The 72,089-nt window shown below is 36.8% G+C and overlaps 2 protein-coding genes across 5 annotated transcripts in view; one reads left to right on the top strand and one right to left on the bottom strand.

Annotated features, from left to right (window-relative positions):
- Positions 1–1,159, top strand: part of LOC115222606 (vesicle-associated membrane protein 7) — a 40,383-nt gene extending 39,224 nt beyond the window's left edge. For all 3 annotated transcript variants that reach the window (XM_029792907.2, XM_029792908.2, XM_029792909.2), the window contains exon 9: positions 866–1,159. In XM_029792907.2, coding sequence (XP_029648767.1) covers positions 866–931 — 66 coding nt within the window. In that variant the 3' untranslated portion in view covers positions 932–1,159. The remainder of the gene's footprint in view (positions 1–865) is intronic.
- Positions 1,160–33,020: 31,861 nt separating this feature from the next.
- On the bottom strand, positions 33,021–58,057 carry LOC115222638 (ragulator complex protein LAMTOR1). 2 transcript variants are annotated; one of them, XM_036511608.1, is made up of 6 exons: positions 57,675–58,057; positions 56,518–56,598; positions 39,748–39,828; positions 39,511–39,588; positions 34,587–34,716; positions 33,021–33,620 (listed from the first exon to the last, which is right to left on the bottom strand). In XM_036511608.1, the coding sequence occupies exons 2-6, from the start codon at positions 56,583–56,585 to the stop codon at positions 33,528–33,530; spliced, it is 450 nt and encodes a 149-aa protein (XP_036367501.1). In that variant the 5' UTR covers positions 56,586–56,598; positions 57,675–58,057; the 3' UTR covers positions 33,021–33,527. The 2 variants fall into 2 exon arrangements, with proteins under 2 accessions (XP_036367501.1, XP_029648812.1); XM_029792952.2 differs by having other exon boundaries at positions 56,522–56,598; positions 57,675–58,043.
- Positions 58,058–72,089: the final 14,032 nt, after the last annotated feature.

Raw genomic sequence — 72,089 nt, 5'->3', positions numbered from 1 at the left:
TAAAGTCTCCACTGTCTAGAAAATTCTAGAGCCTCACGTGTATGGGAAAACCTACTTTTTTCTGTTGAGGGCTTATATACCCCATTATTAGACTATTTTCTTTAGTCATTGTGCGGTAACTATAAGCTTCAAGCTTATAAAATACTATTATTATTATTTACAGAATTGTAAAACTCAACACTGCTTAACAAAACCATTTGTAGTAAAAGCACATGAAAGTTTGTTTACAAAAACAACTACAAACTAATATAGTTCTTAAATCTGACAGAAAAATTAAAATATTTTTTCCTTATTCTTTACTGCTCACAAGGGGCTAAACATAGAGGGGACAAACAAGGACAGACAAAGGGATTAAGTCGATTGGATCAACCCCAGTGCGTAACTGGTACTTAATTTATCGACCCCGAAAGGATGTAAGGCAAAGTTGACCTCGGCGGAATTTGAACTTAGAACGTAACGGCAGATGAAATACCGCTAAGCATTTCGCCCGGCGTACTAACGTTTCTGCCATCTTATTTCTATGCATGTATATACTGATCAAGAATTTAGTTTGAATGTTCACTGCTGTCTACTTACTGTCATATGCAGAGGATAGGAGGAGGGAAATTCAGCATAAGTAGGGTAGAATCATAGTGATATGTGTGTGTGTGTGTATGTATGTATGTATATTATTATATGATTGAATGCCATGCATCCATTTCCAACTGAGTTTTATCTTATCTATATATATATGTGTGTGTGTGTAGGTGGATATGTAGATAAAAACTGAAATGTATTTGTGACTGTTTTACGTTTCTTATCCTTATTGTAAAATATGAATGAGAAATGTCCTTCTTTTTACTGATTTATTTATTTGTATTTGCAGGTTGTTTTGTACCTGATAATATCGATTACATGTGGTGGACTTGATTGGCCATGCACCAGGAACTAATTATGGACATGAAAGTCCAAATGACCATTTACAGCCTGTTGTAGTTATTGTGAAACACAGACACAAATAGCCATATATTTACCCTATGGACGTTTTCAAATAAGAATACAAGTATTTCCTACTCTTTCTCTCTGTCTCTAATTTCATTTAATTTCTACTTGAGATAACATATATATATTTTTGAATCTTTTTCACTAAATTTACTGCAAAATAAAGAATAGAATTTTCTTTGACATGTACTTTTTCTATGTAATATGCATTTGTTTATAAAATGCATACAAACAAGCATGATTATGATAAAGAATCAGATATGGCTGTGTGGTTAAGAAGCTTACTTCTCAACCATGTGGTCTTGATTTCAGTTTCACTGTGTAGTACCTTTGGCATGTGTCTTCTACCGTGTCTGGTAAGTTCACTGTAGAGAAAGTTCACCATCTTTGATTCACTGCAGGGAAAGTTCACTGTCAGCAATTCACCACAGGGGAAGTCCACTGTCAGCAATTCACCACAGGGGAAGTCCACTGTCATCAATTCACTACAGGGGAAGTCCACCGTCATCAATTCACTACAGAGGAAGTCCACCGTCATCAGTTCACCACAAGGGAAATCCACCGTCATCAGTTCATCACAGATGAAGCCCACCATCATTAATTCACCATAGGGAAAGTTCACTGTCATTAGTTCATCACAGAGGAAGCCCACCATCATTAATTCACCATAGGGAAAGTTCACTGTCATTAGTTCATCACAGATGAAGCCCACCATCATTAATTCACCATAGGGAAAGTTCACTGTCATTAGTTCATCACAGAGGAAGCCCACCATCATTAATTCACCATAGGAAAGTTCACTGTCATTAGTTCATCACAGAGGAAGCCCACCATCATTAATTCACCATAGCGAAAGTTCACTGTCATTAGTTCATCACAGAGGAAGCCCACCATCATTAATTCACCATAGGGAAAGTTCACTGTCATTAGTTCAACACAGAGGAAGCCCACCGTCATTAATTCACCATAGGGAAAGTTCACTGTCATTAGTTCATCACAGATGAAGCCCACCATCATTAATTCACCATAGGGAAAGTTCACTGTCATTAGTTCATCACAGAGGAAGCCCACCATCATTAATTCACCATAGGGAAAGTTCACTGTCATTAGTTCATCACAGATGAAGCCCACCATCATTAATTCACCATAGGGAAAGTTCACTGTCATTAGTTCATCACAGATGAAGCCCACCATCATTAATTCACCATAGGGAAAGTTCACTGTCATTAGTTCATCACAGAGGAAGCCCACCATCATTAATTCACCATAGCGAAAGTTCACTGTCATTAGTTCATCACAGATGAAGCCCACCATCATTAATTCACCATAGGGAAAGTTCACTGTCATTAGTTCATCACAGATGAAGCCCACCATCATTAATTCACCATAGCGAAAGTTCACTGTCATTAGTTCATCACAGATGAAGCCCACCATCATTCATTCACCATAGGGAAAGTTCACTGTCATTAGTTCATCACAGATGAAGCCCACCATCATTAATTCACCATAGGGAAAGTTCACTGTCATTAGTTCATCACAGAGGAAGCCCACCATCATTAATTCACCATAGCGAAAGTTCACTGTCATTAGTTCATCACAGATGAAGCCCACCATCATTAATTCACCATAGGGAAAGTTCACTGTCATTAGTTCATCACAGAGGAAGCCCACCATCATTAATTCACCATAGCGAAAGTTCACTGTCATTAGTTCATCACAGATGAAGCCCACCATCATTAATTCACCATAGGGAAAGTTCACTGTCATTAGTTCATCACAGAGGAAGCCCACCATCATTAATTCACCATAGCGAAAGTTCACTGTCATTAGTTCATCACAGATGAAGCCCACCGTCATTAATTCACCATAGGGAAAGTTCACTGTCATTAGTTCATCACAGAGGAAGCCCACCATCATTAATTCACCATAGCGAAAGTTCACTGTCATTAGTTCATCACAGATGAAGCCCACCGTCATTAATTCACCATAGGGAAAGTTTACTGTCATTAGTTCATCACAGAGGAAGCCCACCATCATTAATTCACCATAGGGAAGTTCACTGTCATTAGTTCATCACAGAGGAAGCCCACCATCATTAATTCACCATAGGGAAAGTTCACTGTCATTAGTTCATCACAGATGAAGCCCACCATCATTAATTCACCATAGGGAAAGTTCACTGTCATTAGTTCATCACAGAGGAAGCCCACCATCATTAATTCACCATAGGGAAAGTTCACTGTCATTAGTTCATCACAGAGGAAGCCCACCATCATTAATTCACCATAGGGAAAGTTCACTGTCATTAGTTCATCACAGATGAAGCCCACCATCATTAATTCACCATAGGGAAAGTTCACTGTCATTAGTTCATCACAGAGGAAGCCCACCATCATTAATTCACCATAGGGAAAGTTCACTGTCATTAGTTCATCACAGATGAAGCCCACCATCATTAATTCACCATAGGGAAAGTTCACTGTCATTAGTTCATCACAGAGAAGCCCACCATCATTAATTCACCATAGGGAAAGTTCACTGTCATTAGTTCATCACAGATGAAGCCCACCATCATTAATTCACCATAGGGAAAGTTCACTGTCATTAGTTCATCACAGAGGAAGCCCACCATCATTAATTCACCATAGGGAAAGTTCACTGTCATTAGTTCATCACAGAGGAAGCCCACCATCATTAATTCACCATAGGGAAAGTTCACTGTCATTAGTTCATCACAGATGAAGCCCACCATCATTAATTCACCATAGGGAAAGTTCACTGTCATTAGTTCATCACAGATGAAGCCCACCATCATTAATTCACCATAGGGAAAGTTCACTGTCATTAGTTCATCACAGAGGAAGCCCACCGTCATTAATTCACCATAGGGAAAGTTCACTGTCATTAGTTCATCACAGATGAAGCCCACCGTCATTAATTCACCATAGGGAAAGTTCACTGTCATTAGTTCATCACAGAGGAAGCCCACCATCATTAATTCACCATAGGGAAAGTTCACTGTCATTAGTTCATCACAGAGGAAGCCCACCATCATTAATTCACCATAGGGAAAGTTCACTGTCATTAGTTCATCACAGATGAAGCCCACCATCATTAATTCACCATAGGGAAAGTTCACTGTCATTAGTTCATCACAGATGAAGCCCACCGTCATTAATTCACCATAGGGAAAGTTCACTGTCATTAGTTCATCACAGATGAAGCCCACCATCATTAATTCACCATAGGGAAAGTTCACTGTCATTAGTTCATCACAGAGGAAGCCCACCATCATTAATTCACCATAGCGAAAGTTCACTGTCATTAGTTCATCACAGATGAAGCCCACCATCATTAATTCACCATAGGGAAAGTTCACTGTCATTAGTTCATCACAGATGAAGCCCACCATCATTAATTCACCATAGGGAAAGTTCACTGTCATTAGTTCATCACAGAGGAAGCCCACCATCATTAATTCACCATAGCGAAAGTTCACTGTCATTAGTTCATCACAGATGAAGCCCACCATCATTAATTCACCATAGGGAAAGTTCACTGTCATTAGTTCATCACAGAGGAAGCCCACCATCATTAATTCACCATAGGGAAAGTTCACTGTCATTAGTTCATCACAGATGAAGCCCACCATCATTAATTCACCATAGCGAAAGTTCACTGTCATTAGTTCATCACAGATGAAGCCCACCATCATTAATTCACCATAGGGAAAGTTCACTGTCATTAGTTCATCACAGATGAAGCCCACCGTCATTAATTCACCATAGGGAAAGTTCACTGTCATTAGTTCATCACAGAGGAAGCCCACCATCATTAATTCACCATAGCGAAAGTTCACTGTCATTAGTTCATCACAGATGAAGCCCACCATCATTAATTCACCATAGGGAAAGTTCACTGTCATTAGTTCATCACAGAGGAAGCCCACCATCATTAATTCACCATAGCGAAAGTTCACTGTCATTAGTTCATCACAGATGAAGCCCACCATCATTAATTCACCATAGGGAAAGTTCACTGTCATTAGTTCATCACAGAGGAAGCCCACCATCATTAATTCACCATAGCGAAAGTTCACTGTCATTAGTTCATCACAGATGAAGCCCACCATCATTAATTCACCATAGGGAAAGTTCACTGTCATTAGTTCATCACAGAGGAAGCCCACCGTCATTAATTCACCATAGGGAAAGTTCACTGTCATTAGTTCATCACAGATGAAGCCCACCATCATTAATTCACCATAGCGAAAGTTCACTGTCATTAGTTCATCACAGATGAAGCCCACCATCATTAATTCACCATAGGGAAAGTTCACTGTCATTAGTTCATCACAGAGGAAGCCCACCATCATTAATTCACCATAGGGAAAGTTCACTGTCATTAGTTCATCACAGATGAAGCCCACCATCATTAATTCACCATAGGGAAAGTTCACTGTCATTAGTTCATCACAGAGGAAGCCCACCATCATTAATTCACCATAGGGAAAGTTCACTGTCATTAGTTCATCACAGATGAAGCCCACCATCATTAATTCACCATAGGAAAGTTCACTGTCATTAGTTCATCACAGAGGAAGCCCACCATCATTAATTCACCATAGCGAAAGTTCACTGTCATTAGTTCATCACAGAGGAAGCCCACCATCATTAATTCACCATAGGGAAAGTTCACTGTCATTAGTTCATCACAGATGAAGCCCACCATCATTAATTCACCATAGGAAAGTTCACTGTCATTAGTTCATCACAGATGAAGCCCACCATCATTAATTCACCATAGGGAAAGTTCACTGTCATTAGTTCATCACAGAGGAAGCCCACCATCATTAATTCACCATAGGGAAAGTTCACTGTCATTAGTTCATCACAGATGAAGCCCACCATCATTAATTCACCATAGGGAAAGTTCACTGTCATTAGTTCATCACAGATGAAGCCCACCATCATTAATTCACCATAGGGAAAGTTCACTGTCATTAGTTCATCACAGATGAAGCCCACCATCATTAATTCACCATAGGAAAGTTCACTGTCATTAGTTCATCACAGAGGAAGCCCACCATCATTAATTCACCATAGGGAAAGTTCACTGTCATTAGTTCATCACAGATGAAGCCCACCATCATTAATTCACCATAGGGAAAGTTCACTGTCATTAGTTCATCACAGATGAAGCCCACCATCATTAATTCACCATAGGGAAAGTTCACTGTCATTAGTTCATCACAGATGAAGCCCACCATCATTAATTCACCATAGGGAAAGTTCACTGTCATTAGTTCATCACAGATGAAGCCCACCATCATTAATTCACCATAGCGAAAGTTCACTGTCATTAGTTCATCACAGATGAAGCCCACCATCATTAATTCACCATAGCGAAAGTTCACTGTCATTAGTTCATCACAGATGAAGCCCACCATCATTAATTCACCATAAGGAAAGTTCACTGTCATTAGTTCATCACAGATGAAGCCCACCATCATTAATTCACCATAGGGAAAGTTCACTGTCATTAGTTCATCACAGATGAAGCCCACCATCATTAATTCACCATAGCGAAAGTTCACTGTCATTAGTTCATCACAGAGGAAGCCCACCGTCATTAATTCACCATAGGGAAAGTTCACTGTCATTAGTTCATCACAGATGAAGCCCACCATCATTAATTCACCATAGCGAAAGTTCACTGTCATTAGTTTATCACAGATGAAGCCCACCGTCATTAATTCACCATAGGGAAAGTTCACTGTCATTAGTTCATCACAGATGAAGCCCACCATCATTAATTCACCATAGGGAAAGTTCACTGTCATTAGTTCATCACAGATGAAGCCCACCATCATTAATTCACCATAGCGAAAGTTCACTGTCATTAGTTCATCACAGATGAAGCCCACCATCATTAATTCACCATAGGGAAAGTTCACTGTCATTAGTTCATCACAGATGAAGCCCACCATCATTAATTCACCATAGGGAAAGTTCACTGTCATTAGTTCATCACAGAGGAAGCCCACCATCATTAATTCACCATAGGGAAAGTTCACTGTCATTAGTTCATCACAGATGAAGCCCACCATCATTAATTCACCATAGGAAAGTTCACTGTCATTAGTTCATCACAGATGAAGCCCACCATCATTAATTCACCATAGGGAAAGTTCACTGTCATTAGTTCATCACAGATGAAGCCCACCATCATTAATTCACCATAGGGAAAGTTCACTGTCATTAGTTCATCACAGATGAAGCCCACCATCATTAATTCACCATAGCGAAAGTTCACTGTCATTAGTTCATCACAGATGAAGCCCACCATCATTAATTCACCATAGGGAAAGTTCACTGTCATTAGTTCATCACAGATGAAGCCCACCATCATTAATTCACCATAGGGAAAGTTCACTGTCATTAGTTCATCACAGATGAAGCCCACCATCATTAATTCACCATAGGGAAAGTTCACTGTCATTAGTTCATCACAGATGAAGCCCACCATCATTAATTCACCATAGGAAAGTTCACTGTCATTAGTTCATCACAGATGAAGCCCACCATCATTAATTCACCATAGGGAAAGTTCACTGTCATTAGTTCATCACAGAGGAAGCCCACCATCATTAATTCACCATAGGGAAAGTTCACTGTCATTAGTTCATCACAGATGAAGCCCACCATCATTAATTCACCATAGCGAAAGTTCACTGTCATTAGTTCATCACAGATGAAGCCCACCATCATTAATTCACCATAGGGAAAGTTCACTGTCATTAGTTCATCACAGATGAAGCCCACCATCATTAATTCACCATAGGGAAAGTTCACTGTCATTAGTTCATCACAGAGGAAGCCCACCATCATTAATTCACCATAGGGAAAGTTCACTGTCATTAGTTCATCACAGATGAAGCCCACCATCATTAATTCACCATAGGAAAGTTCACTGTCATTAGTTCATCACAGATGAAGCCCACCATCATTAATTCACCATAGGGAAAGTTCACTGTCATTAGTTCATCACAGATGAAGCCCACCATCATTAATTCACCATAGGGAAAGTTCACTGTCATTAGTTCATCACAGATGAAGCCCACCATCATTAATTCACCATAGGGAAAGTTCACTGTCATTAGTTCATCACAGATGAAGCCCACCATCATTAATTCACCATAGGGAAAGTTCACTGTCATTAGTTCATCACAGATGAAGCCCACCATCATTAATTCACCATAGCGAAAGTTCACTGTCATTAGTTCATCACAGATGAAGCCCACCATCATTAATTCACCATAGGGAAAGTTCACTGTCATTAGTTCATCACAGATGAAGCCCACCATCATTAATTCACCATAGGGAAAGTTCACTGTCATTAGTTCATCACAGATGAAGCCCACCATCATTAATTCACCATAGGGAAAGTTCACTGTCATTAGTTCATCACAGATGAAGCCCACCATCATTAATTCACCATAGGAAAGTTCACTGTCATTAGTTCATCACAGAGGAAGCCCACCATCATTAATTCACCATAGGGAAAGTTCACTGTCATTAGTTCATCACAGATGAAGCCCACCATCATTAATTCACCATAGGAAAGTTCACTGTCATTAGTTCATCACAGATGAAGCCCACCATCATTAATTCACCATAGGGAAAGTTCACTGTCATTAGTTCATCACAGATGAAGCCCACCATCATTAATTCACCATAGGGAAAGTTCACTGTCATTAGTTCATCACAGATGAAGCCCACCATCATTAATTCACCATAGGGAAAGTTCACTGTCATTAGTTCATCACAGATGAAGCCCACCATCATTAATTCACCATAGGGAAAGTTCACTGTCATTAGTTCATCACAGATGAAGCCCACCATCATTAATTCACCATAGGGAAAGTTCACTGTCATTAGTTCATCACAGAGGAAGCCCACCATCATTAATTCACCATAGGGAAAGTTCACTGTCATTAGTTCATCACAGATGAAGCCCACCATCATTAATTCACCATAGGGAAAGTTCACTGTCATTAGTTCATCACAGATGAAGCCCACCATCATTAATTCACCATAGGGAAAGTTCACTGTCATTAGTTCATCACAGATGAAGCCCACCATCATTAATTCACCATAGGGAAAGTTCACTGTCATTAGTTCATCACAGATGAAGCCCACCATCATTAATTCACCATAGGAAAGTTCACTGTCATTAGTTCATCACAGATGAAGCCCACCATCATTAATTCACCATAGGGAAAGTTCACTGTCATTAGTTCATCACAGATGAAGCCCACCATCATTAATTCACCATAGGGAAAGTTCACTGTCATTAGTTCATCACAGATGAAGCCCACCATCATTAATTCACCATAGGGAAAGTTCACTGTCATTAGTTCATCACAGATGAAGCCCACCATCATTAATTCACCATAGGGAAAGTTCACTGTCATTAGTTCATCACAGATGAAGCCCACCATCATTAATTCACCATAGGGAAAGTTCACTGTCATTAGTTCATCACAGAGGAAGCCCACCATCATTAATTCACCATAGGGAAAGTTCACTGTCATTAGTTCATCACAGATGAAGCCCACCATCATTAATTCACCATAGGGAAAGTTCACTGTCATTAGTTCATCACAGATGAAGCCCACCATCATTAATTCACCATAGGGAAAGTTCACTGTCATTAGTTCATCACAGATGAAGCCCACCATCATTAATTCACCATAGGGAAAGTTCACTGTCATTAGTTCATCACAGAGGAAGCCCACCATCATTAATTCACCATAGGGAAAGTTCACTGTCATTAGTTCATCACAGATGAAGCCCACCATCATTAATTCACCATAGGGAAAGTTCACTGTCATTAGTTCATCACAGATGAAGCCCACCATCATTAATTCACCATAGGGAAAGTTCACTGTCATTAGTTCATCACAGATGAAGCCCACCATCATTAATTCACCATAGGGAAAGTTCACTGTCATTAGTTCATCACAGATGAAGCCCACCATCATTAATTCACCATAGGGAAAGTTCACTGTCATTAGTTCATCACAGATGAAGCCCACCATCATTAATTCACCATAGGGAAAGTTCACTGTCATTAGTTCATCACAGATGAAGCCCACCATCATTAATTCACCATAGGGAAAGTTCACTGTCATTAGTTCATCACAGATGAAGCCCACCATCATTAATTCACCATAGGGAAAGTTCACTGTCATTAGTTCATCACAGATGAAGCCCACCATCATTAATTCACCATAGGGAAAGTTCACTGTCATTAGTTCATCACAGATGAAGCCCACCATCATTAATTCACCATAGGGAAAGTTCACTGTCATTAGTTCATCACAGATGAAGCCCACCATCATTAATTCACCATAGGGAAAGTTCACTGTCATTAGTTCATCACAGATGAAGCCCACCATCATTAATTCACCATAGGGAAAGTTCACTGTCATTAGTTCATCACAGATGAAGCCCACCATCATTAATTCACCATAGGGAAAGTTCACTGTCATTAGTTCATCACAGATGAAGCCCACCATCATTAATTCACCATAGGGAAAGTTCACTGTCATTAGTTCATCACAGATGAAGCCCACCATCATTAATTCACCATAGGGAAAGTTCACTGTCATTAGTTCATCACAGATGAAGCCCACCATCATTAATTCACCATAGGGAAAGTTCACTGTCATTAGTTCATCACAGATGAAGCCCACCATCATTAATTCACCATAGGGAAAGTTCACTGTCATTAGTTCATCACAGAGGAAGCCCACCATCATTAATTCACCATAGGGAAAGTTCACTGTCATTAGTTCATCACAGATGAAGCCCACCATCATTAATTCACCATAGCGAAAGTTCACTGTCATTAGTTCATCACAGATGAAGCCCACCATCATTAATTCACCATAGGGAAAGTTCACTGTCATTAGTTCATCACAGAGGAAGCCCACCATCATTAATTCACCATAGGGAAAGTTCACTGTCATTAGTTCATCACAGATGAAGCCCACCATCATTAATTCACCATAGGGAAAGTTCACTGTCATTAGTTCATCACAGATGAAGCCCACCATCATTAATTCACCATAGGGAAAGTTCACTGTCATTAGTTCATCACAGATGAAGCCCACCATCATTAATTCACCATAGGGAAAGTTCACTGTCATTAGTTCATCACAGAGGAAGCCCACCATCATTAATTCACCATAGGGAAAGTTCACTGTCATTAGTTCATCACAGATGAAGCCCACCATCATTAATTCACCATAGGGAAAGTTCACTGTCATTAGTTCATCACAGATGAAGCCCACCATCATTAATTCACCATAGGGAAAGTTCACTGTCATTAGTTCATCACAGATGAAGCCCACCATCATTAATTCACCATAGGGAAAGTTCACTGTCATTAGTTCATCACAGATGAAGCCCACCATCATTAATTCACCATAGGGAAAGTTCACTGTCATTAGTTCATCACAGATGAAGCCCACCATCATTAATTCACCATAGGGAAAGTTCACTGTCATTAGTTCATCACAGATGAAGCCCACCATCATTAATTCACCATAGGGAAAGTTCACTGTCATTAGTTCATCACAGATGAAGCCCACCATCATTAATTCACCATAGGGAAAGTTCACTGTCATTAGTTCATCACAGATGAAGCCCACCATCATTAATTCACCATAGGGAAAGTTCACTGTCATTAGTTCATCACAGATGAAGCCCACCATCATTAATTCACCATAGGGAAAGTTCACTGTCATTAGTTCATCACAGAGGAAGCCCACCATCATTAATTCACCATAGGGAAAGTTCACTGTCATTAGTTCATCACAGATGAAGCCCACCATCATTAATTCACCATAGGGAAAGTTCACTGTCATTAGTTCATCACAGATGAAGCCCACCATCATTAATTCACCATAGGGAAAGTTCACTGTCATTAGTTCATCACAGAGGAAGCCCACCATCATTAATTCACCATAGCGAAAGTTCACTGTCATTAGTTCATCACAGATGAAGCCCACCATCATTAATTCACCATAGGGAAAGTTCACTGTCATTAGTTCATCACAGATGAAGCCCACCATCATTAATTCACCATAGGAAAGTTCACTGTCATTAGTTCATCACAGAGGAAGCCCACCATCATTAATTCACCATAGGGAAAGTTCACTGTCATTAGTTCATCACAGAGGAAGCCCACCATCATTAATTCACCATAGGGAAAGTTCACTGTCATTAGTTCATCACAGATGAAGCCCACCATCATTAATTCACCATAGGGAAAGTTCACTGTCATTAGTTCATCACAGATGAAGCCCACCATCATTAATTCACCATAGGAAAGTTCACTGTCATTAGTTCATCACAGATGAAGCCCACCATCATTAATTCACCATAGGAAAGTTCACTGTCATTAGTTCATCACAGATGAAGCCCACCATCATTAATTCACCATAGGAAAGTTCACTGTCATTAGTTCATCACAGAGGAAGCCCACCATCATTAATTCACCATAGGGAAAGTTCACTGTCATTAGTTCATCACAGATGAAGCCCACCATCATTAATTCACCATAGGGAAAGTTCACTGTCATTAGTTCATCACAGAGGAAGCCCACCATCATTAATTCACCATAGGGAAAGTTCACTGTCATTAGTTCATCACAGATGAAGCCCACCATCATTAATTCACCATAGGGAAAGTTCACTGTCATTAGTTCATCACAGATGAAGCCCACCATCATTAATTCACCATAGGAAAGTTCACTGTCATTAGTTCATCACAGATGAAGCCCACCATCATTAATTCACCATAGGAAAGTTCACTGTCATTAGTTCATCACAGATGAAGCCCACCATCATTAATTCACCATAGGGAAAGTTCACTGTCATTAGTTCATCACAGATGAAGCCCACCATCATTAATTCACCATAGGGAAAGTTCACTGTCATTAGTTCATCACAGATGAAGCCCACCATCATTAATTCACCATAGGGAAAGTTCACTGTCATTAGTTCATCACAGAGGAAGCCCACCATCATTAATTCACCATAGGGAAAGTTCACTGTCATTAGTTCATCACAGAGGAAGCCCACCATCATTAATTCACCATAGGGAAAGTTCACTGTCATTAGTTCATCACAGAGGAAGCCCACCATCATTAATTCACCATAGGAAAGTTCACTGTCATTAGTTCATCACAGAGGAAGCCCACCATCATTAATTCACCATAGGGAAAGTTCACTGTCATTAGTTCATCACAGATGAAGCCCACCATCATTAATTCACCATAGGGAAAGTTCACTGTCATTAGTTCATCACAGAGGAAGCCCACCATCATTAATTCACCATAGCGAAAGTTCACTGTCATTAGTTCATCACAGAGGAAGCCCACCATCATTAATTCACCATAGGGAAAGTTCACTGTCATTAGTTCATCACAGAGGAAGCCCACCATCATTAATTCACCATAGGGAAAGTTCACTGTCATTAGTTCATCACAGATGAAGCCCACCATCATTAATTCACCATAGCGAAAGTTCACTGTCATTAGTTCATCACAGATGAAGCCCACCATCATTAATTCACCATAGGGAAAGTTCACTGTCATTAGTTCATCACAGATGAAGCCCACCATCATTAATTCACCATAGGGAAAGTTCACTGTCATTAGTTCATCACAGATGAAGCCCACCATCATTAATTCACCATAGGGAAAGTTCACTGTCATTAGTTCATCACAGATGAAGCCCACCATCATTAATTCACCATAGGGAAAGTTCACTGTCATTAGTTCATCACAGATGAAGCCCACCATCATTAATTCACCATAGGGAAAGTTCACTGTCATTAGTTCATCACAGAGGAAGCCCACCATCATTAATTCACCATAGGGAAAGTTCACTGTCATTAGTTCATCACAGAGGAAGCCCACCATCATTAATTCACCATAGGGAAAGTTCACTGTCATTAGTTCATCACAGATGAAGCCCACCATCATTAATTCACCATAGGGAAAGTTCACTGTCATTAGTTCATCACAGATGAAGCCCACCATCATTAATTCACCATAGGGAAAGTTCACTGTCATTAGTTCATCACAGATGAAGCCCACCATCATTAATTCACCATAGGGAAAGTTCACTGTCATTAGTTCATCACAGATGAAGCCCACCATCATTAATTCACCATAGGGAAAGTTCACTGTCATTAGTTCATCACAGATGAAGCCCACCATCATTAATTCACCATAGGGAAAGTTCACTGTCATTAGTTCATCACAGAGGAAGCCCACCATCATTAATTCACCATAGGGAAAGTTCACTGTCATTAGTTCATCACAGAGGAAGCCCACCATCATTAATTCACCATAGGGAAAGTTCACTGTCATTAGTTCATCACAGAGGAAGCCCACCATCATTAATTCACCATAGGGAAAGTTCACTGTCATTAGTTCATCACAGAGGAAGCCCACCATCATTAATTCACCATAGGGAAAGTTCACTGTCATTAGTTCATCACAGAGGAAGCCCACCATCATTAATTCACCATAGGGAAAGTTCACTGTCATTAGTTCATCACAGAGGAAGCCCACCATCATTAATTCACCATAGGAAAGTTCACTGTCATTAGTTCATCACAGAGGAAGCCCACCATCATTAATTCACCATAGGAAAGTTCACTGTCATTAGTTCATCACAGAGGAAGCCCACCATCATTAATTCACCATAGGGAAAGTTCACTGTCATTAGTTCATCACAGATGAAGCCCACCATCATTAATTCACCATAGGGAAAGTTCACTGTCATTAGTTCATCACAGATGAAGCCCACCATCATTAATTCACCATAGGGAAAGTTCACTGTCATTAGTTCATCACAGAGGAAGCCCACCATCATTAATTCACCATAGGGAAAGTTCACTGTCATTAGTTCATCACAGATGAAGCCCACCATCATTAATTCACCATAGGGAAAGTTCACTGTCATTAGTTCATCACAGAGGAAGCCCACCATCATTAATTCACCATAGGGAAAGTTCACTGTCATTAGTTCATCACAGATGAAGCCCACCATCATTAATTCACCATAGGGAAAGTTCACTGTCATTAGTTCATCACAGATGAAGCCCACCATCATTAATTCACCATAGGGAAAGTTCACTGTCATTAGTTCATCACAGATGAAGCCCACCATCATTAATTCACCATAGGGAAAGTTCACTGTCATTAGTTCATCACAGATGAAGCCCACCATCATTAATTCACCATAGGGAAAGTTCACTGTCATTAGTTCATCACAGATGAAGCCCACCATCATTAATTCACCATAGGGAAAGTTCACTGTCATTAGTTCATCACAGATGAAGCCCACCATCATTAATTCACCATAGGGAAAGTTCACTGTCATTAGTTCATCACAGATGAAGCCCACCATCATTAATTCACCATAGGGAAAGTTCACTGTCATTAGTTCATCACAGAGGAAGCCCACCATCATTAATTCACCATAGGGAAAGTTCACTGTCATTAGTTCATCACAGATGAAGCCCACCATCATTAATTCACCATAGGGAAAGTTCACTGTCATTAGTTCATCACAGATGAAGCCCACCATCATTAATTCACCATAGGGAAAGTTCACTGTCATTAGTTCATCACAGATGAAGCCCACCATCATTAATTCACCATAGGGAAAGTTCACTGTCATTAGTTCATCACAGATGAAGCCCACCATCATTAATTCACCATAGGGAAAGTTCACTGTCATTAGTTCATCACAGAGGAAGCCCACCATCATTAATTCACCATAGGGAAAGTTCACTGTCATTAGTTCATCACAGAGGAAGCCCACCATCATTAATTCACCATAGGGAAAGTTCACTGTCATTAGTTCATCACAGAGGAAGCCCACCATCATTAATTCACCATAGGGAAAGTTCACTGTCATTAGTTCATCACAGATGAAGCCCACCATCATTAATTCACCATAGGGAAAGTTCACTGTCATTAGTTCATCACAGAGGAAGCCCACCATCATTAATTCACCATAGGGAAAGTTCACTGTCATTAGTTCATCACAGATGAAGCCCACCATCATTAATTCACCATAGGGAAAGTTCACTGTCATTAGTTCATCACAGAGGAAGCCCACCATCATTAATTCACCATAGGGAAAGTTCACTGTCATTAGTTCATCACAGAGGAAGCCCACCATCATTAATTCACCATAGGGAAAGTTCACTGTCATTAGTTCATCACAGAGGAAGCCCACCATCATTAATTCACCATAGGGAAAGTTCACTGTCATTAGTTCATCACAGAGGAAGCCCACCATCATTAATTCACCATAGGGAAAGTTCACTGTCATTAGTTCATCACAGAGGAAGCCCACCATCATTAATTCACCATAGGGAAAGTTCACTGTCATTAGTTCATCACAGAGGAAGCCCACCATCATTAATTCACCATAGGGAAAGTTCACTGTCATTAGTTCATCACAGAGGAAGCCCACCATCATTAATTCACCATAGGGAAAGTTCACTGTCATTAGTTCATCACAGAGGAAGCCCACCATCATTAATTCACCATAGGGAAAGTTCACTGTCATTAGTTCATCACAGATGAAGCCCACCATCATTAATTCACCATAGGGAAAGTTCACTGTCATTAGTTCATCACAGAGGAAGCCCACCATCATTAATTCACCATAGGAAAGTTCACTGTCATTAGTTCATCACAGAGGAAGCCCACCATCATTAATTCACCATAGGGAAAGTTCACTGTCATTAGTTCATCACAGAGGAAGCCCACCATCATTAATTCACCATAGGGAAAGTTCACTGTCATTAGTTCATCACAGAGGAAGCCCACCATCATTAATTCACCATAGGGAAAGTTCACTGTCATTAGTTCATCACAGAGGAAGCCCACCGTCATTAATTCACCATAGGGAAAGTTCACTGTCATTAGTTCATCACAGATGAAGCCCACCATCATTAATTCACCATAGGGAAAGTTCACTGTCATTAGTTCATCACAGATGAAGCCCACCATCATTAATTCACCATAGGGAAAGTTCACTGTCATTAGTTCATCACAGAGGAAGCCCACCATCATTAATTCACCATAGGGAAAGTTCACTGTCATTAGTTCATCACAGAGGAAGCCCACCATCATTAATTCACCATAGGGAAAGTTCACTGTCATTAGTTCATCACAGATGAAGCCCACCATCATTAATTCACCATAGGGAAAGTTCACTGTCATTAGTTCATCACAGAGGAAGCCCACCATCATTAATTCACCATAGGGAAAGTTCACTGTCATTAGTTCATCACAGATGAAGCCCACCATCATTAATTCACCATAGGGAAAGTTCACTGTCATTAGTTCATCACAGATGAAGCCCACCATCATTAATTCACCATAGGGAAAGTTCACTGTCATTAGTTCATCACAGAGGAAGCCCACCATCATTAATTCACCATAGGGAAAGTTCACTGTCATTAGTTCATCACAGAGGAAGCCCACCATCATTAATTCACCATAGGGAAAGTTCACTGTCATTAGTTCATCACAGAGGAAGCCCACCATCATTAATTCACCATAGGGAAAGTTCACTGTCATTAGTTCATCACAGAGGAAGCCCACCATCATTAATTCACCATAGGGAAAGTTCACTGTCATTAGTTCATCACAGAGGAAGCCCACCATCATTAATTCACCATAGGGAAAGTTCACTGTCATTAGTTCATCACAGATGAAGCCCACCATCATTAATTCACCATAGGGAAAGTTCACTGTCATTAGTTCATCACAGAGGAAGCCCACCATCATTAATTCACCATAGGGAAAGTTCACTGTCATTAGTTCATCACAGAGGAAGCCCACCATCATTAATTCACCATAGGGAAAGTTCACTGTCATTAGTTCATCACAGAGGAAGCCCACCATCATTAATTCACCATAGGGAAAGTTCACTGTCATTAGTTCATCACAGAGGAAGCCCACCATCATTAATTCACCATAGGAAAGTTCACTGTCATTAGTTCATCACAGAGGAAGCCCACCATCATTAATTCACCATAGGAAAGTTCACTGTCATTAGTTCATCACAGAGGAAGCCCACCATCATTAATTCACCATAGGGAAAGTTCACTGTCATTAGTTCATCACAGAGGAAGCCCACCATCATTAATTCACCATAGGGAAAGTTCACTGTCATTAGTTCATCACAGAGGAAGCCCACCATCATTAATTCACCATAGGGAAAGTTCACTGTCATTAGTTCATCACAGAGGAAGCCCACCATCATTAATTCACCATAGGGAAAGTTCACTGTCATTAGTTCATCACAGAGGAAGCCCACCATCATTAATTCACCATAGGAAAGTTCACTGTCATTAGTTCATCACAGAGGAAGCCCACCATCATTAATTCACCATAGGAAAGTTCACTGTCATTAGTTCATCACAGAGGAAGCCCACCATCATTAATTCACCATAGGGAAAGTTCACTGTCATTAGTTCATCACAGATGAAGCCCACCATCATTAATTCACCATAGGAAAGTTCACTGTCATTAGTTCATCACAGAGGAAGCCCACCATCATTAATTCACCATAGCGAAAGTTCACTGTCATTAGTTCATCACAGATGAAGCCCACCATCATTAATTCACCATAGCGAAAGTTCACTGTCATTAGTTCATCACAGAGGAAGCCCACCATCATTAATTCACCATAGGGAAAGTTCACTGTCATTAGTTCATCACAGAGGAAGCCCACCATCATTAATTCACCATAGCGAAAGTTCACTGTCATTAGTTCATCACAGATGAAGCCCACCATCATTAATTCACCATAGCGAAAGTTCACTGTCATTAGTTCATCACAGAGGAAGCCCACCATCATTAATTCACCATAGGGAAAGTTCACTGTCATTAGTTCATCACAGAGGAAGCCCACCATCATTAATTCACCATAGGAAAGTTCACTGTCATTAGTTCATCACAGATGAAGCCCACCATCATTAATTCACCATAGGGAAAGTTCACTGTCATTAGTTCATCACAGAGAAGCCCACCATCATTAATTCACCATAGGAAAGTTCACTGTCATTAGTTCATCACAGAGGAAGCCCACCATCATTAATTCACCATAGCGAAAGTTCACTGTCATTAGTTCATCACAGATGGAAGCCCACCATCATTAATTCACCATAGGGAAAGTTCACTGTCATTAGTTCATCACAGATGAAGCCCACCGTCATTAATTCACCATAGGGAAAGTTCACTGTCATTAGTTCATCACAGAGGAAGCCCACCATCATTAATTCACCATAGGGAAAGTTCACTGTCATTAGTTCATCACAGATGAAGCCCACCATCATTAATTCACCATAGGGAAAGTTCACTGTCATTAGTTCATCACAGAGAAGCCCACCATCATTAATTCACCATAGGGAAAGTTCACTGTCATTAGTTCATCACAGAGGAAGCCCACCATCATTAATTCACCATAGGAAAGTTCACTGTCATTAGTTCATCACAGAGGAAGCCCACCATCATTAATTCACCATAGGGAAAGTTCACTGTCATTAGTTCATCACAGATGAAGCCCACCATCATTAATTCACCATAGGGAAAGTTCACTGTCATTAGTTCATCACAGAGGAAGCCCACCATCATTAATTCACCATAGGGAAAGTTCACTGTCATTAGTTCATCACAGATGAAGCCCACCATCATTAATTCACCATAGGGAAGTTCACTGTCATTAGTTCATCACAGATGAAGCCCACCATCATTAATTCACCATAGGGAAAGTTCACTGTCATTAGTTCATCACAGAGGAAGCCCACCATCATTAATTCACCATAGGAAAGTTCACTGTCATTAGTTCATCACAGATGAAGCCCACCAGTCATTAATCACCATAGGGAAAGTTCACTGTCATTAGTTCATCACAGAGGAAGCCCACCATCATTAATCACCATAGGGAAAGTTCACTGTCATTAGTTCATCACAGATGAAGCCACCATCATTAATTCACCATAGGGAAAGTTCACTGTCATTAGTTCATCACAGAGGAAGCCCACCATCATTAATTCACCATAGGGAAAGTTCACTGTCATTAGTTCATCACAGATGAAGCCCACCATCATTAATTCACCATAGGAAAGTTCACTGTCATTAGTTCATCACAGATGAAGCCCACCATCATTAATTCACCATAGGGAAAGTTCACTGTCATTAGTTCATCACAGAGGAAGCCCACCATCATTAATTCACCATAGGGAAAGTTCACTGTCATTAGTTCATCACAAGGAAGCCCACCATCATTAATTCACCATAGGGAAAGTTCACTGTCATTAGTTCATCACAGAGGAAGCCCACCATCATTAATTCACCATAGCGAAAGTTCACTGTCATTAGTTCATCACAGAGGAAGCCCACCATCATTAATTCACCATAGGGAAAGTTCACTGTCATTAGTTCATCACAGAGGAAGCCCACCGTCATTAATTCACCATAGGGAAAGTTCACTGTCATTAGTTCATCACAGAGGAAGCCCACCGTCATTAATTCACCATAGGGAAAGTTCACTGTCATTAGTTCATCACAGAGGAAGCCCACCGTCATTAATTCACCATAGGGAAAGTTCACTGTCATTAGTTCATCACAGAGGAAGCCCACCGTCATTAATTCACCATAGGGAAAGTTCACTGTCATTAGTTCATCACAGAGGAAGCCCACCATCATTAATTCACCATAGCGAAAGTTCACTGTCATTAGTTCATCACAGAGGAAGCCCACCATCATTAATTCACCATAGGGAAAGTTCACTGTCATTAGTTCATCACAGAGGAAGCCCACCAGTCATTAATTCACCATAGGGAAGTTCACTGTCATTAGTTCATCACAGAGGAAGCCCACCGTCATTAATTCACCATAGGGAAAGTTCACTGTCATTAGTTCATCACAGATGAAGCCCACCGTCATTAATTCACCATAGGGAAAGTTCACTGTCATTAGTTCATCACAGATGAAGCCCACCATCATTAATTCACCATAGGGAAAGTTCACTGTCATCAGTTCATCACTGGCGAAATGCACTGTCATCAGTTCACCGCCTTTTTATATATATATATATAATAATAAATATTAGGGAATAAATCCAAATTTACAGGGAAAAATCAGATTTAGGATTGAATCCAATTTTAACTATTAATGGTGAGATAATATAGATATATTTTGTTAGTAAAAATTCCCTATGGTGAATTTTCTTCATGTTGAATTGATGGCAGTGAATGTACCTGTAATCATCATCTATAGCCCCAGGCCAACCAAAGCCGTGTGAGTGGATTTAATTGACATTAAACTGGAAGAAGCCAGTTGTGTGTGTGTGTGTGGATGTGTTTGTGTGTACCTTTGCCTTGCCATCACATGATGGTTGTAAACATGTATCACTGTCATATAACCAAGGTTTGTGCTTCCAGTCTCCCATGAAAAAACACATCAGGCCTTGGGAAAATTAATCTGCTCGGAAATGAGTAAGGGTTGACGACAGAAAGGACTTCTAGCTTTAGAAAATCAGCCCCAACTGACCCATTCAAGCATGGATAAGTGGATGCTAAAATGACGACGTTGACTCTGAAGCGGGAGTATAGCTGGTGACCTCCTATGGTTATGAAACTTTTAATTTCAGTCACTCCGGCAAGAATTCCTTTTCCACTTTTATTTTGGATTACATTACCAAGGTGTAAAGACAAACAATGGACAAGGCCTTAAAATCTCAGCAGCTTGTGTGAGGAGAGTGTTTATTTCATAAATGCTTTCTCACAAAATTATTCAAAATTTAGAGTTAATTTTCTCATCTGTAAATGAAAACTTCATGAATTAATTTATTTTAATTTCTCTTGAGCTGTTTTTGATTTCCTACTATTATCACATACAACATATTAATCTGCTGAAGATATCTAAAACAATAAATCTGGCATCATGCTTTACGTAGCTGTCATTCAGCCCTGAAGAAGCAGATTCCAGATCAAAAAATATCTATTCATTTCTCAGCATCTAAGTAATTAAACTTGGTAGTTCAATTGCTTTCTCTGACTTCATATCCTTAATGGCCCTTTTGATTGCATTACTGTTTGTTTCAGTTGCCAGTTTCGCCGTTAGTATTACATGGATTAGTGCCTCGTTTCACCTTGTCTTTTTGTTTTTTTGATCCTGTGTGTTCATTTTTTTTTTTCACAAAATAGATGTGGTTTGAAGAAAATTCAATACTTTTTCTAGGAAGTCAAATAATCTTGATCCCACTAAAGTTGTTGACCTTGCTTTTCAGTCTTCTGGGTCCAGTAAAAGAAGTATCATAGACAGTAGGATTCAGTCATTTCACTATATATTTTTCTCCTAATGAAACACAAATTAATAACATTCATCATTATCATTTGATTATTTGAAACATTTGATAATCATTTGATTGTTTAAAACATTGTCCCATAAGCGTAAGAAGCCCATCGTATATTTGTATGTGTGTGTATATGTTTGTGCCTGTATTTGTCCCCCCAACATCGCTTGACAACCGATGCTGGTGTGTTTACGTCCCCATAACTTAGCAGTTCAGCAAGAGACTGATAGAAAAAGTACTAGGCTTACAAAGAATAAGTCCTGGGGTTGATTTGCTCGACTAAAGGCAGTGCTCCAGCATGGCCACAGTCAAATGACTGAAACAAGTAAAAGAGTAAAGAGTAAATAATTACTTCTTATTAAGATCGTATTTTTTTAAGGCAGATAAGCATTTGAAATAATATTAACAGAATATTGTAAAATTTTATATAAATAATTGGGAGATTGTTTTTTTTCTTTTGGTCTTCTGAGAGAATTAACTCATTGATTAAATTTATATTTAGTTTAGTTATTTATTATACACTTTAGATATCTGCTTGTATCTATGCAGTAGAGTGGGATTTTTTTAAAAATACAATTATGCAAGTTTATAACAAATATAGGTGGACAATGCAAGTAATTTACTTAACATTTTTTTTTTTTAAATATAAGTTATAATTGTACCCATGCATTTGCTGCCGCTGAGAAGAAATGTACTGCAACAGCATTTCTGTGCTACTGCAAGAGGTCGCTGAATGAGAATGCACGAGGGGAAATTGACTAGTGCATTCAGCAGAGGCTCCACTTACTCTTTTACTTGTTTCAGTCATTTGACTGCGGCCATGCTGGAGCACCGCATTTAATCGAGCAAATCGACCCCGGGACTTATTCTTTGTAAGCCCAGTACTTATTCTATCGGCCTCTTTTGCCGAACCGCTAAGTGATGGGGACTTAAACACACCAGCATCAGTTGTCAAGCAATGCTAGGGGGACAAACACAGACACAAACACACACACATCATCATCATTTAGCATCTGTTTTCCATGCAAGCACGGGTTGGACATACACACATATATATACATATATACGACAGGCTTCTTTCAGTTTCCGTCTGCCAAATCCACTCACAAGGCATTGGTCGGCCCGAGGCTATAGCAGAAGACACTTGCCCAAGATGCCACGCAGTGGGACTGAACCCGGAACCATGTGGTTGGTAAGCAAGCTACTTACCACACAGCCACTCCTGCGCCTATGTACTCCACTTATTGAAGTTGAGTTATAGTTAAAAGGACCATGAAGGATATTAGCACAATTTGGCTGTTATAAAGATACTAAAAATATCTGCCAAAATAGGAAACAGTACTGAGCATCAGAATGACAATTGCTTGTACTCCATTTTACTGGTGCAGTAACACATCATAACTGTTGCAAGAATAAAGGAAATATTCTAGAAAGAAGCAATTAAATAAGAATCAAATCAATGGCCTGCTAATAATTATGGCCTTTGCCCTTAACCCCCTTTTAGTATTCAGATTACACACCATGTAATAATATATTTTTTATTCAATTGTTTTGAATTCATCGAGCATTATCTTATAGCTTTGAGTTTTCAATGAGTGATTGTTTATTTTAGAATGGCATTGTAGGTTAGGTGTGAAAGGCTAGATATGGCCAGTTTGAATATAAAACATATAGAATATTTGGGCCGGATATGGCCGGTTTAAACACTAAAGGGTTAAAGTTGGTTGATTTTGTACTTCCTTCACTCAAGCATTCTTGATTGACTTGTCTCTCCACTTTTGTGTCTGGTCCTCAGGTCCCAAACAAAACACTGTACTGCACCTGTTCACCACTCCATAAATCTCAGCCCTCAGGTATTAATTTACAACAGCTTAAACAGAACATTAGTAGCATCATTCTCACTGGTTTTGAGAAGACCTGCTAAAGCTACAAGCATTATCCCTTCCATAAAACACCAGTAGGTAAAAAACATTTTTTTAAATTATAAAATATACAGTTGCATCACAGTTGACAGGAAAGAGATTCAGAAGGGTTTGTGCCAGGATTAGGTACCATCTTAGGACTAAGAACTCTTTTCTTAGAGGTAATTATAAAAGAAATTCTTTGCAACTACTGGAAAAGGTACTGTACCTAGCATTTGTAGATTTAGAGAAAGACATTGAAAGGTTTACTGAGAAGTGCTTGATAGTTTCTGTTACCTAATTCACCTAATAAATACCGCAAATCCTCTAGTATAGTCTGCCCTTGAGTATATTACCCAGGGAATTTTTAGGGGGCTGTACTTCTGGAAAACCTAAACCTTGTGTATAATATGCACCCATTCTCTAATTTGAGTCAAGGAGGTTTATATAATGTCCTTGGTTTGTAAAAATGTATACGGTAACGTCCTTTATTATTATTATTGTATATATCACATAATGCAAACGCGTATCTTTTTTGTGCATTTTGTTTGCAGAAAATAAAGAGATAACAGTAATAACGTTTAATAAATGTTGCTTATTGCAAGTTATGGATGATTCTTTTATGACTTCATAGCTTTCAGGCTTAGCTTAAGGTATTTTCGCACCCGACATCACAAAATGCATCTGAATATTTTTCATTTTTAATCTTGTATATAGTACGCACTAGGGATATTGATCTTTAAATTTTGGGGAAAAAATGCAGATTATACCCGAGGATTTATGGTGCTGGTGATGGATGTTCCATAAGCTAGGTAGTCAGAATAAGATGGGGAAAAAATTCAGAGAGCTAGTGCTTCTGCTAGCTAGAAGAAGAGTTTCTCTGCAAACGAAGACTAGATTGTGTGATTCTTGTGGATGAAGTGCAATATTGCATGGCTATGAAATATTGGCATTGAATGTATAAGGTTATGTGACAGCTAGAAAGAAATGAGGCGAGGTGAGCATGCTTTGCTGGATGTGTAATGTTAGTGTGAGAGAATGAGGTGAGAGGAAAAACTGGGTATTAAAAGGAATGAGATGTAGTGTGTAAATTGTGTTGGTATGGATATGTGCTGCATATGAATGATGATAGTTAGACAAAGAAGTGCAGTAGAAGAAGAAGAACTTGTAAAAGCTGATTTTGGAAGACTGAACCACACAAAAGAGATAACAAAAAAAAACAGCAACAAATGAAATGCAGTACTGGAGAAGACCTGTCATACCCATGCAAGAAATAAATAAAATTGATATAAAATAATGTCCTTGCTTCAAAATACTGATCAAGATGGTGAAGAATTTAAAAAATACAGAATTTTTTTCCTTCCAGAAAGATATGTTTTTCTTTAACTCTCTTGATTATTTGATACAAATATAGAATTTTCTTTCTCTCTTCCTTTTGCTAAATAGTTGTTCAGATAAGAAATTTGAATTTTGTGGTGGCAATATTTGAGAGGATGTGCAATGGCTTCGAACACTGCCCTGTTCTCCAAAGCAATAGCAAAAAAAGAAAAAAAAGAAAAAAAGCTTGATGTTATCAGGAAAGGCTTGGGAGGTGTGTGTTCTGTATCTGTTAGTTCCAACATTGTATTGAACATAACTCTTTTTGTCTGAGAAAAAAATTATTAATTATTAATTATACTGACATCACCCTCAGTATTTGACTGGTACTCTATTCTATCAATTCTATCAATCCCAGAAGAACTGAAAGAAAGAGATGACTTTAGCAGGACTTGAATTCAGAATATAAAGCAACAAATATCGCAAGGCATTTTGTCCAATGCTTTAACCCCCCATCAACCACCAATCCAATGTGTATCCATAATTCTTTCTAATATAAGCACAAGCCTGAAATTTGGTGGGGAAAGCCAGTTAATTACACTGACTCCAGAGCTTAACTCGTATTTTATTGACCTCAAAAGAATGGAAGCCAAAATTAACCGTGGCGGCATTTGAACACAAAATGTAAAATCAAAAGAAATGCCACTAACCATTGTCCGGAGTGCTAACAATTCTGCCAGCTCACCACCTTAATAATAATTCTTTCTATTAAAGGTGCAAGGGGGAGGGGACTAATCAATTACATCGACCTCTGATGTTCCATGATACTTAATTCATCAACCATGAAAGGCAAAGTCAACCCTGGTGGAATTTGAACTCAGAACATAAGGACGGATGAAATACCGCTAAGCATTTGCCTGGTGTATTCTGCCAGCTCACTGCTTTCACCATCTTAATGGTTTCAAATTTGGGCTCAAGGCAAGCAGTTTCGGAGTAGGGGGTAAGTCGATTATATGAACTGCTACTTATTTTATCGACCCCAAAAGGATGAAAGGCAAAATGAACTTCAGCTGAATTTGAACTTAGAACATAAAGATGAACAAAATGCTGCTAAGCATTTTGCCCAGTATGCTAACAGTTCTGCCAGCTTGCCACCTTAATAATAATAATAATCATCATCATCGTGGTTTCAAATTTTTCCACAAAGGCAGCCATTTTGTGGGAGGGAACTAGTTGATTACATCTACCCCAGTGTTCAACTGGTACTTAATTTATTCTTTTCTACTCTAGGCACAAGACCTGAAATTTTGGGGGAGGAGACCAGTCGATTAGATTGACTCCAGTATGCAACTGGTATTTAATTTATTGACTCTGAAAGAATAAAAGACAAAGTTGACCTTGATGGAATTTGAACTTAGAACATAGAGATGGGAGAAATACTGCTAGGCTTTTCGTCCGGCATGCTAACATTTCTGCCAGCTTGTTGCCTTAGTAGTAATAGTAATAAAAATAATAATAATAATTTCAAATTTTGGCATAGGGCCAGCAATTTAGGAGCAAGGATTAAGTCGATTAAACTGATTCCTGTGCTCAACTGGTACTTATTTTCTCGGCCTCAGAAGAATGAAAGGCAATGTTGACCCCAATGGCATTTGAACTCAGGTTGTAAAGATAGATAAAATGGATTTTGCCTGGCATGCTTACAGTTCTACTAGCTTACCACCTTTGAAAATTTAATAATAATAATGGTTTCAAATTTTGCCACAAGGGCAGCAGTTTTGGGGGAGGGGATGAGTCAATTACATCGACCCTAGTGCTCAACTGGTACTTATTTTATCAACCCCAAAGGGATGAAAGGCAAAGTTGACTTCAGTGGAATTTGAACTCAGAATGGCAAAATGCTGCTAAGCATTTTGTCTGGCATGCTGACAATTCTGCCAGCTTGCCATCTTTGAAAATTTAATAACAGCAGAATTTGAACTCAAAATGTAGCGCAAAATACCACAAAGCATTTTGTCCAGTGTGCTAACAATTCTGCCAGCCTGCCACCTTCATCGTCTTATTATTAATAAATAATAATGGTTTCAAATTTTGGCACAAGGCCAGCAGGTTCAGGGTATGAGGTAAACGGATTACATTGACCTCCAATGCTTAAATGATACTTATTTTATCGATCCCGAAAGGATAAAAAAGCCAAGTCAACCTCAACAGAATTTGAACAAATGAAGCACTTCCAGGTTGTAAATAGAAACCAAATTCCAGATATTATAAACTTATTTCTGATTCTGACAATAATTTCTTTTGTAGCATAATACTAGGAAACCATATTTTGTGATGTGAATAACTTTCTTAAGTGATATGCTTTCAAAGAGGAAACGACCAAGTAAGATAATGTTAGTAATAATTATAATAATTAAGGATCTAAGACAAATAAAGGAACTTTAATGCATCAGGTTCTTTTTGTTGAAGTACATTTCTTATAAAAAGCATGTGTACAAGCCATTAAAAAAAAAAAAGAAAGAAAAAAAGGTTTAAACATTACAATAAAAAAACTGGATTGAAATGCTAGTAATTTTTTTTCCTTTAAATAAATATAAACCAGGTATGCTGTGAATACATACAAAAATAAATTATAAGGATATAGTAGGCATACAAATATATGGTTGGAAATATGTACTGAAATTTTAAGTACAGTTGCAGGTGATCATTGGAAAAAACAGCTTTTTCCAATTTGAGAAGAAAAACGGTTTTGAGAGTTTTAATTTCTTTTATGATGTGGGTATTATCCACTAGGAAGATTTTAAACAAAAATATGCCCTAATAAAATCGACTTAACTAGATTATTTTTGATGCTAAAGTAGCTTTTATTCTGAATATCATCCTTTTTGTACACCTACTTAAATAAAAAAAACATCCCAAGTAGCTATACATAGGGGTATTTGAAAATTAACTTCTTTTCCAAAGAGATCAACACTAAATTATGCTAACTTTTGGTGAGGTCATAAGAGAAAAGGAAAGGAAGTTAGTGTTGTATTATGTTTATATTGTTATGTAGTAGGATTTGCTCTTAAAATCTCAAGGGTAAGAATTTAACATATCAATATTCTCATAGCACTGTTATAATGGTTTCTTTAGTTAACAGGAGTAAAACCTTTAGCAAATAAGGCTGAATGTTTTACTCAAAACCACATTGCCTGTTTCAGTTATCAAGTTGTTTGTAGCATCTGTTTCATCCAATGTGCCACTAATATCAGTGCAGTTATGGAACAAGCTGTAGATATGCATATTCCACTTAAACTTGAGTAGTCACCCACCTTCGTTTTACTCTAAACAAACTCAGCTATTCAGAGTTCTATGAAATTTTATAGTAACTTAGCAGATGTATTAACAAACAAATGTATTTGTATAAGACACTTACTACCCAGAATTAGTAATTTCACTACGTCATCTCATTTCCATAAGATATGCAAATTTTAAAAACTTTATTAATGAAAAATGTAACTAAGTGATTAGCCCTACAGACTTTTAAAGATTGGTTACTTCCTTCAGGATTAAAGTCCACTGCTCAAGAACATTAATGGTATTATTGAAACAACATATCTAGAACTGAAATCTGAAAATATACTTTTTAAACATACCCAGTACAGTTATACCATCACATCTATATGCCTGATCACAATTATTAGCTCAAATAGATATAACTGGCTTAAGCAACATCAGTTTTTATTGCATGGTTAGTGACAACTTTCATAATATAACAGACAAATAAGGAATCAGAACAAGTTTGTTTCATATCCTCCTATAATCAATCTGGAACATGTTCGTTTCTCTCCAAGAAATTTATAAACTGTTTGGGAGCTTCATTAATTTATCTAAGATGTATAAATTTTTGGTGTACTAAAAGGGCCATTGGCTTCCTGTACCCTCTTTTAGTTGAAAAAAAAAAGAAAAAAACTTCAACTGTGTTTTAAAACAAACAAAAAATTAATAAATTAACAAATAAAACCATAAGTCATCAGACCAGCAGCCTCTACTGAGGCATGTTCTATGTTATATGATTAACATAGTGCTGTTGAAATGGTTTTAAATGTATTCAAATAAATTAAATGTGAGTTTATTTCTAATGTAGTAATAGAATATTGGAATCACCTGTGATTTATGCCACTGTCACTCCCCACCAATATTTCAGATGAAGACATTAGATAGATTAAAAAAAGAATGTGGAAGCTCAGTTAAATAAATGTTAGTATTATATATATATATATATATATATATATATATATATATATATATATATAAGCTTAAAATATTTCACACAAGTCACAATAAGAAGAAAATTAACAATTCCTTTTGTATGTAATTAAATTATTCCAAAATGTTCTTACATACTGGTTTCATTTCTGATACTTGATAATCATGTACAAGGTACATTCTAGGTTTGAAACTTTTTTTTTTTAAGAGAGGCAATTATAACTGTCCTGGATTATTGTAATTTAAGTATATCATTTTCTCGACATCTAATAAGCTGACCCCCACCCACCCCAAAACTTTTATTCCAGGTTGAAGGAGATTGTTGTAACACTTTGAACACACCCTACTAATCTTTGTCCCCAGGGTGCTTAATGATAAACTGAAGGAAAGATTCATTGTTGACAACAGGGAGATGGTTAAGCTTATTACCTCCAATCCAAGAGTACATGGGTCTCTGGTAACTTGTGACAAAAGCTGGATCTGCTGATATGATCCAGAGACCAAGAGACAGAGTGCCCAGTGGAAGTATCGTGGCTCCCCCAAACCCAAGAATGCCAGGCAAAGCAAGTCCACTGGAAAGCTCATTATGAGCCCATTTTTTGATAGCAAGGGCATTACCTACATCTACTGGGTTCCCTCGGGCCAGGTGATCAACTAAGAATACTTGGAGGTTTTTAAGAGCTTAGGATGAGATTATGTTGCAAAAGGCCAGAGCTCTTCCATTTAGGCCAGTGGCACCTGCACCTGGTCAATGCAGCAGTCATAATTTCATTCTGGTAACGAAATACTTGAGAGTGATAGGCATCAAAACTGCCCCTCACCTTTTCCCCCTACAGTCCAGACCTTGCTCTCTGTGACTTTCGGTTGTTCTCCAAGTTGAAAGGGAACCTCAAAGGCAGCTATTTCGAAAGATGAAGATGAAGGAGGCTGTGACAAGGTATCCTGGACAGCTTGTTACAGCCTCCATTTTGGAGGGCTTCCATTCGGTGTTCATGAAGTGATTGGAGAGTTATAACAAATGCATTGAAGTGACAGTAATCAACTTTGAAAGAGATTAGAGTTTTCTACTTCTTTGAAATCAATAAATGTTTCTCTTGAAATAAGTCTCAAAACTTCTGGAATGCATCTTGTACTTTAAAAGTGAAACCAGTACCGTAAATCCTCGAGTATAGTCCGCCCTTCAGTTTAATATGCAGGGGATTTTTAGGGGGCTATACCTCTGAAAAACCTAAACCTTGTGTATAATACACACCCCTTCTCTAACTTGAGTCAAGGAGGTCTATATAATCTCCTTGGTTTGTAAAAATGTATACAGTAATGTCCTTTGTTGCCTTCTTTCTCTTTGGCATCTGTTTACCTTCATCTTTATTTCTTATCCAAAACCTGACATTGCTTTCGTCAACATCAAATTTTCTTCCGGCTTTTACCATGCTTTTCAGCATATGATATAACTTCAAGTTTAAATATAGCTGAATAAGATCTACGAGGCATTTTATGGGCATGTAATGTATAAAATTTTTCATAGGAGTTTAATGTACAGGTTTAAGTCATGCTTATAAAAAACCCTAGTAAAGACCCACAGTAGTTCAAACATTTAATACTGGTATTTAATTAAGTATCTATTGTTTGCCACGGTAATGATGTAAACTGCCGATACAAACAGCAGGATGAACTATTTAGCGCTAAACCATTAAGCACAATTTGTGCGTAATTAAGCCAACAGTACCTAGTCGAACAAACACTTCCGCGCATACGTAATACAATAATGGTGATGTTCTTAACTGTTATATGGGAATGTAAATATGTTTGCAAATTGTTTTTTTTACATGTTATTCTGTGTTCTGAATACTTTTATTTTAATAAATGTGGCTTACTGCAAGTTATGGATGATTCTTTTATGACTTCATTGCTTTCAGGCATAGTTTAAGGTATTTTCACGCCCAACATGACAAAATGTGTCTGAATAAACATTGCCAGGCAGCAAATAGAGACTCGCACATTGCTTAGAAAATATTTTTCATTTTTAACCTCGTGTATAGTATGCACTAGGGATTTTGACCTTCAAATTTTGGGATAAAATGCAGATTATACTTGAGGATTTACGGTATGTAATAATGTATTTTGTAAAAATTTGATTAATTACAATAAAAAAGTAATTGTGCATTTTCTTCTTTTTATTTATTTATATATATACACACACACACACACACACACACACACACACACATACACATGCTGCACGCAAAATAAATTCGCAAATAACTGTAAGAGGGTTTTAAAGTGGATACAAAATATTACAAGAATAAAAGGTGCAAATATGTAACAAATTATTATAATTAATCAAAAAACTATATTTGGCCATCATTTGCAAGCACACTAATGAGCAGCACTACAATTTATATAAATATATAATATATATATATATATATATATATATTAGTTTTCACAGCATACAATCATTCTAATTTACTACGATCTTTTTATAACAACTATTGTTACTGTATCTCAAAATATCACTCATTTAAATCTTACCTCCACAAACGAGATTGTAATTGTAATTAACAATTTTGCACCTAAAGTATAAAATACACATACATTTTATTTTCTCATAGTACTTTCATCAAATTGAACAAACAAGCCAAATAAAAGGAAATAAAAGCATTTTGTACTGATTCTGTGCTTGAAGAGCAATTTCTAGTTATGTTATTACGTTCACTGTGAAAATTTAGTGTGCTCTAAACAAGCTCATATATTCTTTGTATGCAAGCCAGCAGTGGAGGGAGGGAGGGAGGGAGGGGTGCCATGAAGACAAGTTATTCATTTCTCCATTTTCAATCTCTCTCAGCATTCTCTCATGCTTCTCTTTTCTCCTTTATTTACTACTCTATTCATGAAGAAACTTAGATGGACTACTCCTTTTGCATTACATTCTTTCTTTTTTTTTACTATAAATTACATATTTATCCCATTTTTGTTTTAAAATAAAAATAATATTGATTTATAATGGGATGTAATATTTACAGCCTGCATATTTTCACTGTTCAAGTTGTTAACAAATACAAAAATATGTTATGGGCAAATATCTTTTAAAAAAAAAGAAATGTCAAAAGATTTTATTTTCAATTAATGGTAATAAAACATTTAAGATAAATTTTGAAAATTTAGCATAGTTGAAAACCATCTAGCTTTTTTATTAATTGTATGTTAATAGGACACTGGTAAAGAATTTTAGATTGAACAAGCAGCATCATGTCTCCCATTTTACTCACATAGCCCATGATCAGCAATCTGATGGAAGAAAGAACATCTTCCTATTTTTCAATTTTTATAATGAAACATTCGTTAAGAAAGATACAACTTTCGGGGAAAACGTGTGTGTTTGTGATGTGTGTATGTGTGTGTGTGTGTGTGTTTGTGACCAAGCCAATACATGTGTTAACATTCACCAATAAGTGCACAGCATCTGCTGGTAGCGATGCAGCAGCCATGAGTGAGTGTGCGTGTGGGTAAGTGAAAGCAAGCACACACTGGATTTTGCTAATGTCTTTTGTTTTGTTTTGTTTTTTTCTTAAAAAAATCATTCATTTTGGAAGGGGAGTTTAGACTTAACAAACCCTGAATGGTACTATTAATTCTTCTTTATGATTGACTTGAATATGATTGTAAGCATCACAGGCTTGGTCAGCTGCTTTTTTAATCTGAAATATAACAGAAATACAATTTATTAATATATCTTTTATATACGACAGCTTATTTTAAAGGGTGTCTAAGGGACTGAAGGAGCAAAAATAAAAGATTAAAATTCCTGTTCTTTCTAAGAGCACAACTGATGCATTCCCAACTGGAAATAGAGTTAGTCTACAAACTTACTGTCATCCTACATTACTTGTATCATAACATTAGAAATAATTTCTTCTGATGAACCCATTTTTTGAAGTGAACACAATGTAGATTATCTAATCTAATATATAAAATATAGATGTGTGTGTATTTGCTTTACATGCAAAAATGGTTTCACCAATTGCTTCCATACTTGTGATGCATGAATAATTTGACCTCTTTATGTAATTTTTTAATAAAAAATAAAAAATACCGCTTTATATTTATGTTGATTCACTTCTTTAAAAACGTTTCTAAATGTCAACTTCACTCTCTATTTTAATGTTTTCATTTCAAGTTTTTAATTCACTATTTGCAAACAACTATGATAAATTACTGAAAGAAATATTTACTAAGTTCACAAATTTAAACATTACGTACAAGTGCTTTATCACCTTCCTAATAAGAATAAGATTACTTTATTCACTTATGTTCTCAAGCATTAATAATTGTTTTATATTGAGCAAGTAGTACAAAGTTAATTTTTACAAGAAAGATTGGAATAAATTCAAGTAATCCTGATATGGCATGTTTTCCAAGTAAGTACAGGTACTGGAATATGCCCTTATTGTCAGTATAAGTAAAATTCAATAAATGCAAATGATAATAGCAGCAGAGCCTAGTTCTATAGTAAGTACCTAAAATAAAATCTTCTTACTGAAAACAAGGCCAACTTTTGGAAGGAAACCAATCTTATAGCTAAAAGATAGGAACCATGATGGGCTAGATAAATGAAAAGAAGCAACAATATTGGTAAATTAGTAAAAAAGAAAAATTATTCTTACCAATAAAAGATCTGTAGAAGGCAAAGGCTGTGACGACAAAATTACTTGTGGATTATTTGTACTGTTTGGTAACTGTGTTTTATACGTTCGGATTCGACCAGAGCCATTTAAAGCGCTATTTAATTTGTCACTGAAAATGGAACAAAAAAATTAAAATTTACATAGGCTACTTAATTCTTGGACAGTTTCAAAATTAGTTGATACAATGCAATCTCTATAGCATTATTAGACTCGAGCGTGAGCACCATTTGAGCTTGATCGTTACCAACTTCGCTTCACTGGTTCATGTGCCGGTGGCATGTGTAAAAAGATTCGAGCGAGGTCATTGTCAGTACCGCCTGATTGGTCCCCGTGCCGGTGGCACATAAAAAGCACCCACTACACTCTCAGAGTGGTTGGTGTTAGGAAGGGCATCCAGCTGTAGAAACTCTGCCAGATCAAGATTGGAGACTGGTGCAGCTATCTGGTTTGCCAGCCCTCAGTCAAAATCGTCCAACCCATGCTAGCATAGAAAGCAGACGTTAAACAAACGAATGATGATACATGCATACATGAACACACACCTGTTTCTGTCCTCTTTCTTGCACCTCTCACTCTTTCTCCCTCCATTTGGCTTCTCTCTCTCTCTCACTGGGTATAGCAAGACCTCTATAGCAAGACACCTGTTTCTGCCTCTCTGTCACACTCTAACCTTCAATCCTCTTACAAAAGTCCCCCTGCCCCACTCATAGTTCCTTGTCTTGTGAGCTGCTTGGTGACCCTGCCAGTGCTGGTGCCACATAAAAAGCATCCAGTCCACATTGTGAAGTGGTTGGCATTTAGAGGAGCATCCAGCTGTAGAAACCTTGCCAAAACTGACCTTGCCTGTGCTGGTGCCATGTAAAAAGCACTGAGTCTACTCTGCAGAGTGATTGGTGTTAGGAAGGGCATCCAGCCATAGAAACCATGCCAAAAACAGACACAGTAGCCTGGGGTAGTTTTTCTACCTGGCCAATTCTTGTGAACCATCTTACCCATGTATGCATGGAAGACGGATGTTAAACGATGATGATGGTTCTATGCAACTAAAAATACTTAGGTAAAAAATATTTGAAGTGAAATTATTCCCTAAAAAATTTCACTTTATCTCAGATTCCTGAAACACTTACTCCAAGGTATTTCATGACAGCTAAAATAAGACTGCACTCTGATAACAAGATAACTTGTTCAAGAAGCTCAATGATAGCTGATAATAATGATCAGAAGTTATCATAAAAGTGATTATACTCTTCGTTATAAAATTCTATAGCATTAATTTACATGTTTAGTTACCATGAAAAGTTCATTTTATATTGACTAATTAGATATTTTTTCATCATCATCATCATTTAGCGTCCGTTTTCCATGCTGGCATGGGTTGGACGGTTTAACTGGGGTCTGTGAAGCCGGAAGGCTTCATCAGGCCCAGTCAGATTTGGCAGTGTTTCTACGGCTGGATGCCCTTCCTAACGCCTACCACTCCGCGAGTGTAGTGGGTGTTTTTTAATTATTATTTTGTTTTATTTTACTTGTTTCAAACATTAGACTGTGGTGGCCATGCGCCACTTTCGAGATATCTTATAGTTGAATGAATCGACACCAATACTTATGTTTAAACCTAATACTTATTTTATCAGTGACTTTTGTCGAACTGCTAAGTTATGGGGATGTAAACACACCAACACTGGTTGTCCAACAATGGGTGGGGATGGGAGTGGACAAGCACACACACACATACATACAAAAGGGTTCTTTTGTTTTCCATCAACCAAATCCACTCAAAAGGCTTTGGTAGAACACACTTGCCCATGGTACCATACAGTGAGAATGAACTCTGAACCATGTGGTTGGGAAGCAAGCTTCTTACCACACAGTTACACCTGTGCTTTAGTTAGTAACTTTTGACATGTAATTTTAGTAATAATAGCTAATTTGACACATCATTCATCTACTGATTTCTCTCTCTATCTCTCAGTAACATGCAACACAACTGATAACAATTCTTCCAAAGGTGAATTTGAAGATGTTTTTTTTCTCTTGGGATATCAAAAACACTGAGAGAAAATGTTTTAAATTTATTTAGTGCAACACAGACATTAGTATTTCTGATGCCAGTGATAGAGAAAATGAAACTGGCGAGGAAGGATATAGGTAAACAAATGGGGCAATAGATACTAAGCAACAGATATTAACAAATTTTCAGGACCTATGTGAAATTTGAACCGGGAGATATGGCAGAAATATTTTTTTTTACTAAAAATGTTTTTTAGAAAAATATATTTGTTTTCCAATTAAATTTATCACCGCAATTTATTGAGCAGTGAAGTCGTCATACTATTAGCCAGCTGGTATGGAAATGGAAAGGTGAACTGGCAGAAATGTTAGCACGCCGGGCGAAAAATGCTTTGCAGTATTTCATCTGCTGTTACGTTCTGAGTTCAAATTCCGCCGAGGTCGATTTTACCTTTCATCCTTGCGGGGTCGATAAATTAAGCACCAGTTACGCACTGGGGTCGATGTAATCGACTTAATCCATTCATCTGCCATTGCTTGTCCCCTCTATGTTTAGCCCCTTGTGGGTAGTAAAGAAATAGGTATGGAAATGGAAAATTAAAATATTATCCATATGATAAACAACATGAACCGTTCATTATTTCATAGTACTAAGGTGGTGAACTGTTCTGAGCTCAAATTCTGCCGAGGTCGACTTTGCCATTCATCCTTTCGGGGTTGATAAATTAAGTACCAGTTATGCACTGGGGTCAATGTAATCGACAATCCTTTTGTCTGTCCTTGTTTGTCCCCTCCATGTTTAGCTGCTTGTGGGCAATAAAGAAATAAGAAACGTTAGCATGTTAGGCAATATGCTTAGCAATATTTCATCTGTCTTTAAATTCGGAGTTCAAATTCCACTGAGGTTGGCTTTGCCTTTCATCCTTTCAGGGTCAATAAATTAAGTACCAGCTGCATACTGGGGTCGATATAATCGACTGGCCCCCTCCCCCAAAATTTCAGGCTTGTGCCTAGAGTTGAAAAGATTATTTCAAAGTACTTAAAGATGGTATACTGGTATGATTGTTAGCACACTGGACAAAATGTTTAACATTTTGTCTGTATATTCCGTGTTCAAATTTCACCTTTCATCCTTTTGGTGTTGATATAAGTATCAATTGACCACTAGGGTATATGTTATTGATTTGCCTCCTCCCACAAATTTCAGGCCTTATGCCTATAATAAAAGGGTTAACTGGTAGTGCTTAGCACAGACTGTTTTCATGGATAATTTTCCAGATATTTATGTGACATAAACGTTTAGTTGTTTTGCTTTTAAGATAAAAAGTTCCTTGCTTGTTATATTCATATTTTATTATGCTGTTACATTTTTTCCACTGTTTATCTGTTGCTTGCATAGCAAAATTTCATAATATATTTTTAAAAATTTAATATTAAATATTGAAGTGAATAACATTTTAATTACTACATCTTAAATAACATGTATTTTGCATTTATTCTTGAAAATCTTATTAGAAATTGATAAAACTGAAGTATAGGGAAATGTTTACTTCTGAGAGATGTATTGTCAGCAAAAGTGTTAAAACCTTTTTTGATCACAAGTGAGAAAACTGCATAAGTTATTATTCAAGCAGACTTTAAGCTCTTGGGCTTAAAAGCCGAAGAAAGTAAACAAAGTAATAATACATGTTTTTATATCTCCTTGGGTAGAAAGAGCAGGACTGAACTGACCAAGTCTCTAGTTTTCTTAGATGTTAGTCAGAGAAAGACTATCCACCAGCTGTCAACAAAGATTATAGCTTATAGCTATTCATAATTATAATCAACTTATTAGCTATAATTACATTCACAGTCTTTGTGGATAATTTGACTTTAGCTGAGTCCTAGTTACTATTTGCTACAAACAACTATAAGCTATTAATCTCTATCTGTTGATAGAAGATGGATAATTCTTTTTCTGATGAAGGTGTAAGAATAGAAACCAGTTAGATTCTCCCTTTTTCTGCACACAGTAAAATAAAATCTGAGTGTAACTACCTTGTTCACTTCTCATAGCAATGTTAAAATAATATGTTTATCCAAAGAAAGGCACACTTTATATTTCAAATTATCCAAAATATTCCATGTAGTTCATTATATATAAATTACCTGCATATGACCTCATAAACTTTAACAGATATGTGAACATGGCACAAAAAGAATTTAATAATCTTTCCTATCTTCTGTTTGTCTATTCATATTCAATTAGTCCTCAACCCTTGATTTTCATTATATTTTCTCCTTCACCCAATGCCAGTCTATAACCGTCCCTTACTCTCACCTTACTCTTGCAACCCCTCCCCATCTTTACTTCCTGCTCTTCTGGCACCCACCTAATTTTATGTGTTCTCCCAGCACCACCCTGGTTACTTCCCATCAACTCATCTACAATGTGCAAAGTCATGTAGCACCTCCACAACAAGAAACCTGTTCTCTCCTGGCCCCTTCTTTCATACCTTAGTTCCATTCAACCTAAGGGGATCTAAGTTTCTGAGGTGCATAGTGACCTCACTAATGCTGGTGTCACAAAAAACAAACCCATAGAAACACTAGATAACAATGCAGGCCTTGATTTCTTTGGATCCAGTCTAACCATCCAACTCGTACAAGCATGGAAGATGGACATCAAAAGCTGATGATAGCGATAACATACAAACATATGTAAAGCATCAAACACTTATACAAACCTTCAAAGTCGTTAATCTATTAGGATTCAGACTAAGAGATTGCTATTTTTTGGTTTTGAAACTTTTGCATAAAAGCTAAATGCCTTTTGTATACATACAATATCTTTTATAATAATCCTCAAACCAGCTAAATATCATGAATACAATAGATTCCTCAACATACATACCTGTACAATTTAGCTTTGTCATGATATTCATTGTGTTCCATGCTTTGTGGTTCCATAGCAGCAACGTCAATGATGTTCCTGGAGAAGAAGAACAGGTTAAATAGAACAATAATGATATCAAATTGTTTCAAATTCATAAATTCTTCAAAATTTCTTAAGATTTCCTTTTAATTATTCAGCAACTTGTTACATGGTGAAAGAAATTCACCGAGAAAGACTGAAAAATGAAATAGTTACCTTGCAGTTGTCTGGAGTATCCTACCTAGTTTTGATTGCTCGTCAACTTTATCTGAATGCTCCCCACATTCAGTTAAAAAACTGAAAGAGAGAAAAAAAGTTAAGTTTATAACAACTTCTAATTAGAGTGTGTAATAAGCAAACATATTGTGGCTTATGCCAAGGGTGTAATCAGTCCACTTATGCGTGTCTTTCCTTCATTGGACACTAAACTCTGCTTGCAAAGACCTGTTGAGGCAAGTGAAATCAAAATCGAAATCAAACTTGGTGACTGGCATACGTTGCTAGTGGAGCGCTAAGAATACCATACGAGTGAGATCGTTGCCAGAGTAACAAGCTGGCCTCCGTGCCGATGGCATGTTAAAAACACTATTCGAGCATGATCGTTACCTGCATTGCCTTACTAGCACTTGTGCTGGTGGCACGTAAAAAAAAAAAATTCGAGCGAGGTTGTTGCCAATGTCACTGGACTGGCTCCTGTGCAGGTGGAACATAAAAAGCACCATTTGAGCGTGGCTGTTGCCAGTACCACCTAACTGGCCCTTGTGCCGGTGGCACGTAAATGCACCCACTACACTCTAGGAGTGGTTGGCATTAGGAAGGGCATCCAGCAGTAGGAACTCTGCCAGATCAGTCAAATCGTCCAACCCATGCCAGCATGGAAAGCGGACATTAAACGATGACGATGATGATTACAGGAATTTGTCAAAATAAATATGTATCTCCACAATACAAGTCTGAGTAAATACTGACTTCTTCAATTGTTGATGCACCAAAATAGCATAACTAGTTGATCAATGGCTGGTGAATAGAATTTCATGGATAGAAACTGTGTAGGAACCTCTGTGTGTGTGTGTGTGTGTGTGTGTGTGTATTTTGTGTCTCTCTTACCCCATAATGTAATACTTCAACAAAAGAGATCAATAAAATAATCACAGATGGTGATATAATGAATTACACCTCAGGAAGCAGTGGCCACAATTCAATGATTGAAATTGGTGAAAGTGTAAAGAGAAAGTGAAAACGAAAGGATTGCTGGTTTTGAAATAGATATTTATTGGAAAAGGCCAACTTGATATATATGCAATGAATTTCATTTCTGTCAGTGTTTAAGGTGAACCATTGATTGCAATAAAGCTTCTTTTCATAAAAATTAACAAGTACACCAGTTATATTAGCAACCTATGTTGCTATTAAAATAATAGATAGAATTAAATATTATTGTCTGTTTATATAAATGTATTCGTATTGTAAATGCCAGCAAGACAGAATGCTTTTTAACAGAGAATCAACCTAACAAATTCATACAGGCACATATAGATATCTAGTTAAGAAGTTTGCTTTGTGGCAGTATTTATAACCACACTCAGTACTAACCCTTTCAAATACTGCTAAAGCAGAAAGGGTGAAATGAATAACACCACTCCAGGAAACAAGTAAAGATTGATTCTACTACCTTTGATATTCACCCACCACCATTACCACAACTGCCACCACTGCTGCTGTCTTCTTCTTCCAATCAGGACTCACGCCATTAGCCACAAAGAATAATCTCTAATTCGAGCCTACTCTAAGCTACTAAGAATGCGTGTGGCAACTTGAAGATCCACCCACCACACGCGATAGACTGGCGGTTGCACAGGCGCGAATGCTACATTGGTATTCTCATTCCATAAACGGTAGCATTTTAACGGGTGGAGAGCTGAACCATCCTGGGGTACAGAGGATTCGCAATCTAGACTAGGGTCTGAAAGTTTACCATACCATAGTGGGTTACACCATGGTTCTTCTGCTTTGTGGCAGAAGTAGGAAGAAAGAGTGAGAGAAAGTTGTGGTGAAAGAGTACAGCAGGGTTCAACCCCCACCCCCAGAGCCTCGTGGAGCTTAGGTGTTTTTGCTCAATAAACACTCACAATGCCCAGTCTGGGAATCAAAACCATGTTCTTATCACCGCGAGTCCGCTGCCCTAACCACTGGGCCATTGCGCCTCCACTCTGCTGCTGTTGCCACTGTGAAACAATTGCTGAAACTCAGGTCATTTTATTTGGTACAAATGATCAACTTCAGTATTTAACCTTTTAGCATTTAAACCAGCCATATATGGCCAAAATATTCTACCTGTTTTATGTTCAAACCAACCTGATCTGGCCTCTCACACCTATCTTACAATGTCATTTCAAAAATAAGCAATCATGTCATTGAAATTTCAAAACTACAAGATAATGCATGACGTAAAAGTGCCCGTGTGGTGCCAAGCAAAAAGTGCCTGTGCAGTGTCACATAAAAGCACCTTGCACACTCCATAAAGTGGTAGGCATTAGTAAGGGCACCCAGCCGTAGAAACCATGCCAAATCGAACTGGAGTCTGGTGCAGCCCCACCAGCTTGCCAGTTCTGGTCACATCATCCAACCCATGCCAGTACGGAAAATAGACATTAAATGGGGATGATGATTAATGTGAATAAATAAGGATTACATTTGACAGAATAATCTGAATGCGAAAGAGTTAAAGTACAAGTTTAAGCATACCCACTTTTATTGCAAAAGTGCTGGTTGCTAACCTTCATCCAATGTATATCATAAGGCACTTGGATTGGAAGCAACAATAATAATTTCATAGCATTCAGTAGTATTCTAAGGTATGGATCTCTATTACTTTCCACATTGTTGATGAGCAACAAGAAAATTCAATAACCAGATTGCCACGTCAGACTGTTGAGTAATCGTCATCAGAGTAGTTGTCAGTATACCCAAAGTTTGCTGGGCCATATTCATCAACAAATCAATATTGCATTAACCACTTACGCTATTAGCCACAAAGAACAATCTCTAATTCAAGCCCACTCCAAGCTAAGAATGCATGTGGCAACTTGAAGATACAGCCACCACATACTGGTAAACCAGTATGAAACAGTGTGAATTCAATTGAGTATTTTGTTACCAACTAAGTGGGGAGTCAGGTAAAACAGTTTAACTATGGTTCATATTTACATATTTATTGTCAGAATTAAACTTTTGAAACTGTCCAGAGAGTCCTGAAAGTTAAATAGTCTTTCATGAAGAAAGTACCTACTGCATGGAGCAATTCTCTTAACATGGCCATTTTTCTAGTGGCTTATTTGAAAGAAAGGCAATTGCTTGTTCTCCATAAAAATTCCATTCAGGTATTTTACTTGATTGTCTCCAGAAAGAAGACAGAATTGTTCTTAAGAGAGACAACATTGTTCATAAGAAAAGAAAGAAAGAAAGAAAAGTACAAATGTAGAGATATAAACTGGGATCCTTAGGCTGATTGAAGCTGATGTACTAAACATGATGATGATAATTTAAAGACAGATAATTTCTGAAGCAGCTCTCAAATCTGACATGCAACTACAAAGAAAATTCATCTTTAATCACAAACGAGGAATTAGATAGGTAACTGCTGAGGATATTTGAATCAACACTTGAATGGTTGTATAAAATTGATAGGTTTGGCATGGTAGAATCAAGGTTCAATTCAAAGAATGCAATGCTTTCATTGCAAGTTTTTTTGTTTTGTTTTTTAGGCATCTTCAAAAAAAAAAAAAAATGACTCATCCAACATGGTGCTATTATCAAGTCGCTCTAGGATAATACAAAGGCAAACAGAATAAAAAAAGAAATCTATGATTCCAGAAGATGGTAAAAATAGATGTACAATCACTTAGAAAGGCAACAAGGGTAGTGAATGAGAAACATTGGATTTTAATCATCCACATTCTCATTGTCTACTGTGAGAATAATCTAGTTGACAATACACAAGAGGGTTTTCCTGTATTACAAAGACTTACTATATGCTTAAGTATGTGTGGGTTTTTGCAACAACAGAGGATTATAAGTCAACTGAATGATGATTCTGTAAGAGAAGGCAAAGGTTAAGAGTAGTAATAGAAACAAAAACAAGTTTTTATTTCTCTAACTACGAGTTATTTTGACAAAAAAATACAGGACAGCAGAAAAGGTCAGATTAAGAAGTGACATAGTCGGGTTGTTTAGTGGTGAGGTGGTGTGGTTTAAGAAGGTGAAACTAGAGGTGGTGCTTCAACATTTTTCTGATCTCACTAGTTTTATACTGTTTTATTTATAATGGGATGCATTATTTTAGAAGCGGGTGACAGAGATCAATTGAGTGGTGAAAACAATTGAAGCAAGATTAAAGGAGACATTTACAGGAGCATTTACAGCCTACAGAAAGCAAGTAAGGTGAGGTGGACTTATGAGCTGATAAATGTCTGTTAATGAAATCAAGAGGGTGAAAGATGGACCAAACAATATTTGTGAGAGGGAGAACAGTGGGTAGCTATGATAGTACATTGAATAGAGGAGTAAATACTGAATTTGTAAAAGAAGTAGAAAGATGGATAAGAATTGGACATTACTGTATGATGGAGAGAAAAAGTGAAAACAGCCTTGCTACCTTTGAGGAAGGAAGCTCAGCCAATGAAAAACTATCAGATCAGGGTTGGCCTTTAAGAAGTTAAATCATCTATAATATGTCATACAAATGGTAATACAACAGACATTTGGGGAAGACATGTGAGCATGGAGACAGATGACAAAAGCAGCTATGATTGTTGACCTAAAGTTAGCTTATCTACAGCTCCATGTGGCCAAAAAACTGTGGAAGTGCCAACTGGTAAACTACAAAAATAGAACACATCATCTGATTAGAGTGGAGTTTGGGCTGAGCTTTGCACCAAAGATAAGGGCAGTCATCCTCAAGATAAATGAAAGAGAAAGGTGAAAAGGATAAGAAAAAATACAAGTTCCTACACTGAAGGCATTCTGATAAACGAAATAGATGACTGTGGAAGAGGTAAAAAACTATGGAATGACTGCAAGGCCATTCAAATCATTAAAAAAGAAGTAGAAATGGGGCTTAGGACAAGAACAAAATGGAACTGCAGGTGAGTAATGAGTTAAGTAAGCAGGAGTTGTTTTCTGTATGCAGGAGATTAGTTGAGCATTATCCTATTACTCGTTGGCTTCGTGTCATATGAAGCTGTATCAAGAGAATGGTCAAAATGGAGCCGGTTGAGCCAACTAGGTACATAAGAGAATGGTCAAAATGGAACCGGTTGAGCCAACTAGGTAAATAAGAGAATGGTCAACATAGTGACAATAGGGCAGAAGTACTCACAGGGGTGAAGAAGTCCTGGCTAAAGATGCCAGTGGATTCCAAGAATGAGGTCACAGCCATGTGCTGTGTAGGGGAAATTATCTGGTGGAATTGCATGGTATTCATCAAATGAGAATAGATAGAGTCCCTATTCCTGGTCAGGAAGATGAACCCTATTCCATTAAGAAGGCCATTAATAAAATGATTAGAGTACAACAGGTGTTAATCATTGTTACACCAAATGTGAAGAGAGAAATTCAGGTCAGAAATAACAGAAAAAGGCATGGCTGTGTGGTAAGAAGCTTGCTTCCCAATCACATGGTCCCAGATTCAGTCCCAATGCGTGGCACCTTGGGCAAGTGTCTTCTGCTATAGCCCAGGACCTTTCAAAGCACTGTGAGTGGATTTGGTAGGCTGAAACTGAAAGAAGCCCATCATAACTTAGTAGTTTGGCAAAAGACACCAACCGAATAATTACAAGGCTTTAAAAAAAAAAGTCTGTGGTCAACTTGTTCAATTAAAACCCTTCAAGGCGGCACTCCAGCATGGCTGCAGTCAAATGACAAACAAGTAAAATAAAAAATTGATATGTATTATTGAAAAGGTCTGTACTTAACAGTGGTTGATTGCAACATGGACAGATAACTAACTATATGGAGGTGAATCAGATCAGTGAAACAGGGACCTGAATCACAGCAGTGTTGAATGAAGTGTTTTTGTAGAGAAAGGTGCATCAGACAAAGTGTTGGTGGTCAAAAGAACTCTATTTAGATCAGAAGTACAGAAGGAAATACAGAATAAGAAGCATGTCAAAAGTTATTTCAGACCTGTTTATGGGCCAAGCAGAAATAGTCTTGTGGAAAGGCACTACAGATCAATTAAAACCATCGTTGAAAGGTGGGGTACATCTTGCTGCTCAATGTGGTCTCTGGTATATGTGGCTCAGGTGTGGAGAACAGAAATCTGCAGCAGAAGGGCATCCAGCTGTAGAAACCATGCCAAATCAGACTGGACCCTGGTGCAGCTTCCCAGCTTGCTGCTCTGGCCAAACCATTCAATCCATGCCAGCATAGACAGTGGACATTAAGTAATGATGATGATGATGAAAAGGCATTCACATATAAAGCAGGCATTCACAAGCTGTACCAGCATCCTATGAAGAAGAGTGGGTGCCCACATATGTCCAAATTGGGGAAAGGTACAGTTAAGTCACTTAGTGATTGTTGTACAATGCAATGGGCAAAGGGAATTAATGTGGGGACCTCAATGTGCAGGTAGAGAGAGTTCCTCAACGCAACCTAGACATATACATAGTTTGTTGGATAACAATGCAAAAAATGAAAGACAAAGGGGGATGGATCAACTGAAATCCTGTAATAACCACAAAAGAGGTTTCACCTTGTTAGTCATGCCATGAAAACAAACTGTAAAGAAGAATGAGTTCTGTTAGCACTGTTGTTAAGTAAAAACAATCTTTTATTTAAGATCAGGTGGGAGTGGGTGTAAGGTAAATCAGACACGAAGGAGGATAGAATGGCTGAAAAAGCAAACATTTTTATCTCTTCTTACTACAGTTGATAGGACATGTGTGAAAGGGTACCCTGTTATTTGCAAGATTTGTTATAAGTTTTAAGTGTCTGTGGATTTTCACAGGAGTAAAGGACCAGGACCATCAATTGCATGAGGATTTTTGCAACAGAAGAGGACCAAGTATGCAAGGTTTTAACTTCTCTTGGGCATTACACAACAAAGGCATTTGTCGTTCCATGTTGAGTCTCTTAGGAACTGAAATAAAATGAACCAAGTTCTCATCATGCTCCTCAAGAGTTTTGCCAACAACCTTAACATTGATGAACTAGGCATCAGCACTTTTGCTATTATTGTCAGAAATTATACTATTTATCACTCTTTACCATGAGACATTTGGGCTGAAAGTAACAATAATGATAAACTCTTCATCAAAAAAGAAGCTTGAGTTACCTTAGAAATATTTAAAAGATTTTCCAAGATATTACAACAGCCTTAAACAATGCATGCATCAGATCTTGAAATAACCCTTAACACCAGCATCTTGCACAGATTCTAACAAGCTTGCCTTACTAGGTCAACAAAATCAAACAGATTCAAAATGCGATAAATACATCATACACTGTAATCTCATATGAACAGTCTCTCCTCTTCGTGGGAGACCTACCAACAAAGTTCATGGTACATTACAATGCTGAAATACTGATCCTTTGCAATAACAGTAAGAATTTCGGAAAACCTTTGATCAAGATGCCCTACTTCTTTCGTAACCCATCCAAATTGAGAAATACTTAAATGGTGTCACTGTACAGTAACATGTGACAGAAAGAAGGAAAAACATTGCAAAACAGTTGAGTTTCAAACATAAAATGTATAAGCAAAATTCGTATCCTATAGCAAAAAGAAAACTCTATGATATTTAGAAAAGAGATCACAAACTCCCTCATATGCTTAAATACTGTCATTTTATGATATTTATAACTCCAGTGGGTCACTATCCTTAAAAAGCTTCACCTCAGGTATACATTACTTCAAAATATGAAATTGTTTAAAAGATTTCAAAGCTAAATGTCATGATGAGGTGTTGCTTGATTAGATCATTCTACAAGAGCCATTCATTTTAGTTGTTTAGTAGCTTGACATTTGTGACAGACATGGGATAATGCTGAATTCTGAGAAATTTATGAAGTGAAGACATGGAATTTACAATAAATAGTTATCAGCCATTATGAAACACAACATTAACTTATCTTAAGACGTATTTGCTCATAACAGATACATGCTTATGGTTTAGCTTCATTGATCATATATTCTGTACATTCAGTATGACTCATAGAATGTCACTATTCTGCTAATTGCTAAAACCAGGAACATTTAAATGGCACAGCATTTACAGTACTTTGTTCAAATAAACAAAAACTGCTATTGTGAATATTACTGAAGATGGCCTGAGAATCAATGGCAGCAACCCAAAAAAAAAAAAAAAAAAAAAATCAGCTTGCTTGGCCACTAATTGGTCAAAAAGTTAAAGTAAAAAAGGTATTGGATTCTAGCTACTTCAAAAGAATTGAAACTGTTTCGTATCAAAAGGATTAAAGAAAATCATTAAGATATTAATTCTGGATAATCTTTATCCCATCCGTTATGAATCATGCCATTAGATGCTGGGTAGAAACGGAAAAAAAACTAAACTAATATTGACTAATAATTTGGTAAATATTGTTTCCCACTTTGTTGTCCACCTTTATTAATACTAACAAGAATAAGATTACAAGCAATCCTGGCTGACACTGAAAGATGCATCATGGCCACTGCAGTGTTTTCCTCAACTACATTTGACATATCTGTAGAATAAAGTTGCAGTCATCATGTACCATACGCTTTTGTAGCATATTGATGACAACAGCAACAGAAGTTGACCTCAGCAGAAATTGACCTAATATTGAGAGGGAGAGAAGAGAGAGAGGGGAGAGAGAGGGTGCAGGATGTCTTATAAATACATTTGTTACTTTTAGCATTCAGGTTAGATTTAAGAAATGAAGCATATATCATCAACTTATCAGAAGCCTTTCATCACAGCAACTATCAAACTGAAACAAATGTCGACATACTTGATCACAAATAACACAATATGGAACAGACATAACAAAATTGATTTATTTCAGCTTCAGTATTGAAGTACACTGGAGGAATAGTGAAGCTCTGCATAGGAGAAGTGGTGAAACCCTTACCAACAATGTATACTTTTGGCAGACCAACACAATATTTCATTCTAATATCATCAGGTAAATAACATTTGCATAAAACTTGGCAAGAAACTCTAAATGCCTGTGAGGAGGCTCTCAATAACTAACATATAAAGATGCAGAGCATACTAAAAAAAAAAAGCTTCAACAACATGATACAAATAATAATCTATGACTTCAAAACCTTATCCTCTGAACTGAGAGGATAAGGTTTTATCCCCTTATCCTCTGAACTGAGACAAAACAGATCAGAAAATCCAAGTACAGTCATACAATTAATGAGCAACTGAAGTAAATGGTTCAGATAGAATTACTATCATTATCATCATTTAACGTCTGTTGTCCATGCTAGCATGAGTTGGATGGTTTGACTAGGCTGGCATGCTGGAAGGCATCAAGTCTGATTTGGCATGGTTTTCTACGGCTGGACGCCTTTCCTAATGCCAACCACTCCAAGAGTGTAATGACACAGGTGCCATTTGCATGACACTGGTATCTGCCACGACTGTGATTTTGCTTGGCTTGATGGGTCTTCTCAAGCACGACATGATGCCAAAGGCCTTGACCATTGCCTCCGTGAGGCCCAACACTCAGAAGGAACTCAGCCACTTTACCTCTGTGAGGCCTGCTCGAAAGGAACCAGCCACCTTACCTCCATGAAGCCCAATGCTCGAAAGGACCTCAGCCACTTTGCCTCCATCAGGCACAATGCTTGAAAGGTTCTCAGCCACTTTGCCTCCATCAGGCCCAATGCTCGAAAGGACCTCAGCCACTTTGCCTCCATCAGGCACAATACTCAACAGGAACTCAGCCACTATGCCTCCACATAACAGAAAATTTCTGGAGAAATACATACCCATGTAAATGACACTATAGCTTTCATTACTTATAGCATTTCTGACGAGCATTAAACAAAGCATCCAAGTCAAAATTCTAATCATTCCACTCAATCAACAACAATGTCCCACTAGTAAATTTGTGTTATGGTAGATACTTAATTACCAAACTAAGCTAACATTAATACAACCAGAGACATCAAATCAAAGCAACAAGCCAATAACATAAAAACTAAAAGCTTCAGAACAGGAGTGTTATTAAAAAGTCCTTTGTATAAGCTTTTGAGAAGGAGTAATGGTGGTTTAGGAAGAATTGAGAAAGATCTTAAAAGAAGCCATTGTAATTTAAATAAGAAAAAGTGTTCCAACAGAGAATTAAAGGTTGTTGCAACTAACCAAATCCATATTAAATTCTGTAAAATCCTCAAAGTGTCTGAAATCTCAGTTTTTATTTCAATCACGAAACCACTCTTTTAAAAGATCATAAATAAATTCTTTGAAATTCCAAATAGCATTTATAATTCACCTTATCAGCACCTCAACAGTATTAAATAAATTCATTAGTTGTGCTATTGAAAAATATACTTTTCAAAATCTCAAGATGAACTCCTTAATGTTGCTTTGTGCAAACAAGTACATAATTAGACACAAGTGTGTCAGTACAAACATACTGATTTTATGCACGTAAACAAAAATCAGGAATTTTGGCACAAACAAAAACTGCATGCATTTTCTATCAGTACCAAGTAAAGCAGGTGAATCATCTTCAGCAGTTGGTTCACCAGTTTTCTAGAACAGTTCAAACTAGTTTCGTTACAGATGCTAACAAACATGAACCAATATACTTACTTACTTAAAAGTTAAATTTTACTACACTGTTTTTTTTCTTTGTAGTACAGAACTAACAAGCAAAATTCTAACTTTACCAAAACAGTTTTTGTAAGATTAACCCTTTAGCATTCACATTACTCTGTCAAATGTAATAATTATTTATTCATGTTGTTTTAAATTAATTGTGCATTATCTAGTAGTTTTGAAATTTCAACGATGTGATCGTTTATTTTTAGAATGACATTGAAAGGTAAGTGCAAGAAGCTGGATCTGGCCAGTTTGAACATAAAATGGGTAGAATATTTTAGCCAGATATGGCCAGTTTAAATGCTAAAGTGTTAACCATTTAACAATCAGTTTATTCAGTCAAGCATAACGCTTCTTTATTCAAATTGGTCAGAATTAATAATGCATTATCTCACTGCTTCTAGATTTCAATCATGTGATAATATATTTTTAGAATATTACATGGTAGATGTGAGAGGCCAGATCTGGTTAGTTTGAGCATAAAACATGTAGAATATTTGGGTCTGATATGGCTGATTTAACATTTTAGCATTTAAACCAGCCATATCCAGCCCACATATTCTACATGTTTTATGCTCAAACTAACCAGATCTGGCCTCTCACATCTGCTCTAGAATGTCATATTAAAAATATACAACACATCATCAAAATCTCAAAGTTATGCGATAATACATGATTATTTCAAAACAATATGAATAAATAAGCATTACAATTGATAGAGCAAAGGGTTAATTTACAAACATTGCTTTAAGTTATTATATATCAAATACTTTATTCTGTGAATTCTCTGCTAAAACAGAAAAAAAATATCACAGGAATAGGTATGGCTGTGCGATTAAGAAGTTCATTTTGCCACCATATGATGTCTGATACCAAAGTACTTTGAGCATCTTTAATCCCAGGTTGTCCAATGCCTTGTGAGTGGAATTTGAGAGACACAGAAAAACTATGTGGAAGCTTGTCACATTATATGCAAACACTCATAAGATATATAAACTCTGCATTTTGCATTAATGGAAGTATGTAAGTTATTTATTATTAAATATAATATAATTTATTTATATTTTTTTTTTTTTTTAGGTTTCAAAGCAATTTGTCATGATATTAGAATTATCATCATTGTTGTTTCATGTCTGTTTTCCATGCTGGCATAGGTTAAAATTTTATCAGACTATTTCTCTGTCATTTATTGACTTATATATATATACATATATATATATGTGTGTATGTATGTGTGTGATCATCATCATTTAACATCCATTGTCTATGCTGACATGGGTTGGATGGTTTGAGTGGGCTGGCAAGCTGGAAGGCTGCACCAGACTCCAGTCTGATTTGGCATGGTTTCGACGGCTGGATGCCAACCACTCTGAGAGTGAAAATGGGTGCTTTTACATGACACCAGTATCTGCCACAACTATGATTTTACTTGGCTTGTGAGTGTTAAGACAGTGTGGAGGGTTGAGCAGTAGATGTAGTCCTACCCTACATTTAACATGAGTTGGTAAAGTGGTGTATGAAGGAGGTTTATGAAGATATATAAAGTGGTGTATGAAGGGAAGATATGAAGGAGGTTGGTAAAGAGAGAGTCAGAGTGAAGAAAACAGAGATGAGGGAGGATAAGGAGGAGATGCAGTGCTACCCAACATTATTTATGGGTATGTAGAGTGGTGCAGAAGACAGCTAGATGTTGATTGAGAGACTGGGAGTGAATGCTCAATGTGACATCTTCAAGACAGCATGGATGATAAGAGTCAGGGAGGGTAGGTAAAGGTTGCTAAAGTTCAATTTCTTCTGACTCTAGCATCATGATTTGGATAGAATGTGGGCTAGCAGGATAAAGGTTGTGGAGGTATCTTATACCTCAGTATGAACAAATCAAGTACTTTACTTCCTGTTATAGGCATCATGGCATGGTGAGTAGAGAAGAAAGTACAGAAGTTAGGAGAAAAAAATGGTTATTTAGTGTGAGGGTGCAAAATGGACAAAAAGTGGGTAGGGGTACACTCACAAGAAATCACAATGCACTAAGCTTGTGCAGATGTCTCCTGCACTTCTGCAGTACTACATACATATTGCTAATTGACATTCTTCAGCCATCTCCTTTGTCAGATGTAACATCATGAGATCAATTTTACCCACTTTATCCCAAGTCTTCCTAGGTCTCCCTCCCTGACAGGTCCCATTTACATTGAACACTCAGCCCTTGCTTATGCAGCTATCATCTTCCATTTGCTCTTCATGCTCACACCAGCACAGCATCCCCTGTTGTGCACTTCATCTAATTTCTATTAAACCCACTTTATATCAATTTTCATTTGTACTTTGTCATTCATGCACACTAACATGACACATCCAGTAAAGCATATTCACCTCATTTCTTTCAAACCTTCACAGGTTTTCCACTCTCAAGGCCAACATCTTCCTGCCACATAGCGGCACACTTCCCAAACAAGCTTCATATATTCAATCAGCTCTTGATCTTGAGTGGGTAACGCTCTTTGTTACCAATAAAGGAAATAATACTTCTTTGAACTTTATCCAACTGTTCTTATTCTAGCTACTACAGTTTCAGAACATCCATTTCCATTGCTAATTTGATCACCTCCATAACAAAAGCTATCAACAACTTCTAAGGAGTCACTTGGAGGATTTGATACAATCTATTTCCTGATCACTCTTACAGCACCTGATGTATCAGGAATCAACTTTCTTTGTTAATCTACCTTTAATCCTTCTATACCTTGCATATATGTGTGTATATATCTATCTGTCTGTCTGTATATTATATATCCTTTTATACTATAGGCACAAAGCCTGAAATTTTGGGAGAGGCTTCCAGTTGATTAAATTGACCCCAGTATGCAACTGGTACTTAATTTATTGATTCTGAAAGGATGAAAGGCAAAGTCGGCCTTTTTGGAATTTGAACTCAGAACATAAAGACAGGTGAAATACTGCTAAGCATTTCACCCTGCATGCTAACATTTCTGCCAGCTTTCCATGCTGGTATGGATTGGACGATTTGACAGAGGTTGGTTAGGCAGAAGACTGCAGCAGGCTTCACTGTCTGTTACAGACATATCTTTTATCTTTTACTTGCTTCAATCATTAGACTGCGACCTTGCTGGGACACCACCTTGGAGAATTTAGTTGAGTGAATCAACGCCAATACTTATTCTATCGATCTCTTTTATCAAACTGCTAAGTTACAGGGACGTGAACAAACCAACACCAGTTGTCAAAAGGTAGTGGAAGACAGACAAACAAAAACAAAAAGACCCTCACAAATAAATGTGTTTCTTTCAGTTTCTCTCTACTTGATTTCTATTACTTGATTGTTTACTTTTTAAAACAACATTGTAGGATAGATGTGAGAGGCCAGATCTGGCCAACTTGAACATAAGACAGTGAGAATATTTTGCCCAGATATAGTTGGTTTAAATGCTAAAAGGTTAAACCAGTTAAAACTCTGCATTGTGTTTAAATCATATCTTATGTCCTGCAATGTAGCAGTTTGATGTACTGTTAGGTTTGATTTGATCAACTTGGTGTCCCAGCATGGTTGCAGTCTATAGGAATAATACTATTCTATTATTTCCTTAGGAATATCATCAATGCAAGTTCAAACCTCAAGAGAAAACTCCCATTATAACCCATACTTCTCCATGCAAGTTGTCTTGTTTCTTTTGAATGCAGTGTAGACCGTTTGTCACTGAGTTCAACAGTTCAATATACAAGAACATTATTCTATTATTGGATAGACTGTAGTTCATAAGTAGAATTTTTAGAACATTGACTACTTTCCAATTCATTTCAGCCAGACAATTTTCTTTTTTACGGAATGATTTTTCAACTGACACTAATTCATGTACTCAACCATCCTATTTATATTCTGATCCCTGTCCCTTTTGAGTATGCTCGGCACTTTGCCATGATCTCTATCCTGCTGTCTCCCACTCTCTCTCTTTCACTTCCCTCAGGTTGGGTAACCATGTATCTCCTTTGTGGTAGCCCACCTGTTTCTGTCCTCATTCCTGATCACTCTCTCGCTTGCTCTGGCCAGGTAACATTGTACCTCCTCTACAGCAAGACACCTGTTTCTATCTCTCTGTCTCACTATAAACTTTCATCATCTGACACAATATCACCTCATCCAATGTCCCTTCCGTTCTCAAAATATTTTTGTTTTGCAAGTTACTTGGTGACTGTCAGTGCAGGTGCCACTTAAAAACCATCCAATCCACACTGGAAGGGCACCCAGCTGTAAAAACTTAGCCCAAACTGACTTCACTTGTGCTTATGCTATGTAAAAAGCACTAAGTCCACTCTGCTGGGTGGGAGGTGTTAGGAAGGGCATCAAGCTGTAAAAATCCAGCCAAAACAGTCACAGAAATCTGGTGCAGGCTTTTACCTGACTGGCAAAGTGTCCCATCCATGCCAGCATGGAAGGCAGGTGTTAAATGATAATGATGACTAATTCATGTACTGTGTTTTAATTTCATTTCAATTAATTTCACAACAGTTGCTGAGTCAAGGTTAAGTAATTAATGAAATGTCATTTGGTGGTTGTGACAGTGAATCTGCTATACAGACATTCAAAACCATGTCCTGAGAAAGGCCACTTAATTGAATGATACAAAATCATTCACTTATACAATCCAACCTCTGGCCCGTAGGCATGTTATTTCCTCTCTCTTTCTACTGCTACTACTGCGATCTCTATTAGTTTCCCTATAGAGTAATTAGTCATTAGATCAGCTGAATTACCTGCTCATTTTATTAGCATGTTAAGTGAAGCCGAACATTCAACATATACCATTAATGTAATCCTCAGACAGAATCATCATGACATGCCGATCCTTTCAATTATAGGTTCAATCCGTCCAACTGCCTTCCACAGAGTTTCGCCAGTTTCATTTCACAAGGCTTAAATTGACCCAAGGCAATGACAACAGACATTTACCAAGAAGTGATACATTGGAATCAAAATCTAGAACTTTGTAATAGCAAAGAAAACTTCTTAACTATTTAGCCCCAAACATATTCATTGTCATTTTCTTAACATAAAACATCTTAAACCTGTATAGTACATCACAACTAATAGTTTGTATTATTATCAACCCCAGAATTTGATTGGCTTGAGAGAATAAATGAAAAGCAAAGTTGTTTTTTCTCCTCCCAGGAAATAATAGGAGTTAATGCCAGTCAAAAGCTGAAGTTGAATATACCAATTTCACTTTTCCCAAAAAGTGTGGATTTGTGCTAATGTTAAACATCATCTTTATTGTAATTTCAATTATTATTATGGTTCAGTAACCGCCCATATCTTGTTTCTAATATGAAATAGAAATGATAGAATATATATATATATATATATATATATATATATATATATATATATATATATATATATATATATATATATACATATATATATATTTATGAGCAAAACAAGCCAGGGTGCTAATGGATTTATAACATGGGGGATTTGGATGAAGAAGGTTAAGGCCCTAAGGACAACACCCGAAACAATGGTATATGAGCATCTAAACGGCATAATCTTTGTAGATATGCTTTTTAATTTTTTGTACGTTTCCTCGCATACTGTTATTTTCTATTATTTTGGTGCCTTCCGGCAGTTGAACTGGGACTTCAGCTCTCATTTCTAAATTCTGATGCTCACTGCATCCTTAAGGTTTCGTGCTAATTTTATATATGTATATATATTTTCTATAATTTCTATTTCATATTAGAACCGCTATTTATGTGTGTATATATATATATATATATATACTTTATTTTAAGCAGCAGAAAATTCAACAAAATCTGTTACTCTGAGTTTCTTGTTGCCGTTCATCAGACAGTTTTTGCTAGCAAAAACTGTCTGATGAACGGCAACGAGAAACTCAGAGTAACAGATTTTGTTGAATTTTCTGCTGCTTAAAATAAAGCATATTACTCTACCACTGGTATTTGAGTACTCTTTTTTCCACCTTGTTTCACATTTATGTGTTTACTCCGGTATATATATATATATATATATGGCAGTTAGCAGTCCATGAGTCAGAAGAAAAAAACACACACTAATAGAGAACATACTACTCAACAATATAAGAGTGTGTGTGTATGTAAAGCTCAAAAAGTGCAGTAAAAAAGATACAAACCTTCCAGTATGAAGACTCGGGCTGTCAACATTGGCAGGATCCTGGAGCAAACCGTCGTTTTCATCTGGTCCACTATACTGCAAGTAAATGAAGAGAATAAAGTGGATTAACGCGAGCATATACTCTAAGCATTTATAATTAATTTACATAAAGCGGAATGTATTAATTGTTAATTGGTTAAAAAGTAGCAAAACCCATCTGTCAATGTTTATATTTTTGGGGGAAAAAAGTGGGCGTGCATGCTTATGACAATAAATTAAGTGTCATCGATATTGAAACGAAGTTAAATCGGTTTCTTAATCACATTTAACTAACAATTCCCATATTTGCATACGTGTTTCTTCACTTATCTTTAAACACCGGATCTTTTATTTTGCATACTTATCAAATATTTAAATTCTCCATAATGCATGTTAAACCGAACGTAACTTGTTCACCGGAACTCAACACGAGTAATGTTTCTCAAATAATAATAATAATAATAATAATAATAATAAATAAAATAAATAAATGAAGAAAATATGAAATTTGTCAACCTTCGGACTCAAAAATCACTAATTATTTTGTAACACGTTTCGATTTCTGTGTATAATAATTCATGCGCACATTTTACTAAATATAAAAATCAGTCTAAAATACACCAGAAACTGATAATGTATATGTTCAGCAATACAGATACACTTGAAGAAATTCAAAACTACTCAGATGAAATAAACCAAAGCTTGTAAAATTTTATCAACTTTATTTTTAAAAAAATGACGGAGAAATAATAATTTATATATTAACACACATTCACACGTGTGTGTGTGCGCGTGAGTGCGTAAATAGGAATTTATAATTAAAATATACAGAAAAAACATACATATAACATGAGCACATCATAAGATTCAGCGAGTGCAAAAGAAAAACAATAATAGTAAGAGAAAAGGCAAAACAGCACTTCAATCCAAGAATTCTATAATAGGGTCGATGACGACGACGGCGAGTAACTTAATTAGAAGTGAAATTTTCTGAATTTATTGTTAATGTGAAGAGAGAAGAAAACCTAAACGGCAAGATTGGTTAATATCTCTCACAAAAAGCGCATTAAAACTAGTTGCAAATTTATGTCATAACTAAACACTGGTAAAATTAACACGAAATAGAAACAAACCTTGTCTTTATCCTGCTTTTTACTAAAGCAGCAACCCATATCTTTTTAGTTGTTTGTTTTCTTTCCCTTCTCTGAATCAAGTTGATTTATTTTTCCTTCCTTTTCTATATTTTTTTTAATTCTGCGGGTTCGGAGATAGTTAAAAAAAAAAAAAGTCGGCTTCCTAAAAACGCACTTCGTAGAAGAGACGAAGAGACGAACGAAGTACGACAACTATCACATGATAATTACGGCAGATATTTCCTTCGAAATGTAAAGATACGAAAAATTGAGACGACCAAAGAAAGATCTCTCAACTCAACTATTTCTTTTATATATATATATTTCTGTATATGTATATTATAGAAATTTTAAAAAAATATCGTAATTGCTATAACAAATGACAAAATAGAGGTAACTATAAATCTCGTCAAACGATGAAATTAAATCCAAGAAATCGGCGACAGAGGATATATACGTAAATATATGTATGTATATATATACACACACATATGTATGTATGTATGCAAATATATGTATTTATATACACACACATATATATATGTATGTATGTATATCTTCTTAGTTTTCATCGAGTTAAACCATCGTTTCGTATTTTTTAAATGAATTATCTTCCTTTGTAGTTTCTAATTGAATGGGATTATCTCCCTTGATTTAAAATAAAATAATGAACTGACTGAATACAGTACTTCGGATATATATTTTTTTAGCGGCGGGACTTTTGGCATTCAACGATCTAAAATTTGTAGCTAATAAAAAAAAAAAAAAGTGTCATTTAAATACAACGTACAGTAATTTTACTTCTTTGCCAGGTGTGCTTAATTATAGCTAATCTCGAGTTAATATCTGGTGACCAAGGAAATCCCGGCATACCTACACAAGTGTGCCCCATTGATTTCATTTCTTCATATCTTTCAGAAAAATGGGTATTTTTCATGGAATTTTCTACAGATGCCTTTCAGATGGTGTAGATTACAAGTATTTCGGAGTTTTCTATGAAAAATAGAAAAAAAAAGAAATTAATGGCGCGCACATATACATATTGACACACATTACAATTTAAAAAAAAAAATTCAAGTTTCATTTTGTAATTATGCATGTGATCTACGTCAGTATGTATATGTGTGTGTGTGTGTGTGTGTGCACCCACCAATTTTTTCCATTAAATTCCTATGTAATAGTAAATAACATTATCTAAAAGGTATTTGTAGAAAAATTTCATTACAAAATGTACATTTTTCTGGGAAGTTGTATAGCCATACCGAAAATTCCATATAGGCGCTCGGCTTGCTAGAAGGACATCTAAATCTTCCTTGAATCACATTCTTTCACCTTATAAATAAAAGAAATGATACATTGAATGTAATCCTAGACATACAAGACAGGATGGCCATAGCTAGAACACTTTTGATTGTTAGACTGCTCAATTTGAATTAACCAGGAGTTAAACAAGAACTGGTAATCTATGCAGTGAATGTTCCCTTTACTCAATCATCCCACTTAAAAACTGTCTTACAATTCTAAAATACTCTATTGCAGTCATTTCCCATAATTAATTTTAAAATACTTCTCAACCCTTCAAATTAGCACCACTACTCTCTTCTGTCTTATAATTCTCTGATAATTTTTACTCAGAGTTTACCAGGTTAGCATTAGGCACTGTGATGGACCCTAACTTAGCTAACTTTTTGGTATGTCATGGTGAGGTGAGATTTTAACCCAATCTGCAGAACCTAAAAATAAGTTAGGTTATGTTGTTAACTAGTTAAATGGCACTTCTCTCACAAGAGATGAACTAATCTCCTTCAATTCTTATATTAACAATTTTTGTACTGTGTTGGAATTTATTTTTGAATATTCAACACTTCTTTCACTTTCTAGTCAGCTGTGTCAGTACCAATAATTTCCACCAGTCCATACCATAAGACTACTGATTCCCAGGCATAACTCAGCTTACCTTCTCCATCCACCACAACCAAATCTGCTATTTTTTTCTCCCAATTTTCCCATCTTCACTGACACATACATTGGCATACCAAATTCCTCCCTCTTTTACCTTCCACTGAGCCACTCTCACATTAAAATACACTTTCTTCTGTAACTTTGACATTCTACTTTCCAACCTCGTAACATCTGCAATCTTTTCCCTGCTATCTATTCTTTCTAAGATTGAAACAGAAATTCTATGATATCTCAGCTAGAAATTTATAGCTGCTTTTCCCAGTCTCATCAAACCTGATACTTTTGTAGCAAGACTCAAAACCAAGTCATAAAATTACAAAGTTTCTAGTCACAACACAGACTGATGATGTTCACGTGAGAGGTTGAGTTTTTGACCAATCAGCAACCAGACTTTATGTGATAGATTCTTCTAGACCCTTCTGGAACATCTTGGTGCAAGGGTCATATAAAGGCTTGTTTTTGTGCCAACTTTCAGAGTGATTGGTAACCTACAACCCTCCCACACATTCTCTTCCAATTTATAATAGTCATTTTCACAACTTTTTGCTAAGCTTGGATATGTCAGCATATTTGGCCAATACAAATCTGTGTATATTTTCTCTTGTCTTCACACTCTTCAATACAGAGATTTTGTAATCAACTATTTATGAACACTACTGAATTATTCCTTCAATTGTGTTGACTTGTGGTAGAACATTGTAATTAATAACTGACCTCAATATTACTCGTGCAGTGAAATAAAAGTTACTATTGCTTGGTGTTGTTATATTATCCACATGCAGCTTTACATGGATACCTACTAAGCAACATCTTCAAGTAGTCTCACCCTTGCCACACTTGTGCCTTCATTTCAAACACCACAACCATAAATGGCCTAAAATCTCAATACGTAATCCCTCAAAATTTTAGTTATATTTTTACCTACTTTTATCTGCTGTATTACATGTAAACTTTGCAGTCCATTGTACTGGTGAAATGAGGCTGCATTTTGATCATTACTTTTGTGAATATCCTCCCAGTATTCTCCATCACATATAGGGAAGATCCATAGCCCAACATATCAATTTATCTGACCTTCCATTGGCAACTTTTGATATTTGAAGTTTCTGAACAGCTTGGTCTCCAAGATTTGCACAAAAGTAAAAGAGAGATATTTTTACAACTGTAGCCTCCATTTTTCACTTGCATCCAGTCTAGTACCTTCCCACTTGACACTACCTCTCCCAGAAGCCTTAACCCATTAGCATTCAGTTTACTCTGTCAAATGTAAAGCTTATTTATTCACATTTATGATTAATTGAAAACAACAACAACAATAATAATAATAATAATAATAATGATAATAAATGCTTTGATGCAGTACCAGGCAGTGGCTCTCATGGCTTCTGACCTTAACTGATTGGAAGTGTTATCATGTACATTGTTTTTTCTTGGTATAAAAGATGGGCTACAGCAAATATTCTGCTCAATACCACAGATTTGTTTGTCAGTTGTTTAACCTTAACCAGTTGAGTATGTCTCTTAGTGGCTGACGATATGTGCATCTCTGATCATGAGCAGAAGTAGTGGGGGAGCATCATAGCCATGTGATGAGAGGGATTCTTTGGGGTTTGAATAATTCACCTCTGGAAACATAGGTGGTTCTTTCAACATCCTTAAACAACCCTTATTCAGGGACCTTTTGAGCGGGATGGGCTACTCAACCTGAAGAAAATTCTAACTGGGCCCCACCTACAAGGTCATGCAATATTTATCTTGATATGATATCACCATGTCGCACACATATGGTTGTGAGGCATGTGCCTGGTGTACCCTTATCAAACGGGTAGTCATGATGGGTATACAGGGCTTCGTATATTTTACCCCAGTGTCACTTTGATGGCATGAACTGCTCTCTCACTCAATAATGATGATAATGAAATTATTGTGCATACTGCTCAGGTGCACTACAACTCATCAAAGGTGCATGTACAGTATGCAGAATTATGTTCTTGATTTTTGTACATAATTCTATGTACTGTATGTGCACCTTTGATCTGTTGTGGTGCACCTGAGCACTACACACTATAATTTCATTATTATTACCTCTGCCTTAGCAAAGGTGGAGGTAGTGTTTTCAGTCGTGTTTGTTTGTTTGTTTGTCCATGGATAAGATATCTCAAGAACTGCTTGATGGATTCAGATGAAACTTTCAGGGACCTTTGGATTCATGACTGGCATGAACTGATTAGTTTTTGGGATCAATCCAGTACTGAATAAGAATTCTGGATTATTTTTCCACTTTTTTTTGTTTTTTTAATTTTTGAGAGCAGTCGGTCTCATTTTTAGTATTCTCATTTGTGAGAGCAGTCAAATTTATTTCAGATATTCTCATTTTAAAATTCATCTCTGGTTAATCATTGAGAGGACGTTGGTGTTGTCTTGGCAGAGGTTTGCACTCTCTGAGTGCTCTTGTTATTATTATATTGTTTTCAATTAATCATACATTATCTCATAGTTTTCAGATTTCAATGATGTAATTGCTTATTTTTAGAATGACACAGGGTAATTGTAAGAGGCCAGATCAAGTCGGTTTGCACATAAAACAGGTAGAATATTTTGGCTGGATACAGCTGGTTTAAATGCTAAAAGCCTAGTGAAGTAAAGTAAAGAATTTTTTAAATGATTTACCACAATCAACATTTCCTGGCACCTCCTTTTTACCCTTCCTCCTTTATTTCCATCATGACAGTTACTACCCCTCTCCTCCCCCCACTGAACTTTACCATTATTCATTGACCTCTACTTACACACTCACAAAATTATATTCACTATTCCCACACATACATATACACTAAATTTGTCACTTGTACCTGTTGACTTCTAGCTAAATGACATTTTTTACCTGCTTTAGTCATTGGATATTTTATGCACTAATAGTCAAATAATCAAATTAGATAATCAAGAATTTTTCCTACTTTTTGTTTGTTTAAAATTATAAAATTGTAGGTTATTGCTTTTTTGCCACTTAGAAATTTTAAATTTATTTTGAAACAAATGTTTTACACAAACAATTTTATTTTGAAATTAAACACCATACTTCAAGAAAGTATTAAGCAGGTTGCAAGCATCCTGTGGGCAGTGGCTGACTGAGTCTAAAAATATTGGTTGGCAGGAGACTAAAGAGACCCATCCACAACTACAAGTGGTCCCACCTGCAACTACAAGGAAGCCAACTTGCAACTATAGTGCTATCATTTAATTTTTTTAATTTTTAAAGTATTCTTTTGAACTGTCTACAAACACAACCAGGTTTAAATAATTAAGGCATTCTGCCAGGAATGAATAAAAAATTTTCAAACTTGAGGGGATGGGCCCCTTAGTTACTAACATGGGCTCCCCATATATGGATTCTAATGGCTAAGGGGCCCACTTGCTATCAGCCAAGTTGGCAACCTGGTCAGTCCACCACTGCCTGTGGGTCTCAGGTTGGCCAGCCCTAGTCTAGACGTTGACCATGGAATAACTGGTCATGTCCTGGAGAATCTTTTGTGTGAGGTATGAGATAGGCATACATGCTGCATATCTGAGCAATCCCAGTTGATGTTTGTAAAAAGTATTGGTTCAACAGGGATTTCTGTGTGTATCAGAAAGAAACACTTCTTGAGACAGTAAATGCTAAAGGCTTACAGGTCTTAATGTGTTGACTGTACATGGTCCATGTCTTGTAGGAAAGTGGAAACTCTAACTGTCTGGTAGAGAAGGGTCTTGGCATGGAAGCTGAGGTAGTTGTTTACAAAATTTCTCTTTCTAAACTTTTGGAAAAAAATAGAGAATTCTGTTTGAAACAGTTTAGATTAGTAGTTCTTAACTATTTTTTTTTAACCTAAAGACCTCTTTGATTCTTATTTTACTTGAGTGAACTTCCATAGCAATTTGAAGTTTAAAAAAATCCAATTATATTTCTATAATTAAATAAAGCGGTGAGCTGACAGAATTGTTAGCATGCCAGACAAAATGCTTAGCAGTATTTTGCCTGTTGCTACATTCTGAGTTCAAATTCCGCTGAAGTTGACTTTGCATTTCATCTCTTTTGGGAATTGATAAATTATGTACCAGTGAAACACTGGGGGTGGATGTAATCGACTAGCCCTTGTGGCCAATAAATAAAGGATTTTTATAATTAAATATTATTAGGAGTTGCATAAAGAAAATTGTCAAAATATTTTGTGTTGTAGAAGTATATGCAATTTCATTGCATGTAAATTTTAACAACTAAATGTCATATGAAACCCCAAGGGTCATGTGGACCCTAATTAAGAATCACTGCCTTAGAGTATAAGTATTTTAGAACATGTAATAACTAGTAATATGACAGAGAAGGGTACATTAACCATTTGGCTAGTGTAATCACCTCAGTTAATTTATTTGTGAAATACTATTTTTAACAACAAAATCTTAAATGGATCCCAAGGGTCATATGGACCTGAGTAGAGAATCTCTGGTGTGGAGTCTCTTTGTTCAGTGTACAGTCACTGAACAAGTGTACAGATTGGAAGGGTGGAACTAGTTGTTACTGTAGTAGTAAAAAGGTTAGAAAGGAAGGGCGATGCACTGTTCCATTGATGTACGATCTCAGTTTCCTGGATGTTAAATTGTTAAATGTTAGGCCAATTCTTTAACAAGCTGTAACAGCTGCTACACAACAACAGAAATAAAACTCAGCATAAAACAACCAAGCAATGAAATTAAAGAAAATAAACCACACACAAAAAAAAAAAAACAACTTTGGTATCTAACTGCTAAACATTTATATCTACCAGAAACCATAAACTAGGCAGTGAAAAATGATGTACAAAGCAATTAGCATCATCCTGAACAACAATAACAGGCTGACCAGAGTGTCTCTATGTAATCACCTAACCCACAAAAATTTGCTACCACACCCTCCTCAAATGCAACATTACTATTTTAAAAGTGGTGAAATATACAGGATAATTATGGCTAGAAAGTTAGTTAACAAGGGTGAGTACTTTTGTTCCATGGTCCCTATTTTCCCAATCCTTATAGAAGAACTTACATAAATAATTTAACAATTCTGAATGTAATGCACCAAATCTAACTTCTTTGAATGTAATTGCTCAAATGGTTAATAATAATAATAATAATTGTGTACAGTGCTCAGGTGCACTACAACTCATCTAAAGTGTATATATAATCAGGTGTAGTTTCGACGGATTTCGGGAAGCATGAGGGCCTTAAAGGATGCAGTGTCATGGCAGTCAACAACTGACGCAGGCAGTTTATTCCATGCTTCAGCAACTCTGAGCGTGAAAAAATGTTTCCGAAAGTCATGGGAGCTGTGTTGTTTTCTGACTTTGTAGGCATGTCCACGTGTGTTAGACACATGGAGATCAAAAAGGTGTTCAGTGTTGTTGTTGGTGAGGTGGTTGATAACTTTGTGGGTGTTTACCAAGTCCATCGCCAGACGCCAGAGCTTCAGTGAATCCATGCCCAGGGAAACAAGGCGCTCAGAATATGGTAGGTGTCTGATGGAGGGTATGCGTTTGGTTGCGTGTCTCTGGACAGATTCCAGGAGGTCAATGTTCTGAGCAAGATAGGGGTTCCAAACTGATGATGCGAATTCCAAGTGTGGTCGTACCATAGCTGTATACATTTATACAGCTATGGTACTGCTAAACAAGCTTGTTAGAGACCTAGAAGACACAAACATTATTACAATTTCTATAGATGCTTCAAAATAGAAAATATGTTAACGTTACACTTTACTGGTTGAGGGTACAAATAAAATTTTTTGATATGCACATTATCCTATTGACATGTCTAAGATCCTGGGAGTGCCTGAGTCTCAGTTATTGACAGTCACAGATTAGAAGGAAAAAATGTTGTTAGATTTTATGGTGACAACTGTAACAGAAATTTAGTTGGAGTATAATGAAAAGGCAAGAGCCTTTTATGTCATAAAAAAAAAAAAGAACAACAACTTTGAAATTATATTATTGGCATTGGTTTTGGTGCATACTTTGTGTATAACTGTCTCTAAAACAGTTGTTGATACTAAAGCACTTATGAAAAATTTCAAACTTTTCACATATACACAGTTCATGTTACACAGATGAAGGAATTCTGTGACTTTGTCTGACATGAATATGCAAAGCTGTAATAATATGGTAAAAACTCATTACTGTCTACGTTCTCAAGTGCAGAATAATGCATAAACAGTGTGAATAGGATATTATCCTAATATTGCAGAAAAATTTGTCGGCGACCAGCCATCTCAGAGATGTGCGTTCAGGTCTCGTGGCTGACCACTGACAAATTTTTCTGCAATATAAGGGTAATATCCTATTCATGCTGTTCGTTCATTATTCTGCACTTGAGAATAAATTATCTCCATATCTGTATAGTTCAATACATCTCAACACTTCCTACTGTTCATATTAACTGCAATTAAAAGAATTCTTTTAATTTTTGTTGTCTTAAAATTTTACTTCTCTTTCCAAAAACGCCACTTTGAATTGATGTGATAATTTTTTGGAGGAAAAAGATCTTTGAGAACTGTATTTATGGTTTGTAAAAGGACAGCTCAGCGTATTCATCAAAGGAATTCCGACCATGGATTTCTGACAATGCCAATGCAGCAGATTTAAAACTAGAAATGCAGAACCTGAATATTATATTTGATTATGAATTTATATCTCAATGTGCAAAGACCAAAGTAGTAAGGAAGATAAAAAGAAAAACAAATTGATGGAAATGTTGAACTCAGTGAAAAAGTTTTTATGAAAGATGCTTTGCATTGGTCCCAGTTTCAAAGGGGGTGGGGATGGGTGTGGAGGAAGGTGAATTAAGAGAATTTTTTTAGAGTATAAAGGATAAAGAAAGATAAAAATAGATACTATTGAAAAGGTTGCAAGATGCAACGAAAATTTTAGGAAAATAAAACAATAGAAAATAAGAAAAAAGTGGAAATTTTACCGGTGAGTGTGTTAAATAATAAGGCACAGAAAGAAAATGACTCTCCCCAGACACAACAGAATATGCTTCAACACACGAACTCATATAAAGAATCTTGCAAACCAAATCCAAAAACGAAAAAGAAATAAAGAGTTTTAGGGAGTATGGGGGTGATTAAAGACTGGTGGTTGTGAAGGTAAATGCAAGGGAATGAACGTCTGTGAGGGGAGGGTGAAGTTAGGGAATGACATGGGGGAGGTGATTATTGTTATTTGTATTTTGAGAATAGGTTACATAATTTGTGGTGACATGTAAAAATTATGCTACCATGTTCATTCAGGCAATCAGTGGATTACATAATTGATCAGACTTAAGCTATGCAAAGATCGCACTTGTTGTTATAGCCAGTATACAGTTTAGGATGGGTGACTATGGACCACTTTAATGTGGGAGAAATTAATTCATTCTTAAGTTTATGTATAAGCTGAGATAAAGATGTACTGTTGGATTTTGTTTGGGACTTGAAACTGGAGTAGTGGTTGCTCACTCTGGCTTTGAAGGTAATGTAGCATGGTCTGATATATATATATATTTAGAGTTGGCAGCTGATACTGTACATTTGTAAGTGGTAATTTTAGTAAGATAGTGATTATCTGAAGGGCAGAAGGTTGGGCATCTGCAGCTGCATAGGATCACAGGGGGTGTTGTAGCTGAATTGGTGGGGTGATTGTTATTTAGTGAAAGACCGCTGTTAGGTTCATTATCAGTGGTGTCATTAAAATTGGTATTTATTAGGGAGTTAAGGGAGACATCAGTAGGTTGTATATGATAGTTTTTATGTCCAATGTTACTGTCTATATCATTCTTCATTTCTATACGAGGTAAAGTTAGGTTGTGAGGTAGGCTTAAGGATTGGGTGTTAGTAATGGAATTATAGTTGGAGGTTTGAGGGTTAGTGTTGGTAAGGGGGTTTATTGGTGTTCTGGGTGGAGGTTTATATGTTTGGAGCTGGGGGCCAGGGTAAGTTATGTTATTAGGGTGAGTGTTAGCTATTTGTGGGTTTCTAAGTTTCTTATTACTCTGGTAATGTTGGTGGTGGTGGTGGAGTAAGACAATTTTATAGATTAGGGGTTAAAGATTTTTCTAAGGGGGCTGGATTTAGGGAAATGTTTTACAAGTAGGGAAAAGAAGAGTTTAGGTACTTGAGTTTGAACATTAAGGGTAAAGTGGGATGGAACCAGATAACATCATGGGTTTTTGTTTGTTTACTCCAATTAAAGGGGTTATCAGAGTATGGATAAGGCTTTGGAGGTGCATACTGCTGTTGATTTTGGTGGGTGATGACGTATTTAGGATTTAGGACCATCTGGTGGGAGGATTGCTTATTAGGTCATCAGCTACTTTGAAATTTCGAAGATTAGTGGAGCAGTGAGAAATGGAAGATATTTTGTGCTCTATTTGTTGGAGGTGGGGCAGAACTGTTCTTGGTTCGGGTTAAGCGGAGGGAGGTTTATTCCACATGGGGATATATTCAATTGAATCTTTATAACCAGCACGTTATAGGGCACAATTATAGTATTCTGTATATTTCCTTATTTGTGGACAGTGAGGAAATCTGGTAGGATATGCTCTCTATAATAGATTTTAGAATGGATGGGTGGTGGTTGAAGGGAAAGGTGATGTAATTGAGATTCATGCCAGGTTTGTCGTATGGGCAGAAATTTTGGTTTTGTAATTCTAGAGTGATGTCTAAGAAATTAGCAGCTTTAAGGTTGTTACAGGAGAATCTAAGGCTGATGTTTCTAAAAAAGTCTCTTATTCTTTTTCCACTCTGTTTCAAACTTACATTTATATATATATATATATATATATATATATATATATATATATATATATATTCTTTTATTTTTTATTTGTTTCAGTCATTTGACTGCAGCCATGCTGGAGCACTGCCTTTAGGCAAACAAATCAACCCTAGGACTTATTCTTTGTAAGCCACGCAGTGGGACTGAACCCAGAACCATGTGGTTGGTAAGCAAGCTACTTATCACACAGACACTCCATTTCTAATATAAGGATAAAATTTTTCAAAAACAATTATATTAGTGGCCAGCATATTAAAATACCTTTTAAGAGAAAAATTATAAATAATTATAAATAAGAGCAAAAGAAAAAAATTTTCTATGCCAATATGCTGAAAAATAGATTTTAGATTGTCTAACTACAAACAATATTTTTCACGATAAATACACAGCTGATGAAGGAAAAATCCTTTTGGATTAATCCAGAAATTGGTCTGATTCAAGGATAACGGAATCTTAAACATTTCTGTTAGCTTGCTTTCCTCGTTTCAGCATGCTGTGTATTTAAAGCGAAAGATATTTTATGCAGTTAGACAATCTAAAGTCTATTTTTCAGCATATTGGCAAAGAAAATTTTTTTTGCCCTTATTTATAATTATATATATATACATACATACATACATACATACATACATAGATGTGCCGGTGTCATGTAAAAGCACCCACTACACTCTCGGAATGGTCGGCATTAGGAAGGGCATCCAGCTGTAGAAATTCTGCCAGATCACATTGGAGCCTGGTGCAGCCATCTGGTTTGTCAGTCCTTAGTCAAATCGTCCAACCCATGCTAGCATGGAAAGCAGACGTTAAACAATGATGATGATATAATGAGTGGGCAGAATCATTAGCATGCCAGGCAAAATATTTCGTAGCATTTCATCCATGTCTATGTTCTGAGTTCAAATTCTGCTGAGATTGACTTTGCCTTTCATCCTTTTGGTGGTGATGAATTAAGTACCAGATTTAAGGCAGTGCTCCAGCATGACCACAGTCAAATGACTTAAGCAAGTAAAAGAATATATATATATATGTAAACACACACACACATACATACATACATACATACATACATACATATATATATATATATATATATATATATATATATATATATATATATATATATATATATATATATGTATATATATATACAGTTGCGGCCAAAATGTTCAGAACGGCATTGTTTTCGTCAGAAAAGTAGGTATAAGTTTTTATCAAAGTTGTTTTATATTCTATAATTTTCACAGACAATAAATACGATATTATTTGTTGTTGTCTGAGATTTTGGTGTAATTTGAGAGGATAATACAAAAGTTATGGATGATTTAGTGATTTACTGCAAAACCCATGGTGGCCAAAATGATCAGAACGGTTGCTTTTACTCCATGTTTTAGTATATTTAACCGTCGAACTCTAATGTTTTGAATTTGTTTACGTGACAGTTCGTTTACTAAACATTAGTAAGAATATCTGCAGTGTACTTTGTTAATATAATGCCACTTACTCAGTTGCCAATTCATCAGCAGATTATTAAGCTTCGAAAGAAGGATATTTTAAGTATTAGGTCTATTGCAAAGATTGTTAACAAGTCAAAAAGTGTTGTTCACGGTATTCTTAAGGTCTACGATGATTGTGGTTCGTGTGAAGCAAGAAAGTCTACAGGTAGGCCAAGAAAAACGACCAAAAGAGAAGATCGTGCTATGGTAAAGTTGGTTAAAAAGGACAGATTTAAAACTGCTGCTGCTGTTTTTCGGGAAATGAGCATTGTACTGAAGAAAACTTTATCTCGAAAAACTGTGTCTCGTCCTTTAGTTGAACATGACCTACAAGCAAGAGCACCTGCAGTGAAGCCACTGATCAGCTCCAAGAATAAAAAGTGTCGTCTTACCTTTGCAACCTGTGTTGTGGTCTCAAGAAAAATGGCAAACGGTGCATTTCAGTGATGAATCTAAGTCTATGTTATTTGGCTCAGATGGGAAAAGGTATGTTCGTTGAAAAGCAGGTGAAAAATTGTCACCTAAATGCCTTAAGCCTAGTGTTAAATTCAGTGGAAGAAGTGTCATGGTTTGGGGGATGATATCTGGAGATGTTGTGGGCCCTTTGCTGCGATTACATGGAAAGGTAAATGCAGGAGTTTATAAACAACTTGTAAAAGATCATGTCTTGCTTGTGCTGAGAAATTCAACTAAGCGACCACCCATATTCATACAGGACAATGCTCCATGTCACAAGGCTAAGGTGGTCATGAACTTTCTCAAGGCTGAAAAGGTTATTGTTATGGATTAGCCTGCTCAAAGCCCAGACCTCAATCCTATAGAAAATGTGTGGAATATTCTAGGAGAACGTTTGAAAGCCAGAAATCCTAAGTCAACCGAGCAATTATAGAATGCCCTTCAGGAAGAATGGAATAAGATCACCCAGCAAGAAATTGAAAATTTAATTTCCCCATGCAGTTGAAAATGTCAAACTTTGATTGAAGCTAAAGGGCTTCACACTAAATATGAAATAATTCCAGCATTCTCCGTCACTTTTTGATTATTTTGTTATTTTTTCAACCGTTCTGATCATTTTGGCCACCATGGGTTTTGCAGTAAATCACTATATCATCCATAACTTTTGTATTATCCACTCAAATTACACTAAAATCCCAGACAATACCAATTAATATCGTATTTATTGTCTGTGAAAATTATAGAATATAAAACAACTTTAATAATAACTTATACCTACTTTTCTGACAAAAACAATGCCGTTCTGAACATTTTGGCCGCAACTGTATCATCATCATCATTTAACGTCCGCTTTCCATGCTAGCATGGGTATATATACATATATATATATATATATATATATATATATATATATATATATATATATATATATATATATATATATCTTTTGGGGGAGTAGCACATGAAGCTATAAATAATTGCATGTAAATATTGAGTTGAAAAACCCTTTTGGATAGGAAAAGTTAAAGGCTGTCCATGGGATTTGAACCCATATCTCTAGTAGACATGACAGGCATTTTACCACTAGACAACCCTTCATATGTATGTCTTTTTGTATGTATGTGTTCATGTATATTTATATATGTGCATGTGTGTTAAAGTATTCATTATAATGATGTATGTCTCTCATACACAAGTACATGTATGTATGTACTTCTCTGGAGTACATATTCGACTGAAATAGCAACATCATGGTGGAGTCATTTTATCCATCTAAAAACACACACAAAAAGCTGTTATATTATTTCCACTCCATAATATTTCTTGTAATGTTAAGGCAGCAAGTTGGCAGAATCCTTACAGTGCTGGAAAAAATGTCTAGCAGCATTTCTTCTGGCTTTGCATTCTGAGATCAAATGCTGCCAGAGTCGATTTTGCCTTTCATTCTTTCAGTGTTGATAAAATACTGTAAATCCTCGAGTATAGTCCGCCCTTGAGTATAATACACAGGGGAGTTTTAGGTGGGTGTACTTCTGAAAAACCTAAACTTTGTGTATAATACGCACACCTTCTCTAACTTGAGTCAAGGAGGTCTATATAACGTCCTTGGTTTGTAAAGATGTATACGATAACGTCCTTTATTATTATTGTATATATAACATAATGCAAACTTGTAGCTTTTT

Source organism: Octopus sinensis, linkage group LG20 (assembly GCF_006345805.1).
Source record: "Octopus sinensis linkage group LG20, ASM634580v1, whole genome shotgun sequence".
Lineage (NCBI taxonomy): Eukaryota > Metazoa > Mollusca > Cephalopoda > Octopoda > Octopodidae > Octopus > Octopus sinensis.
This window is presented reverse-complemented; position numbering and strand designations above follow the sequence as displayed.

Bases quoted from the DNA above. Each gene is read 5' to 3' on its own strand.
- LOC115222638 (XM_029792952.2), bottom strand. From the start codon at position 57,713: ATGGGTTGCTGCTTTAGTAAAAAGCAGGATAAAGACAAG. The intron at 39,589-39,747 runs GTAACTATTTCA...CTTCTTCTCCAG, and splicing joins ATACTCCAGACAACTGCAAG to GAACATCATTGACGTTGCTG. The intron at 33,621-34,586 runs GTAAGAATAATT...GTTATATTTCAG, and splicing joins CTTCTACAGATCTTTTATTG to ATTAAAAAAGCAGCTGACCA.